This window comes from Calliphora vicina, chromosome 2 (genome assembly GCF_958450345.1).
Source record: "Calliphora vicina chromosome 2, idCalVici1.1, whole genome shotgun sequence".
Taxonomy (NCBI): domain Eukaryota; kingdom Metazoa; phylum Arthropoda; class Insecta; order Diptera; family Calliphoridae; genus Calliphora; species Calliphora vicina.
This window is the reverse complement of record NC_088781.1, coordinates 142,390,495-142,451,442: the sequence shown is the minus strand read 5'-3', so window position 1 is coordinate 142,451,442 and position 60,948 is coordinate 142,390,495. Positions and strand designations below refer to the sequence as shown.

The window sequence follows — 60,948 nt, the reverse complement described above, 5'->3', positions numbered from 1 at the left end:
GAGATACATTTATGACCGATAAAATCCAATTTCGGAAGGACATTTCAGTCAGTTTCAATAGGCTTGGTCCTTGAGCCGAAAAAATAATATGCACCAAATTTGATCGAAATATCTTCAAAATTGCGACCTGTACTCTTCGCACAAGGTTTACATGGATAGCCAGCCAGCCAACCAGACGGACGGACATCGTTTAATCGACTCAGATTCTAAGTCGATCGGTATACTTTAAGGTGGACGTTACAAACATCTGCACAAACGCATAATACCCTCCCCACTATGGTGGTGTAGGGTATAAAAATGTATTGATATTGTAAAAAAGTATCCCTTAAATAATTACACACATAAGATATCTAAAAGACAACACAAACATCATCACGACCACCATAATTATCGGTACTATTTTGGCATTATTTATACATTTCAAAATAAATCTAAATTTTAGATTCTAAAATAATTGTTTTGAGCATTATTTTCGGAAATGTTGTTAGTTATTGAGTAAAAAACAACCTGTTGATGTAAACAATAACAAATAACACGTGCTGGCAAGAACAAGGAAACCAAAATAAATGAAAACAAACCAAAAAGGAGATACACTCTCACAACTCTCCCACTCAGTACGAATAATCCTGTTATATTTACACTCAGAGAGTGAATTTTCCATTACTAATATGGTGAATTTTCTGCTAACATTATTTTACTCTCTTCATCTCCCATCAAAACTTCGTTAAATTGAGAGTGTCGTTTTCAAATTCACCACATTTTATTATTTGCGAATTTTTCTTTGACATTATTTTGCACACATCTTTTCCCATTGTTTGTGATTTACAAAATCAGTTCAATTTTTAAGTTTATTGGCAAAGGTTGTGCTTTTAACCACCAACAAAATTAGCCGGGTCTGAGTCGTACAATTGTGCATTTCGTCAACTGCATTTAAACGGTTAAAAAGTGTTTCCATATAACAAAAAAAAAAAAAAGTAAAGAAACTTAAAAAAATATACTACATTGTAAAGGTTCTTTTTATTCTTTTTCAAATGTTTGACCCAAATTGTTAAAATATTACAGTGTTTTTTCATGAGCAAAGTAAAATGTCTTGCATCTTTCTTATGGCTGTTTAAATGCTTAATAATGTGGTTACGTGCCGGTTACATTCCTCATCTAAGTTTACAAATGAAATTTAAAAAGTCCAGTATAAATGTCGTGTGTAAAGTGAAATAATTTAAATTGCTGGTTTATGTTTAAAATTTATGCGTTTTAAATGTGATATAAAAAAGATTAAAAGTAAAATAACATAATTTACAAAAGTGGAACTTAAAGGAACTGTTATTAACAAAAAATTTAATATTTATTAAAGGTAAGATTAATCACTGTAAAATTCCATGTTTTTATTTATTTTTTATGAATAAAATATTTTACTGCAAATTAGAACAAATGTTAGTTCGGATAATTGTGCTAACATGCAGTCACATTGAGATAATATCTAACGAAATATACATGTTTATGCATTTTGCAAATTCGTCACTTAATTTTACAATTCAAACCACAACTAATAAATGTTAACGAAATGTGATTCCATTATGGTTTATTAAAAGTTTAGTCTTATAAAGTATTTGCTTTAAAAGAAGTAATAAGTTTTTAGTGATCGAAATTATTTTCTTTGATATTTGTCTAATGCGATTAGCAAATTTTGTAAGATAAACAATGTATAAAACACATAATATCACAAAAAAAAAATAAAAGGTTTATAAAACAAAAATTTCATACAAGATCAGTTTGATATATTCGGCGGTACCGATTTCCATACTATTTGTATAAAAATATTTATTTTTCATCCGATTTTGCATGTTTCAAATAGCAAATATTGTATGGATACCAAATTATAACAAGAATAACGTGTGCATAATTTCAATGTACTAGTTTTATCTGCAAAATATTTAAAAAAAAAATTGAAAAATATCAAAATTTTTGAAGGTTGTCTCACATTTTGGAAAATAACTCTTATTCTGCTGGACAGCTTTTGCCCAATTTCAACACAACATATTTCGACTCAACGAAGAATATTTAAGGGAAATCTTATCCCACTAAGTATTTCGTTGTAGGCCCTAAAGTGCCTTCAGTAGAGAGACAAACGGATAGACATAGCTAAACTTGTATTTAAAATTGTACTAATAGTATCAATTACTTCTGCCCTATACCAGATGCCGATGAATTCCCTAACGACAAGTAATAATATTTTAATTCTCTACCGCAACAGCTTCTTCAATATGGAATTTTTTCCTAAAAACCCTTCAGTATATTTCTATATTTTTCATTAGCGACCCCACAAAGTATATATATTCTGGATCGTTATAGATAGCGGAGTCGATATGTCCACGTCCGTCTGTATGTTAAAATCAACATTACAAAGGCCTCAAATAACTAACATACATAATTCATACATCAATATATCAGTCATAGACCCGGTTCGGTTGCTATTTGAAATCGAGAAAATCGGAACAAAAATGGCTGAGATATAAAGAAAACACCAGCACAAACTAGATTTTTGACCTATTTTTATTACTAAGTCATTAATATAGACAATATGGATATCCAGTAATAGATACTTCAAGGACATTTGCAATGGCGTATATAAGGCCAAAGTTAGTCAGTCCTACAATTGGTCAAAATCGGGAAAAATATTTTTTGCCCCGAAATTTTTTGTCACCAACAAAAAATTTTTTATTATAAAATTTGTTCACTAATAAATTATTTTTTTTTTTTTAAAAAATTAAAATTTTTTTGCCATAAAATTTTTTAACCAATAAATTAAAAAAAAGTTTTTAAACTATTTTTTTTTTACCTAAAAATATTTAAAACTTTTATTTGTAAGTATAATTTGGTGAAGGGTATATAAGATTCGGCATAGCCGAATATACCACTCTTACTTGTTTTATATAAAACTATGAGACAAAAAAAACTAAAGTAGAAATACCTGGAAAGTAATACTATTTTTCTGATAGGCTTTATCGAGTACAATAAGAATATGTTTTTGAAATTTGAAAAACACCTCCAAAATCTTGAGTTACTGGTTTTCATACCTTTAAGCACTTATAAGCCATTAACTAAGTTGATTCTCAACCGATTTTAATTTTTAAAACGGATTTAAAAAGAAGAAACTGTGGCCTTTCCAATGGTATATATGTATATTATTTAAGTATTTTGACAAAATTTGTGTGCATTTAATGGTTGACATTATTTTTGATTTTGGGTCAACAAATGTTTTAAAAATATCTCCTATAAATTTGAAAAAAAAAATAAATGAAATGTAAACAAGTGCATACTGTTATCAGTTCTCTATAAAACACATTCAAAATTGAGTTTTTTAAATTGGTGAACTTAACTAGTTCGTTCTTGAACTATACAACACTACTACTACTTGTGATTCTCTATTACAAAGCTTGGTTCATGATAAAATTCGATTCGAAATTTTCAGGAGAAAAAGAAAAAAAATTCCAAAATTCCAGTTAAAATACGGAATTTTTTTTTTAGTCCAGTCGAATGTAATTAAAAAGCTCCCTAAAGTATGCAGTATAAATTTTGATATTTTAATTGCAAATAAAGAAGAACAGGCAGGTGTATGTGGGTTGGAGAAACTTGAAGAACTAACATTAGTAAATGCTACCGATCGAAGCCGGGCGGTCAACTAGTTTTTAATAATTTTCAGTGTAGAAAATTACGAACAAGTAATTTAGAAATCCAAAGAAACAATCTAAAATAGAATATTTGAAAAAAGAAATAAGTATAAGAAATTTGGGACCAAATTTCCTCGAAATCCGACTATTTCAAATCGGTAATTGCGCTATGCCACAATATTTACAACTGTGTTTTCAATCCTCATTTAGCATTTATTAGAAAGGAAAGCCACTTTTTAAAGTTTTTTAAATTTTGTTTAAACATTTTTGGAAAATTTTGAAATTTGAGCTATGCATTTGGACAGTCGAAATCGATAATGTGAAAAATAAGGGCAAATCTAATGAATATTTTTTCACGAACGATCTTCTTCAAAAAACACAAAAAAACCACTAAGGGTTTCCTTGGCTTAGTAACGTTTCAAATAAAGACTGATTATAAAATCAAAATAAAAAAAAACACTAAATGATACCCCCATAGTTAAGTATGTAAAAAAGAAAAAAACTTATTGCGTTTTTATAAAATTGTTGAATACTTTCATTTATATCATTGTTCTCTTTAAAATAGCATTTTTAGCAACCACAACACATACAAAAAGGAATTGTTAACAAAATTAAATAAAATGCCAGAACAAAAAAAAAACAGAATTACAGCATTGGCCAAACGAAGCTAAACAGCCAAAAAGAAATGAAGAAAAAGCTACTGAAACGTTGGTAAAATGAAGTGGAAATTGTTAAATTTTGTGGAAATTTTTTATGAAAATTTTACAATTCTTGAATTGCTTTATTTAAGCAAAAGAAAATATTATCACTTTGTCTTTGTTGTTGTTGTTGTACTTTTAAGCATGGAAATACTTTTTAGTTTGTTTTTTTTATTTTTATTTATTTTAGTTTTTATTTCCATTTGTTTTTTGTTGTAGAACTCGTACTATTGTGAATTTGTTTAACACTCGCAGTCATCGTATTTGTGAGTTTTCTTTTACGCGCTTTTTAAGTGGAATATTTTGTGGTTGTTGGGGTTTTTGTGTTCTTTTCTGGTCTAGATGCTGCTCAATGCTATTTTGTTGGTATTTTTGTATATTTTTTTTTTGTATTTGTGGGTAAAACTTTAGCTCGTTTTGTTTTTTATTTACAGCTTGGGGAGGTTATAAAAAATGTTATTTGTAGATGGTGGCAAACTGTGGAAACACTCCACCATGCAGCCAGTAGAGCTAATTCATAAAGTAACTTTTTTCACTCGCTGGTTTTCTTTATTTCTTTATTTATTTTTTTCTGTCATTCTTTGTTGTTTTTTTTTTCACAGCTTGTCAAATATTTTAACGCAGTTTAATGCTGTATTGGATTTTGACTTTATAGTCTAATAAGATTTTAAAAGCAAAGTTTAACAAGCAAAATTTTTTTGTCATTATTTAACATGGAAGTATGTATCTAGAAATGAAGATTAAATACATATCTTTGTTGTGAGTATTGTTAACAAGAAAAATTAAATTAAAATAGTATTGTTTAAGTTGTTTTTCTGTTGTAGTTTTTGACGTTTTGAATTCATGCTGCCATTATAAGTTCACCTTTATAGCTAAATAATTCTTTACAGCAAACTTAATTTTTTTTTATTCCCTTCTTCATTTTAGTACACATTCTGTGTAAAAAATATCCATTAACTTACCAGCATCACCTTTTTTGAATTTTCATTTCATTGTTGCAGCAAAATTCTATCAAGCTTTTCACCATAATCCGATTGTTTTAAAAAAAAAAAATACTGAATGATGTAAAGAATAAAAATGAAAACAAACACATTATATTAAATTTCTAAATGGTTTTCATTATAAAAAATTAAGCTTAAAAGCAAAACACATCTTCCGATTCCAGCATCCAGAAGTAAATATTTAATGTTAGCTCGAAATGTTAGGATTTTCTCTTAATATGCAGCATATTTAACAGGATTCTGCAAATTGCTAAAAAATGGAAAATAGTAAAACAAATGAAAAGAAACAACAACAACAAAATCCCTAAATGTTTATAGTTTGTATGGTTTTAAAACCTGAACATTTTCCATAGAAATAAAGAACATGGAGACACACATTTAAATACATGTGAATTGAAAAGAAAAATGTAAAATGCACTTGTAACATTTTCTACCATAATCACCATCAATACTCTACGTACACACACACAACTGCAAAGAATGTTGCACGAGTCCCAGTAGTTCTAGGATACTGTGCCGAACTAATGACAACTACTTACGTAACTAGCTACGTGACTAGTTAGTTTAACATCCATATCCTAAGCTGGGGTTCAAATGGTCCTTTTTGATTACAATGAGACAGTCTGACAGCTGATCCAAAGTAGTCAATGCATTGGATTCAAATACTAGTTACATAGAGTCAGTTACATTACTACATTACTTGTTATTTAAACATGTGTGAGTGCCTCAAATAGTCAGGTAAAAAGACATCTCATAGACAGTCCAACTCTCCCATAGATTACTTATGGTGAGCAAAATATCTACTTTCTAAAGTGCAGTACAAAATAAATATTTAAAGTGACTACACTTTAGGTTACTTAGAGACACTAATATGACAATTGGCTTCACGCTAGGTTACATGGAATGTCAGTATACTTAAGTAAAATTAAAATAAACTGTATGAGAATTAAATCAACAAAATTTGTATAAAACCAGTTTGTACGAAATATTCACAAAAAGTGCAATGCATAATAAAAGTTTAAAGAGATTACACTCTAGATTACTTAGAGACACATAAGTGATAATTGTCGTCACACTAGAATACCTGATATGTATAAAGTAAATAATTGACTTCTCTCTTCATAAAAAGAGCACATACCTGTCAAATGACTCAAAAAAATATATAAATTGGAGTCAGCCAAGGGATACATTGACTGCTAACTTAACTGCTGGGATGTATTATTTAACAGTGTCACAGGTGTGTTAGTCTAAAGAGAAATTGTTGCATCCATTATGCAAACTAGTACTTGGATACAATGGCAAATTTTATTGATATTTGTGTAATATGATTTTGCTAGGATGTCGTTTTTACATTTCTGTGGTCCTTGCGAATGTAATTACAATTGGGATTAAGAATTCAAAGATTATATTTATGATCCTTAAATGCAAGCGAAAAATCTTTTATTTAACATGCAACATATTTTCTAATATCTTTATGAACATTTTAACAATGTTTTGTCTGTGATTTGTAATTCTAGTTGGTTTTTGTTATTCGCATAAAGATTGATCAAAATAAATAATATTTATTTTGTATTTCTAGTTACCTTGTGTCTGCATATTATGCATATAAATAATAAATCCTTTTTCATTCTTTTTTTTTGGACATGCATACTGATTTATTGTTAAGAAGAATGGTAATCTACACTCGAGAAAAGTTATTTTCAAAACAATTCATATAACAAATACATTGAGTTTCAGGAAATTTGTCTATTTTTAAGCATAAATAAAATTCGACACAGTTTATTTTCTTAAGAAAAATTTTCTAAACAGTTTAAATCAAAAATATGCTAGGCAAGAAACTTCATTACAAGAAGAAAATCTCAATTGTTCGTGAGCCCGTGAACGATTAGAGATATCTTAATGAAATTTAACACAGTCAGTTGTGAGGGGATTCTGATTTGCATTTACATGGTTCTTAGTTGGATAGTTGCTCACATTGATCATACTGTTGGGTGTATAAGTTAAAAATGCGGGATTTTTTTTTAAATTTTTAATTATATTTTGAAACATTTGTATAATATAAATTTATTGGCCACTATTAGCTATGACCTTTTCCCATCTTTCTGGCAAAAAGAACTGCTCATCTTATGCGGCTAAGAACGAATCATGTCAATATCGGATACTCTGTTCCAAAGTGAATCATATCACAGAGAGAGCATTCTGAATAAAATAGTAGCCGGACGGTGCAAAATCTGAACTATTAAACTTTTAAGCAAAACTTCTCAACCTCATCATTCTACATAACAGGTATTACAACATGTGGCAGACCGGTTTCATGCCTGGCCGAATATTCTGGGCGTTTTTCAGGCAATACTCTTTTCAAAAAAATTAGTTGTATTCGGTCAGATGATGGTGATGGTTTAGTCAGATATCAGCAGCTCATAATAAGTAGAGCCCTTTTTGTCCCACCAAATACCGAGAATTACCTTAGCGCCATGGATATTTGGCTTTGGTGTCGATTCGGCTGGTTGGCCGGGCTTCACATATGAAATCTTACGCTTCGGGTTATCGTTATGGATTTTTCACTGCAAGTAATGATTCGGTGCAAAAAATATTTTCTGCGGGCAGATATTTACCAATTAATTATTTTAAAATAAAATTTTTGTTTTAATTTTTTTATTTTAATTTTTTAGTGAAAAAAATTGTATAGCAAAAAAATTGTTTGGTGAAAAAAAAAATTGGATTAAAAAATAATTTCCCGATTTGTAGGTCTTATATAAGTCGTTTAAATAGCCTTTGAAATATCTATCAATACATAACAATATTGCATATATTAATGACTTAGTAATCCAGGTTGTCCTTTTTTTATACCCTACACCACAATATTGGGGAGGGTATTATGCGTTTGTGCAGATGTTTGTAACGCCCAACTTAGAATCACTTTCTGAGTCGATTAAACGATGTCCGTCCGTCTGGTTGGCTGGCTGGCTATCCATGTAAACCTTGTGCGCAGAGTACTGGTCGCAATGTTGAAGATATTTCGATCAAATTTGGTACATATTATTTTCTCGGCCCAAGGACCAAGCCTATTGAAACTGGCTGAAATCGATCCATTATTTCACCTATCCCCCAAACAAATGTCCTTCCGAAATTGGACTTTATCGGTCATAAATGTTTAATTTATTAATGTTTCTCCACAAATTGCGCTCCAAATAAGTTTTATATATACAAAATTCATGTCACCAAATTTTGTTACGATCCATCCATAATTACTCATAGCTCCCATATAGACCCGCTTCCGAAAATCACTTTAACGGCCATACATCGCTTAAAAATATTGGTATACTCACAAAATTCAACATATCAAACTTTCATATAGACATAAATCACACGACCTAATTTCATGGTGATCGGTCCATAATTGGTCATAGCCCCCATATAACGCCCACTTCCGAAAATCACTCAAAAATATAAATTATTGAAATTTTAAAAGAAAAATGTTTTTGCTCTTTTACTTAGTGTAGGGTATTATATGGTCGGGCTTGACCGACCATACTTTCTTACCTGTTTATCTTATATCTCTGCAATCTTTGACCTGATTTTCTCGATTTAAAATAGCAACAGAACCGGGTCTATATCAACGGATATGTTGGTCTATGAAACATTAATCTACGGAAAGTTGATTTTAACATACAGACGGACATGGCTATATCGACTTCGCTATCTATAACGATCCAGGATATATATATGTATATACTCTATGGGGAGGCAAATGAAAAATGAAGAAATTACAAACAGAATGACAAACTTACATATACTCTTGCCACTCATGGTGAAGAGTATAATAATATTTTGGTATTTTTCTATATGTATTTATATTATGATATATTTGGGTTTTCCTAAGAATTTATATATTCTTTCCACTTCAACAAACTTATTTTAATGAGCGTAACTGCAAAAGATAAATGCAAAACTATAAAAAGATAAAATGGAAAATACATATAAAATTCTTGTTTTATCTCTATGCAAACCTAACTAAACCTTTAAAAGATCTAATATGCAACTAAAGTATTTATAAGATTTTGTTATTCAACAAAAAATATTATAGAACTTTTTTATGTTGGTATCTAACGTCTAACCTTAATGCAAACAATTTGATTTAGAAAGTAAATACATGTATTTATACATACAAACATACACTATACACATAAATACATATGTAAATGTAAATGTAAAAGTACTTTCACTGTTGTAAGTATATGTGTGTGTTTGGCAGTAAAAATCCCAGTGTACAACTACAGGCAGGAAAGCACACAGTAGCAGCCAACATTGATTTATTATTATGTATGATAATTTCATATTTTAACATTTTCTTTTTTTTCTCTTCTTCAACAAGGAAAAACTCTTACCATTATTTCAAAGGAAAGTAATAAAATGGAGACAAAAATGTATAATAAAAGAAGAAATAAAAAAACCAAATAGAGACTAAAAGTAAATTTGAATATCTGTTAGGAGTAGATATTTGCAGAATTTATTCTCTAAACATTATCACACTTGTGGGTGTTTCACATCATTACTATGTTTAAGATTTGGTTAAAAATTCCCCGCATATATATCTATATATAGTCTGTGATTTAAATAAACATTTATATTTGTTTTTGTCTCTAATATTCAAATGCTTTTAAATTGTTGTTTCTTTGCAGATAGTTTTTGAAATCCTAACAAAACAGGAAAGTGTGTCACATTTAGCAAACAAATCTACAAAATGCAAGCTGTATATAATACAACACAATTAATATGGATCATTCTGATGGCAATCTTTACAAAAGGTAAGTAGTTATCCTATATGTATAAATGTTTATTACTTGGTACTAAGAAGTTTTTAAAGAAAATACTTAAATGGTTGCAACGCCTGAAAATATGCTACAGAAATGTGTTAAATATACATTTAATGCATTCATCGCCAAACACGGCCCCGATCCCCGAAAAGCAATCGGCTTTTTATACAACACGAGCGTTAAAAATTCTCTCAGCAAAGATTTTGAAATAAAAACATTTCATTGCATTTTTAGTGTTGTTGATTTTTTAAAAATTCGTGCGAAAAAAACTAAATTTTTTAAAAAAAAAATTTACTTATTTATTTTTAGAAGTTTGAAAACTTTTAATATTTTCTTAATAACATTTACAATTGCTGATAACATTACACAAGAAAAAAATTTTTCAAATAAAAAACAAATAGCAAAATCAATAGCTTATCGGCTTACGACATGAACCACTGATGTGGTATTTTTTGTGATTTTTCTGATCCCAAAAAGCCTATTTTGAACAAGTTTTATTTGGTTTTCTAAAGCTTTACCAAAAATGCTTCTAAACTTCGATCAAATCGATCGTTTAATTGTTTCTTATATATATCTACCGTTTTAGTTTTATTCAATTCGTAATAGTCAATGTTGCATTTATGAGTTTACTTATTGGTTGGTTGTAAAAACTTTTTACATTTACGTGTTTATAGAACTTTCTACATATTCTCCCTAAATATATTCTATTAAATAGCAGCACTAAAATCCAAATGTAAACTATAAGACTTATAAGAAAATATCAATCGATTTCTTACTTACTCTAAAATCTCTTTAAGTTTTCACACATTTTGGGTTTTAGATTTCGATACGGAATAAATGGTTACATTCCCAAATCCTTTAATACTTCTGAAAGATTGTTTTTTTTTCAGTTCTCCATTGTCGCTTAACTTTTGTCATTGTTTTTCTTAAACATTTTCTTTGTTTGTTCTGGCGTAAGAAAGTTTTTATATTTCGTTCTACAATCTTTTAAAAATAACGTAGTGAAAATGATATTGTTTACTTGGTACGAAAATGTGAAAGTATTTTTCGTTTAAAGACACATAATAATGCAATCACGTCTTAAGTATGACTTCCGTTTTGCCATACTACAGCTTTTTACACACACACACACACACTCATATATATAAGTGTGTATTTGTGTAAGTGTTATTATATAAATGTTTATAGAAAAACTGTAAAAGAGATGTAAAAATAAACACATTAAAGTTACAAACAAAATAAAAAAAACAACAGAAAACGAAAACAAAATGCAAATAAAAAAAGTAAAACAACGGAGGAACGAAAATGAAAGGAAATTAAAACGTTTTTAAATACAAATACAAACACAAATGAACAATTCAGCGGACTCACTGACACACGGACAAACAACTTAACAAAAAGACAGCAATATATTTCGAAAATGAAGTTTTAAATTCGGTGTTACTTTTTGTTAAGAACAAGCCGAAGATGAAAAAAGTACATGAGAACAAATAGGCTTAATAAAAAGGAAACTTTACAGGAAACGACAAACAAAAAAAAATGAACAAAAACAAAGTGTTAAGGAAATGCGTGGAAATTAAACATAAAAGTTAAAATATGTAAGTAAACATTCAAATATAACAGTAGATACACAATATGAAAATAATAAATATAATACAGTTGAAACCATGAATCACAGGATGAAAAAATACTTGTTCTCAAATACAAATACGAATTAAATGTATAATATTTTAAAGGACACGTAAATTCCTCAAGTCAACAGCACTTTTCATTTTCAAACAATTACATTTAAGCCCACTGTGCTCATTTAAAAACAAACACATGTAAATTGTAATAAATTAACATAATTTATGACACCAGCAATAATAACAACACCAACAGTCACGAAATATTGTATTGTTACAATTTAAACATTAAAAACGTAAAATAAAACAATCCCATATTAAGTGCGATCCTTGAAACTCATACATATCTACATATAAATAAATATCACAGCAATTTATGAGCCAAAAAGGATTTCATAGTCAGAAAGACAGCGCCGGTATATAATAATAAAAAAAAATTAAAAGGGAAAATGAGAATGAACAAGATTTCCAAGGTAGTTTGAACTATATACATATATGTAATATACTTAAGTATGTATGTACAAAAATACATATTTACATATTTATATAAATACATATGTAGCATCAGGTGTGAACCCAAAGAATATGAATAAATGTATACACGTGTTTTAACATATTTACATTCACACTTGTATTTACATGCAAATCAAATTAAATTTTCAACACAACACACAGAAAATTTATTAAAATATACTTGTGCTCATGTATGCAGCCAGCAAAAAAATCAAATCAAATTTTATTTTATTTTCTAATTTAAGGAGTGAGATCGAAAAATTCTTAACATACATATATGTTTATAAAAAAGAAACCACTAAACTTACAGCTTTAATTTTTTTTTTATTTGATTGAAATTATTATTACAATTTACAAAAAAAATTATTTTTATAGTTTTAATCACTAGTGATGAAATTTTGAACCTTTTTCGGAAACCCTTCCATTAACGTTTTTATAGTGCTTTCTGTCACTTTGCTCGAACATGTAGTCCATCTCCGTTTAAAATCTACCACACTTTTGGACACCTTTTTTGTACTCTTCAATTCTCTTTTAACAAGAGCCCAATATCTCTCCACTGGCCTTAGCTCCGGGCAGTTTGGAGGATTTGCCTCTCTTGGTACAAATACCACATTATTGTTCTTGTACCACTCAAGGGCTTGTTTGCCATAGTGACAGGATGCCAAGTCAGGCCAAAAATAAGTGGACACATTATGAAGTCTTATGAATGGAAGCAGCCTTTTTTGTAAACATTCCTTGATGTAAATTTCGGTATTTATAGAGCCCGTTGTAACAAATGAGTGGCTTCTTTTGCCGCAACTGCATATTGCTTGCCATACCAAGAACTTTCTGGGAAATTTTGTCTGCTTTTGGGTCCTAAACTTTTCTTCAACATTCCCTCGAGCATCAGCAACATAAAATTTTTGACCTGGAAGTTGCGAAAAATCTGCCAGAACATACGTTTCGTCATCCATTATGCAGCAAGAATATTTTTTTATAAAACTTGACTTCAATTTCCGTGCTCTGTTTTTGGCCTCTAAATTTTTAGTAGCGTTCCTGTCAGGAACTTTTTGAGCCTTGTATGTTTTTAAACCTGCATTAGCTTTAACTTTTCGTACCAAATAGTCCGAGCACTGAGCTAACCGGGCTGCTTTCCTACCGGATGTGTTGGGAGCTCTTTTGAAAATGCGTTCTATTTTTTTGGCTTTAGAAACATCATGTGGACCATTCCTTCTACCTGAACCAGGTTTTCTATCAACTGACAAGTTCTCCCGGTACTGTTTAATAACATTGGAAACAGTTTGACGGCAGACCTTTGTATGCTTGGCCAACTTTTTGTAAGACCAAGTTGGGTTTTGTTGAAAATATTTAATAATTTCAGTACGCACTTTTTTCTGGTCACTCATTTTAATCAGATTAACAAAAAAATTAATATAATTGACATTACACATAATAACTGACATGTTTTTCAAAGGTAACTTGATCAAAAAAAAATTCAAATAATACTTGGGTTAAAAAATGTAATGAAAAACGTGTGTTAAGAATTTTTCGATCTCACTCCTTAAATTTATGATTTTATTTTATAGCCACCACAGGAAATAGTAGCAAAATTTATATATAATATAATACAATACATATATTTTATGTGTAGTTTTTTCCTTTATTATACATAGAGCAAGTTTACATAGACTATTGTTTTTGATACATTAGATTTATATCAAGTCACGTCTATTGGTTTAGTCTACTATTACCACAAAAACGTGTGCTAATGTGTTTTTAACACTATTTAAATAAAAGTAGGAGAACAAACTGAACAAAAATATAATAAAATGTTCACCTACTATGTATACATGCAGATATTTTATAAAAGGACAGTGGTTGAAATAGTTTTTCTGTTTTTATACAATTTAATAAGATATTAGGGAAACTAATAAATGATAACTGGGTTGCAACAAACTGTTTTAAATGAAATACAAAAATTATTTTTAGTTGGATTTTCAACATTTTTTTTTTTTACTATGATACGAAACTTAGCTTTTGTGAAAATCGAAAAAAAAAATTTCCATCCAAATGTTAATTTTTTCAGTAATTTTAAACCGAAATCCAAATTCTTAAAATTTTTTTGATAAAATGTTGCAGATACATGTGTCTAAAAAAATTTTGCACCAACATATTGCTAGAAATATTTTTACAGGAACATATTTCTAAGAAAATGTAGCAGAAACATGTTGCTAAGAAAATGTTGCAGCAACATGTTGCTAGAAATAACGTTGTAGCAACATGTTGCCAGAAATAACGTTGTAGCAACATGTTGCTAGAAATAACGTTGTAGCAACATGTTGCTGGAAATTACGTTGTAGCAACATGTTGCTGGAAATTACGTTGTAGCAACATGTTGCTGTAAATTACGTTGTAGCAACATGTTGCTGTAAATTACGTTGTAGCAACATGTTGCTGGAAATTACGTTGTAGCAACATGTTGATGGAAATTACGTTGTAGCAACATGTTGCTGGAAATTACGTTGTAGCAACATGTTGCTAAGAGAATATTTCAGCAACATGTTGATAAGAAAATATTTTAGCAACATGTTGATAAGAAAATATTTCAGCAACATGTTGATAATAAAATATTTCAGCAACATGTTGATAAGAAAATATTTCAGCAACATGTTGATAAGAAATAACGTTGTAGCAACATGTTGCTAGAAATTACGTTGTAGCAACATGTTGCTAGAAATTACGTTGTAGCAACATGTTGCTAGAAATTACGTTGTAGCAACATGTTCCTGGAAATTACGTTGTAGCAACATGTTGCTAAGAGAATATTTCAGCAACATGTTGATAAGAAAATATTTCAGCAACATGTTGATAAGAAAATATTTTAGCAACATGTTGATAAGAAAATATTTCAGCAACATGTTGATAAGAAAATATTTCAGCAACATGTTGATAAGAAAATATTTCAGCAACATGTTGATAAGAAAATATTTCAGCAACATGTTGCTAGAAATAACTTTTAGATGTTGATAAGAAAATGTTGATAAGAAAATATTTCAGCAACATGTTGCTAGAAATAACTTTTAGATGTTGATAAGAAAATGTTGCAGCAATATGTTGCTAGAAATATTGCTACATCAACATGTTGCTAGAAATATTGCTACATCAACATGTTGCTAGAAATAATACTACAGCAACATGTTGCTAGAAATACTGCTACAGCAACATGTTGCTAGAAATACTGCTTCAGCAACATATTGCATAGCATATGTTACTAAGAAAATGTTGCTAAGAAAAAATTGCACCAACATGTTGCTAAGAAAACTTTGCAGCAACATGTTGCGAGGATATTGGAAGCTAGAAATATTGCTGCAGCAACATGTTGCTAAGAAAATGTTGAAGCAACATGATGCCAGGAAAATGTAACGGCAATATGAGAAATTTTTCTGAAGCAGTAAAAACAAATTTAATCATTGCTGCTGCCTTTGATTTTTCTTCGAGATATCCCTCTCTAAAGTAATATTTTGCATACATATAATTCGTTTGTATCTATACAAATAATAGACAAAAATTGCATATGAATAAATGTTTACACAAACAAATGTTTCAATTAACTTAAACACCTCTTTTACTGTAATGTAATTCTGTAGTATTTCTTCTTACAAAAAAAGTTAACTAAAAACAATTCGTTTACCAAACCATTATATTGAACTCTAAAAATTACCCACCAACTTAAAAATAGAAAATAAATTTCATATGTTTAATTATATTTTACATAAATAATTGGGCATTATGAGTGGTCAAATATTTCATTTAAACTCCCATAATAACCACAGTGTAACGTGACACTCACATATATTGTCACCCCTATTAATACCTGTGTAAACCTTTAGCCCTTAAAGTTGAATCAATGAATGTATGAGGGAGAGAGTGTGTGTAAGTATCTGTACGTGTGTGTGTGTGTGTGAGTGTATAAATCAATGCCAGTGATAATAAAAAGCAGTTTGTTTGTATTTATATTTATTTTTGTTGCTTGTAGTCGTAGTTGTAGTTGTAGCATGTGTATATTTTATTTAATAATTTAATATTATTATAGTTTTGTCATGGTAGGTAATTGCTTTATTTGCCACGGTTTCCTGCTACATTTCCTTTATGTTTGTGCCATGGTAAATTTCATTTCATTTTGTATTGTATTGTTGTATATTGTTGCTGTTGTAATTATTTAACACCAAGTGTATGTGTGTGAGCTTTAGTTGAAACTTTTTTCTGTTTGTTTTTGTGTCCAATACCCGGTGTTAAACTGTTTTATTATTTGTTACAGTATTTTTGTATATCTGTAGGTATGTATGTGTTTTTTTTTTGTCTAGGTGGATTTATATATGTATATATTTATGTAGATGTGTATTGTTGTATTGAAGTGACTTTGATTGTGGAGGTTTGTTTGTTCGTTTATTTATAATTGTGTCTGAGTAGTATTTGATTTATATTTAATTGCTGGCATTTAGTTGTTTCATGTTTTTAACTTATTTATTTGAGCTGGTGCTTGTTTAGATTAAGGCAATTCTTTTGTTACGACTTTTTGTGTTCAAGTATTTTGTTAGCATTTAGCTGTTTATTAAATGTACGAAGTTTTGCTTGTAAATTCAGTTTATGGCTACTGAAGTTATGTTCTTAGGCACAGGCGGGATTAATAACAATTTTAATTACCTGACATGGTGTAATAAAAATGTTATTAAGATTTTTGTTAAAGTACTTGCCAGCATTTTGGAATGTTTTGAATTTTAATTTTTGTATCAAAATTTATATTTTGAATAAATTTAAAATTTAAAGTATGTATTTTATATGTTAGTTTTATATAGGTACATACATATGTACATATATTTGTTAAATAATATTTTTATTTAGTTATACTACAGTCTTTATTTTAAAAATTATATTTGTGATAGATTTTTGAAAGTCGTTCTGATTACAATAGTTATTTAAATTTGTGAAGGTTTAGTCCGTATCAGATTTTTTAAAAGTCTGCTTCTTTAGAAAAGTATTTTATCACAGAATACGAATGGGTTTTCTATTAACTTTTTACCTAGCAGAGTAAAGAAGAACGTTGAAGTAAATCTGGCCAGAGCGTCTGTCGGGACTTCAATAGACCTCCGCAGGATTGATAGACTAGCACACTACTAATTAGCTTTAGGTCACCCAAATATAGAAATAAAAAATTTAATGTTTCAACATATATTTTAACTTTGTTGCTAAATCCTAAAGAAACTTATATTGAAATTGTGATAAGACCAAAAATAAAGCATATGATGAGTAATAATTTTAATTAAAATGCGGGTTTTTTAAGAAACAGAAATAAATTCAATTAAGCAAAATATAAAAATAAACTGTCTTGTTCTTGATACAAAATGAAACCCACTCTTATAAATGTATGTATTAGGGTTTCCTGATTTAGAAATTTTTTCTAAAGTATAAGATTTTTCTACGTCATCTAAAAACCAAATGGGTTGCACATTTTCTTTCAAGTTTCGAGTTTTGTATTAAAGTAGCAATATTTAACAAAAAAAGTAGTTTATGAATTTCATTTACCCACACATGTTTAGATATATATGGAAATCAATAACCTATTATTATTTGATACAAAAAATCACAAATTTTACATTTTCAAACATTTTTTTAAACGAAATTGCAAAAAATTCAAATCGACAATACATGGGCACAATTCATTATATTTGTAATGCATTAAGCATTGCAGTATTCAGTAAATTTTTACTAGTAATGAAATTTAGATTGCGTTGCCAGTATAATTTTACTGATTACTAAAAAAAATCAGTATTCAGTAAATTTTTACTGAATTTTTTTACAATTTATTGATACTGAAATCAGTATCAATAAATTGAAGTCTATTATGCTTTACCGGTAAAATTTTATGAATCTGTCTTCTAGAACGATTTACAATTCCAGGGAATGAAATTAATCGCTCTACAGGGGCGGACGAGGGCAACGGGGTATTATATTTTAGAAACGCATTTTTAATTGTAGTGTGAGTTTTGAAACAGTTTGTAATCGTGCCTCGTTCGGCCAGGTATACAATTTTTTCATGTAGACGTGTTAATTATTTTTATATATATTTTATTTTTTTATTATTTTTAAAAAACTATTTCAAATTTAAAATATTTTATATTCTCAACAAAAACTTCACTTACTAACCTACAATCAGTCATGATAATTTAGCACTTTTTGTAGCAAAAGTAGTAATATGGGGATTTTCTTAAAGTTTCAACTTGAAAAAATAACAAGTTTCGTTTAAAACAATTTTCACATTTTCTTCTCTTTTTTAAAAATACAAACCACAAGTATACCTATTATTTTTTGTGTCAAAAGAAAATAAAAAAAAAAAACAAAACAAGGAGTGCGTTGTTTACATGCATACATTTTGAAACATTATCCGATTTTGCCCAAATGTTCAGTATTTTGTTTTTAGATGACGGAGAACAGTTTTGAATCAAAAAGTGCAAGCTAAGGGCCACCCTAGTTGGTGTCTATGTATGTCAACCTAAAATTTAAATATTTATTACATAAAAGTAACAACAACACAAAAAACTTATGCTTTTGAACCTTTTAAGTGAGATACAAATCATACCACAAAAAAGATTAAAAACTTACAGTTGTGTAGAGAAGTTTTTAATTTAATTTATTTACTTTTTAAAGGTATCCAGCAAAAATTTTGTGAATTACTGACGACTAGTTACCACATGCATTATTTTGTAATGAGTGGTGGTTATCCAGCACATTATTTTATTTAGCAAATAAATAATGTGTCGGTTGGATTCCCACACAAGGCAAATTTTGTTCTGTTTTTTTTTAGCTACATATTCTTGTTGTGAATGTAACTACTTATATCTGTGCAGAATATAAGTAAATTTGCAGGACCCATGCATTTTTTTAAAATCTCAAACAAAAATAACTAGTTTTTCAGTCAAATAGTATTTATCATGTTATTCCAACATTACGTGCTGGCTTACTAGGTAAGTACAGATTTTGCTGGGTAATCTTAGGGTTTGGAATAAAATGTACCACCATAAATAAATATTAATCTTAGAAAATACATCATCTTCTATACCATTACATTCATAAAACCTTTAAGTGTCCGTATATAATAGATGTCAAAAAGTACTTGAAATGTATCATCACAATGCAAAAGGGCCTAGCATCACTTTTTAAAATTTTACAGGAGACACAAAAAACATAATAAAATTAAATGTGTTGTGGTTACAGATATGATTTCCTTACTTTAAGAAAGTCGTTATTTTTAATTATAGAAAGCTAAAAAAAAATTTTAATTGACACGCTGTACAAATATCCATTAAAAACTCAATATTGAATTTTACGATATGTAGAATCAAACCCATGTTATGTTCATTTTTCAATCGGAAATAGATACCTAGAAACTATAGTCTATACTTGTCTATAAATTTGTTCAATACTGTATTTGTATATAAATATATTCTCAAACTTTCCAAATATAGTCAAACACTTTTAAAAATAGTTTGACACACAAATTAACCCACCCTGTCGAAAGAAATAAAGTTGAAACAACTCAGTAAACTAATTCGAACAAGAAGATAATCTTTTGCAACCTCCCCATAAAATCCAAAAAAAAAAGAAACATAATAAAAGATGACATACACAAACAGACAAAAATACACACATTATTATACGCACATACACACAGATATAAATTAACATAGAAAATATGAATGTGTAACATAAATACAAAAAAACACCCACATACATTTTAAGATATACATACATATGTATTTAAGCTTACAAATATGTGTATGTGTGTATATGAAAGTGTGTGTGTCTGATGTAAAAACAAACGATTCATTCATGTACAAATACACCCATGACAATATTAAGTATAAATAAAAGTTAGCAGTCAATATTTACGTATCAATTGATTTCTTTCTATACAATTTAATTTGAACAAAATTATAAATGACTCATACTCATACTTAAACAAACACATACTCCTCCATGAAACCAGATAGAAAAATGGTTTTGTACAAACTATTTATATCAAAGTTCACCCTTATAATTTCTACTTATGTATGTGCAAATACATCCATACATACATCTGTATGTATAGAGGGTGCATGTTTATGTAGTTGTGTGTACGGATGTTTATGTTTGATTACTCACCCCATCATCTGTGATTTCCTGTTTTAATAATTTACTTAAAGACAATTTCTCTTGTTTATAAGTCTCACTCATGTCGATGATGATGATGATGACGATGATGTCAAGTGTAAATTTTGGTTTTAATACAAAAAACTAAAGTCACATAAGAAGGGTGTTTTTTTTATTTTTTATTTCAATGCATTTATTCGTTTGTTGCTTTTAAACTTTAACTTTAAATGTAAATCTACTTTAATATGACCTCATTTATGACATTTTTTATATTCGTTTATTCATTTGACACACCAACCAACCCCTATGTATAATGTGAGTTTCGAATTTAATCATGAATGTGTATGATTGTAATGTATGTTTAATTTAGTGTAAATCCAAGAAATTTAAAACTTTATGTGGGTTTTAAAATAAAGCAAAAAAAAAAAAATAACAAGAAAATAATCAAACAAATACTAACACTTATACAAAGTTTATTTTTGCGAATAAGAAAAAAATAAGACTATTAAGCAGGAAATTATTTTAAAAGTACAGAAAAACAATTTATGCTTTAAAATAATGAAATTAGTACATCAGGAAATGTAATAAAGTATAAAAAGCGATAATATACATACTCCTACATGTTCATTCTTATTAAAGCAATAGGAGTTAGTTTGTAGTTTCGCTAGCCTCAAACTGAAATGCCTAAATATAAAATACAATTAAGAGGTTCAAATATAGAGCCCAAATATCAGGTTTCTGAATAAGTAGAAATATTTATAATTAAACAATATCAAGCAGAAATGCAAAGAGTTTATCAACAAACTAAAAATAGAATTTCGTTCATTATTAGAATACACTTTCAAAGATCTTTTAAGGCAAATTAGGTATGTATATAAGTAATTTTAAATATTTTGGACCTGTAATAACCACTTTCTATTTGAAGGGCCATTTGGAAAAAGCTATCTGGATTTTTCGACAGAATCAAAGCATATAGCTATATAAAACTCAGTAATGTTTTGGGGATATGTTTATTAAGGTGGACTTTATTTTTTTATTTTAGATTTTTCAAAAATTTTGAAAAAAGTTTGAGCTCGATCGGTTAAAAATTGATGTGCCGCACGAGGGTTAAAATTCGTGAGAACATTTACATGGGGAAAAATGCTATTTTTTCAGTTTTTGCAAAATCGTTGGCATTAAATAATTACGTAATTGTCGTTTTAATGAGATATAAAAATATAGGAAATGTAGGAACAAAATTAAAATTTTTTGAGAAATATTGAAATAAAAGCTAATTTTTAATTAAAATATATTCATAGTTACTGGTATATGAGTTTTTGCCTTCGTAGGATACCATTAAACTATTCGCAGGTATGATCAAAAAAATTTAATTTTTTTAACGGCATTTTCCATTTTAAAATTTTTAAAAATTTTGTTAAACAAATTTCTGAATTTTTTGATCATCACAAAGAAATTTATTGAGAATATAATAGGAAATAAAAATATGGAAAAATAACTCCTACAGTTTTTCCGTATCTGCGATTTAAATTTTGAGATTTTCGGGAAAACCTAATTTGTTGGTCATATTTTGACGAATGATACGAATTTCCATACTGTTATGAATTTTAAGTAAAAACTATACAGATTATTATAAACCAGATAATTATAAATACACTCTGAAAATTTCACTAAAAGCGGACAACCTTAACCCTTAAATCGTGAAGGTCAAAGGTAAGATTTTGCAATATTTGGAATTTCCAAATGAATGATATCAAAATATTATACATTTATGGACAGATTTTAATGAAAGTGGGGAAAAATGTACCTTAATGTCTTAAATTAACAACAACAGTGCAAAAATTTAAATCAACCCTTAAGAGTACTAGGGGTCAAAAGGGGTCATTTGGAAATTCCAAATATTGCAAAATTTTACCTTTGAAAAATTTTTTTTTATCGTAACCTGACACAAAACTGCACTTCGTTATTGAAACAGGTGAGTTTTTAATTTTGCCATACATTAAGGGTCCACCTTAATGTTTATTACAACAGATCAGGATACCTTGAAATTTGAAATGACTTGCTTTTGCTGGAAAATTTAATTTTACAGCATGATAATGCTCCATGCCACAAATCATCATGTTTATCAACATATAGAGCAGGGAATACTGTTTTCCATGGCCTCCCCAGAATCCCGATCTTAAAATAATAGAGAAAGTATCGGCATTCATAAAAATTCAGAATTTTACATAAAAAGACCAAAGACAAGAGAAAACAATGAAGAACTGGAAAGCTTTGGAAAACCCATAGATGAAACTGTGTTCATAAACAAGAGTAAATAATTGGCTCACAGGGATGAATATCTCTAGACTGTACAGTGGGAAGTGTCCCGATAAACTAAATGCCTCGAAAAGTATTTTCATATTAATTTCAAAGGCACGGAATATTATATGTTTCCTTTTCTCAATAATTTCTTATTATTTAAACAAGGAAGTAGTGCCGAATATTATTTATCCGTTTATTTATCCGAAAAAATTCCTTTCATTTATTATCCATTTCTCTATATTCTTAATGCAGATAAAGTCAAAAATAGGTAACATAAATCGATTTTACTCAACCATTTGCATATCGATTTACTTGGTTTTCAATAGCAACTAAACCAGTACAATATTGATATACTAATCATGTTTGTAATTTATTTGGGTGCTTCGGAAAGTTGATTTTAACAGACTGACGGATATCGCTACATCTTCTCCGCTATCAATAAAGATATGCTATTACAATCCCGAACCATAGATTTTACCCATCATTTATGGTCACCGAAAGCTACATAAATTGCTACGTGACTAGTTATTTCAACACGTGCGTGTCATAATCAGAAAGTAAATTGACCCTACATAGATCACAAAGATACTGTTTGATGACTGGTCCAAAGTAGTCAGCGCATGGTATTCATATAACGGATTTACATATTCTCAAATGAGAATGAATTATGTACACTCAGAAAAAAGAATTTTTGTTGTTAGTCAATTTTGAATTATCGCATATAATGTTGGCTAATTGGCATGTAATTATTTAAAATGACACTTTTATTTATTACTTTTTCTATTAAACATATTAAAACTATTTATGCTTACAACACCCTTAATCAATTTGTAAATTTCATCCATAAGTCATTTATAATGACATGTGTTTGTTATATTTATGTAAATGCATGTACACTAGGCCGACTAACACAAAAATTGTTTTACTTACTGAAAATTAAATATTGGTTTGTTTTTTGAAGGTTTCCAAAATATTTTGGGTCTAGTGATAGCTGTTGTTGAGGTGGATTATTTTTTTTTTAATTTTTGGGAAATATTTGTAATAAATAAATGGGATATCAAAACATTTATTTTTTGTGTCTTTTACCTTATAATTTGATATTCTCCTCAATTGTGCTTAAATATCAATTTGTTTAAATAAAACTTTTATAAACATTACTTTTCAATCTAATTTGTATCACTGTGGTGGGTGGGTTGTTGGTTAACCTTGTTGCTTCTTTTTCTTCCAAGATACAAACTTTGCTATGCTATTAAAGGAAAATTTGACTGTAAACTATATACATAAGCTATTTGCTATTTGCTGTACATATAAGTAATTAATCATTTTAACAAAGTTTTTTAGGTGACTGAAGGTATGACTGAGTGTGTGTGTTTTTGTAACTGAAGAAGCAACATGTGAAAATATTCTTACTGTCATATAAATGTCACTTTATTATACTGATACCAGTGTATGGTGGTGGTGCTTCTGCTGCTACAGTAACTAATGTTACACGCAAATAACACCAACAACAAATTACACAACAAAAACATACAAAATATTTGAGGAGAGAGAGAAAAAAAAACACACAAAACACACACTTACACGCATTTACCACTTCAAGGACTAAAACACAAAAATGTGTTTTATTAAAGCACAACAACAATAAACTAAGTAGACCCTTGAGTTTTTACCATTTAGTTGTTGTTTTGTAAGAATAAATACCAGTTAATATGAAATACTTGAAAGTTTTCTTATTTATTTTTTTCTATTTTTCTGAGTTTTGGAAAGATTTTTGTGAAACGAAGAAATTTAAGAGCAATAAAGGTGAAATTATGAATTTCTTAGTTGTTTTTTTTTTGTGTTGTAGAGGGAAAAGTATAATAAATCATATTTTTATTTTTATATTTCCTAATAGCCCAAAATAACTTTATTTTTAATGGACAATTTATTAAAAAAAATTCAAAAGTTTTTTTTTTTATTTTTTGGTAAGGTTTTTTATAATTTATATATATTTTTTTAAATATGTAAAATGTTTGCCTTATTTTGTTTTTATTGATGTGGTTTGTTTATCTTAAAACAGAATTATTCATGCCGAAAAGTTTAGTTCTGTATAAATATGTTATCAGAATCAATCATCAAAGATTAAATGATCACAGTAGACTACTTAACATTTAAACCATCATAATCTTAAGCATGTTTGTTTGTTTTTGTGTGGTAAAAAAAAAACACAAAAAGGCCCTAAAAGCAATAAAATTAAGAAATCACATACAGTGGTACTCACATTAATTTAATAAAAATTATATTTTAAAAGCTATTTCAAAGCATTAACAGTTACAAAAAATGTTTGATATTTTTAACTATTTTCGATTATTTTCTGTTATAATTAGTGAAACCGGAATCCTGCAAATGAATGTATTTTGGCATATTTTGCTCTTAAGAGTATATTTTTGCATATTTTAGTTAGACCAGCTCACTTAGATTCGTGAATTGGTCCCTTTGTAATACCCTAAGGGATCATATTCAGGTCCTTAGACTAGGCACTTTACATGTCGTAATGGGGTTCCCGCTAGACCATGCAGAAAACTAATACCCATTGTCGTAGTCCGAGTTCCCGATAAAACAGTGCATAAACAAAGAAGTTTATTCCTTATCTTCATCATGACAACTTCTACAGAAGTCGTTATAAGGAATGTTGAGTGGGTTTAAATGCTAAACTCTGGCACTGCACTACTTATAAATATGACATTACTTTAATATCACTAATTCTACTTGCAAGTAATAAATTAAATAGCACATTGATGGTTATATCACACCGAAATAGTTATTAGTAAATGATTACAAAATAAGCATTTATATAACAAATAATAAACAAGACATTATACGACTACTTCTAGGTAATGCAGACGGTATATAGTAGTCATTGTGAATTAGTTTATTGAGTAATTATCAAGTTTTAGCTGGGTTATTGCTACAATGTGTATGAACATCTTATGAAATGCCATTTTATAATAGTATATTTGTGAATTGTTCGTATTCTTACTTATTTGTTTGCCTTTAGCTATTGTCAGCTAACAATTGTAAGAATGCATGTTATTTTTAACTTCCTTGTTGATTTTATTATTACATGTACAAAAGCCTTGTAAACGTAATTATCTGTAAATATAATTTTGCATACTTAGAGAAAGATAAAACAAATTTTGTTCGTTTTAACACAATGATTTCCCACCGTACACCAATATACGTTTTCTGAATTAGGAACTACTTAGTTATTTGCAAAACCTTTACTCTCTAAAGACTTTCAAAGTACATACTTACATACATACATTTAGAAAGGTCTACAAAATAAATTTACTTATAAAATCTTAAAGAAAAACCATACAAATAAACCCAGACTAAATAAGCAAAAAAGGCCAACACTTTTGTTTTCAATACAGACATGCAGCAACATGCTTAAAAGGGACAATATAAATAACATTTGTTACTTAAAGGACTATATTTCTACGTTTGTTTGGAAAACCAATAGATTGTTGTTAAATACTTACTACAAAATATTTGGTTTGTTAAATATTAAACATCGATTTTCAGTAAATCTAAAACAAATCTGTTTCAGTAAGTTGACTTCTTTTTCCCTACTGCATCATTCGCAGACGCCAAACATTTAAACAATGAAACCTTTGACCATTTAATCCCCAGGAAAGGCGGTGTATGCTCAATAGTTACCCAAAGGATCGAACACGAATTTTTATTTGTATGCTTATTGAATTGGAAATTTGATATGGGTTTTTACATGTACAACAAAAAAAAAGCCAAAACGTATATAAACCCAAGTAAACATTGGAAATTTAAATGTTTTTTATGCTTAAAGAATTTATAAGTAGACGATAATCATTGAGACAATGAATGACCGAAACCCTAAATGGACTGACTGACTCTTCAATACAAATAAAAACATCAATAATTTTTTTTGGGGGGTTTAAAAACAAACAAACAAACAAAATTCATCTTAAATTATGCGGTTCAAATTAAACAGAAAGTTACAACATTAAAGCAAAAAGGTTAAACTATTTACTGCTTAACTTTATATAAATATAAAAGTATAATATTAAAGTATAACATACTTTATTTCTACTCACTTAATGCATATCTGCGTCTGGCAGAATTCTTTGAAAATATTTCATTATTTCTGTAGCGTTTAAATTACATTACTTGTATCAATTTTATCTGTGGCGTAAGATAAAACCCATTTCATTAGCTTATACATTTAATTTTGTTCTCTTTAGTATTTATCCTTGATTTTATTCCTTGTTTCTTTATGGTGTTGCTTTTGTTTTTCCTTGCAACAACCAACCAACAACCCCCTTTCCAGCATTTTACAATAATTTCAATTTATTTAAAATTTATTACATTTAACTCGTACATCTTTAAACATGTTGACTCATGTCACTATAAATGCAAACATTTTCAGTACTTTATTATATTTTCAGACAACAGCAAAAACAAACAAAAAACACCTTCACGTAAATGTTTTGAAAGAATGTATTCATTTTGGTTAGGAATTCAATTTTTATTTTTTAAAAGAAATTAAGAAATCAAGGTTACTGTAACCGAAATAAACGAAAATGCCATCCAATTAGTTTCATTAATATATAAACAAGTGAGAGTGTTGTATTCGGCAGTGCCGAATCGTGTATATCCACCAGCAATATGTGACAATAAAGTATTTTTTTGGATATATAGGTTATATGTCAATTATGGATCGATCCTCACTAAACTTGTTTATGTCCAAATTAATCACGATATTATGAATTATACTACAATTATGAATGTTCAAGACATTTTGTGAAGGGGACCTTGTGTGGGGACTAGAGAAAAATGTTGCCCGATTTTCAGTATATTTTCAGAGTACATAGAACTAATTTCTGAAAAATTTTATCAGGATTGCCGCATAATCAACATATTTATGACTGATCAAACAGTATTCCGGGGGACATTTGTGTGGGGGCTAGGAGAAATAATGGACCGATATTCTACATTTTCAATAGCAAACCAACCCTATCAGTCAGCTAGCTCCTTTTGTTTGTTCCCTATAGTGATTTCAACAGACGGACGTACAGACAGACCGACATAGCTAGATCATCTTAGAATTTCATAAGGACCCAGAATATATGTATATACCTTTGTGGCTCTGCGATGAATATCCCGATACATCCCGATCGGAAGACATCGATTTCAAAAGTTGGTTCACTTGACATGGAATCCCCCATCATTATGATTTTCGGAAGAGATTCGATATATATTCCGATGTTCAACAGGCCCACATTTTGTTGAATTGTCTTTAGAGTTACAACCTATACTTTGATCACAAGATTTATATGACAGCCAGCCAGCCAGTCAAACTGTTGGATCGAAAGACCTTAATGAATTGGTGAGTCGATATATATACACTAGAGTGTCCCTTAGAATTATTTTTTTTTTGAAATGTTGAAACGGTACCCGCTGAAAACTTTCGTAATGACCTAAACTAACGCAAAAAAAAATGTTAGCTTGTTCTATGAAGGGCAACCCATTGACTTCTCGACTTTCGATTTAGTTTTGAGATGCATTTTTTTTGAGTTTTTTAAAAATTTTGTGCAAAAATGGAAATTAACCCTTAATAGCACTTTGGTATCCAAATGACCCTGAAATTTTAAAATCACGAAAAACAGTAATTTTGACCCCAAGTGCTATTAAGTGTTAATTTCCATTTTTGTGCTGTTACTGTTAAAACTAGACTTAATTTTATATTTTTCTTAAGTTTCATCAAAATCGGCGCAAAAATATATAACATTTCGCTATCTTTCCTTTAGAAATTCCAAATATTGAAAAATTTGACTTTTGACCTTCACGATTTAATGGTTAACGTTTTCCGATTTTAGGAAAACTTTCAGACTATATTTAGAATTACCTGGACTATAATATTCTGAACAGATTTTACTTAAAATTAACAACACTAAGGAAATTGAGCTCATTCTCCAAAATATTGCCAAAAAATTAGTTTTTCTCGAAAACCGCAAAATTTATATCGCAGGTACCGAAAAACTATAGGAGGTATACATACCTTTTTCACATTTTTATTCCCTATTATGTTGTCAATAAATCCCCATGTGATGATCAAAAAATTCTGAAATTTGTTTAACAAAATTTTTAAAAATTTGAAATTGGAGTTTTGAAACTGCAGTTAAAAAATATTTTTTTTAGTTATACCTGCGAACAGGTCAACTGTATTCTATGAAGATAAAAACTCATATAAAAGTAAATATGGATATATTTTAAGTAAAACTGAGCTTTTATTTTAATATTTATCAAAATATGTTAATTTTGTTCCTACATTTCTTGTTCTAGTTGCCTGAGACACGTTAATGGCCTGGCGATTTTTTAATAAATTTAACATTTTTTAACAAAATTTTGTCATTTATATCTCATTACAATGATAATTACGGACACATTTCGATTCTTTTATATTAAAGTAATTATTTAATGGCAAAAATTAAAAAAAAAAACTGAAAAAAATTAATTTTTCCCCTTGTAAAACTATATTGAAAGTCGGCACGGGTTGCCCTACTTAGAACAAGATAAAATTTTTTTTAGTGGTATTTTAGGTCAGTGCGAAAGTTTTCAGTGGGTAGCGTTTCAACATTTAAAAAAATTTAATTCTAAGGGACACTCTAGTAGATATATATACACTTTAATATGGATATAAATAAACTCAACTTTTTGGTGATATCCCAATCACTAAATATGTTCCCTTTGTTAATTTAGTTTGCATCAAGTAAGTTTTAATGCATTTACATCTCTTGTTCACATGTGTAACGCCAAGAGAAAGTTAATGCACTTGACGATAACACACAGGACACAGTAGAATAAAAAAGTGAACAACAATATGAAATGAAATATAAAAAAAAAGAAATAAAACCTGAATACAAATTTATATAAAAATGTACAAAAGGCAACAAAAACGAACGAAAAAAAAAAACTTTAACAAAACCTGACAGTAAGAAGGCGCAACATGAAATCGCATTTTATTGCCACAAAATGAAATGCAACTGAATTATCAAAACCAACAAGGAATACTCACAGTCTCATATCAACTTGACTGTTAAGGATGTATGGAAAATAGTAGTTATTGTAGTTGTACTCGTACTCGTATGAATTCAATGAATGCATGATAAATATTAAAAAAGGGGTAAATATTCTGAGCTGGCAAAAACCGTATGAATGAATGAATAAATGAACGACTGACTGACTGAATGACTGACAAGGAGAAGATAGACGGTTAGATAGACAGTAAGACAGACAAATAATTTTTTGTGACAAAAATATGTCAACACCAAAAAGAAAAAAAAATGAACGAAAAAAAAAGAATGAGTCGCACAATGGGTTGTTGAGGGCATGTATAATGAAGGGCAGCAAATAAAGACGAATAATAAAGGGAGGCGTGGGTAAAATCAAGAAACATTATAAATGTTACCAAATACGAGTGTGTGAATGTGTTTGTTTGAGTTGAGTTGAGTGTAAGTTGAGTTTCAGCAAAAGGATTAAAGGAACAAAAAACAAAACCCAAAGAAAGAAATAACAACATTAAATGAAATGAACGAATGAGCTCACACTCCTACGAGTGCATGTTGGTGGTTATTCAAGGAGAAAAAACGACAGTATGAAATCGTTTGACATTTTGATTGATTTAAAAATGATAAACTCAGTCAAGGCATTTCTGAAGGATTCAATTTTCATAACAAGGTTTTTGTTATTTGAGGGAAGTAATGTAAAGTTCTTTTTTTATTTTTTTTTTTAATTATTTTTATTTGTTGACTTGTTTTCTTTGGCCATCGTATAATTTGTAGTATTTTATGTAATTATATTTGCAATTATAATTGCAATGAATATACATATGTTTACATTAACTTAAATATTGCTGAAATTAACCCTCCGTAACTCGCAACTGATCTGGTTGATACAGGCAATCATTTTTTTATTGTAAACTTTTTAATCGCCCTAAATTTTAAGCTATTTTAAAATAACATTTTGACTGCAATTTTTTTGTATTACTCTTTTAAATATATTGCATTTAATATTGTTTTTATGTTTTCGAAATAAAAAGTGAAGAGATTATTTTCAAACGCGCCTTTTTTTGTTGATATCAATTTGATACTTCGCGACTAGTCTCGATTTAAAATGATTGCGACTAACGGAGGGTTAAATTAAAATAACAATCATTTGTGTACGACAACAATATATTGTTACATAGAACACAGTATAGGTGTAGTAACCATGTTTTTTCTCTTCGTGTATACTTGTAATAATAATATGATAAATCTGGGGAAAGTTAAATTTTGAAATATATTTAGACTATATTGATATATTCATTATTTCAATATTGGGGATTTTTTTCAAATCCATGTCACTATAATATGTGTTAGTAAGAAGTAAAACCGTCATATAAAAATACTGAATATAAATACTGTGTGTGCTCATTATGGTGGTACATATTTTTCTTTCTTTGGAATTTCTTGTGCCGAATTTCTTAGATTGTTCTCAGTCATCTGAAAACCAAATACTGAACGTTTGAGGAAAAGCGCATAACATTTAGATGCTGCACATTTTATTTTAAATTTTGTTCCAATTCAAAATAATTTTTACTCACTAACAAACTTTAATAGGGAATGTTTGAAAGGAGAAAACCACAGTTTATTGTTAGTGTTTTGTCTAAGTTTTGATATTTTTACAAATAAGATGTGAGGTGAATGTCTATGATTCTCATTTGCTCTATAGTTTTATTTCCATATTATCTTTAGATTACTTAAAGCCTTTTGGGAAGAGCTTTCTTGATTCAATTTAGATCCGAAAATAATTGAAAATCCAAAAAGTGCAAAATAATGGCCATCCTAATGAATATTGTATAAATAACAAACTAAATGACAAATGTCCAACCACGTTGAAGGAGATCTCTACTAATATATAATTCCAAAATGAAATCTCATCCCTTAAATCACATGTAAATTTCATTTTAAAAACATAATTTGTCTACCTTTTCTCTAGAAAAGAGAAATAAAAGAACATGACACCTAATTAAAATTTCCCATTGAAAATGAAGAGTTTCATTAACACTTTCGTTTTGTTTGTCTATTGTGTACTTAGAATCATTAGCATTGCGTGATGTTCGGGTTAAAGTGCCGCATGCAGTGCGACGTGGACAGAAAATCACATTAAAATGTCACTATGACATTGAAGATGACACACTCTATTCGGTGAAATGGTACAAAGGACGAAGAGAATTCTACAGTTATACGCCCAATGAGAAGCCGGCCATAAAAGTGTTTCAAATACCAGGTGTTCGAGTGGATGTAAGTAAACAATTTTGTTTACAATTTTTGTAAACAAACAATATTAAAAATGGCTTAAATGTTATTATCGTTACTTTGTATTTGTTTGTGTGTCTTGCGTAGCGGTTTTCCTCCAATGAAACACAATTGGTGTTGGAATCAGCATCTATGGCCACTGCGGGTAAATATTCCTGTGAGGTATCAGCTGATGCCCCCTCTTTTCATACCTTAATTGCTGCAGCCGAATTAGAAGTTGTAGGTGAGTGTGAAAACAAAAACAGTTGTGTTAATTTCCCAGAATTTATGCTTATAATCTTTGTGTGCTTTTTCACTTTACTGCCACTATTCTCTCTTTTTTGTTTTTTTTTCCTTTCCTGTTAATTAATGTATGTTTACGTGTGTATGTTTTTTATGTTCATTTCAGAACTGCCACACAATCCACCACTTATCATTGGCATACGACCACGTTACCACATTGGTGATATATTACGCGGCAATTGTACATCGCGACACTCAAAACCAGCAGCAAATCTCACATGGACAGTGAATAATGAAGAGGTAAGTATTCACTATTTGTTGGATTGTTTGTTTCCATGGTGTGATCTTGTTTTGGGCACTGCTCAAATGTACGATTATGTAGGAGGAAAAATGCGCTGTCCTCTATACTTATCTGTGTACAAGCAAACGAAGTATCGTTAGTAAAATTTCCTATACAAGTTTGTATAGATTTTTATGCAAGCACTGCAGGAAGTGAGTGTGTAAGTTTGGGTATATAAACAAAATTGATGTGACATATTTTAGCTTGTCACTGCACTCTTTATGTTTGTGTACACTTCAGTACAGACGTATGGATATATGAGTACGAGTGTTGATGTGTGTTGGCTGGCAAACAAGCGCAACGTTGCATGTTACAACAAATGTTTGTGTAGTTGCAACTTGAGTATATATTTGTTATTGTTAGCAATCGTGAGACGAGACTAAGTTGAAAGTAATCTATGCAACATGTTGAGAGTGTTGATATTTTATGTTTGCATTTAATTTTTTTTTCTGCCCGAAACCCTCTAGAACCCCGCAGTCTATTTGCTAATAAAGTTTTGTGTAGTTTATGCACGCAATATTCGCACTGAAACAGTCAGACATACGGGTGTACATATATATTTAAACATAAATAGTCGCACTCTAACACAAACACGTGAATATTAGGGTATCACTAATAGTAAAGCAAGTTCACTACATTTTCAGGTATATTTACACAGAAAACACTCAAATTGTTTACCTTCGGTCTTCCACGCTTGACCATATTTTTACCATTTGTACAATTCCATTTTTATTCATGAAAGTTTCGAAAAAGTAGCGATTTAATTTTTTTAAAAAATCAAGAAAATTTACTTGAAACTGTAGTTGGGTTTTACTGATTCATTTGTTTGTCCTCTAATTAGTTTAAAAAAAACGCCTTTAAAGAAAATAAAAATACATAGACCCAAATGAATCTAAGGACTATGTGTTTACCTTATATAATCAAAGTCGGAACACCCATGGTTAATTTGTTTGTTATTGTTTCTGAAATTGTTTGAAATTGTTTACTATTTTCAAAATTTACAAAGTAAAAAGTTTTAGTTAGATATACCGACACTTTTTTATGCTTTCAAACGGTGCAACCTTAATGGATATATTAGTATTTTGATTTGGGATTATCACAAGGATACAGTATTGTTAGAATTGCATTTTTCTGGTACAATTTGACCGTAAAAAGTACCATATATCTGTCTGTATTGGATTTTATACTGAAGCATTTAACTAATGTTATGAACTGCTTTTTGCTTATCTACACAAAAAAAACAAATAGTAAAAAACTGAACAAACGTTTAGTTTTTCTGAATATTTCTTAGGTATTTTTCACCCATTATGACTGTAGTGGAAAACCGAATAAAACGTTCAGCTTTACGTTTTCAGCTTTTTACTATATAGAGTTCAGCTAGTGCAAAAGTAAACGGGCGTTCAGGTTTTAACTATATTCGTTTAATTTTCGCAATACTGAACGAGAGTTTAGTTTTATATCAGATGCGTTCAATGTCTTCATTACTGAACGTAAACTTATTATTTTACCAGCTGCGTTCAGAGAATTAAATAAAAGATTTTTTAAAATTAACAAAATTTATTCAATATATTTTACAAGCATTATTCATACATAAATGTTTACATAAACAACTGTTTCCATTAACTCACAGAAACCTGCTCTTCTTGAGGAAATTCCTGCATATGTCTGTCATCGACAATTACCTTAAAATTAGATGGTGTTTGTAGAAGGCGTTTTCCAGGATTATATTTGTACGAAATTCAAAAACATAAACTTAAAAATAAATAATGAACAAACTTAATTACCATAAAATCACCTTTTTAAAATACACACTGTCTTTTTACACTTCTTAAAAGGCTTCTCACGAATATCTGATCGGGGTACAATTAGTTTAATAGCTGCCTATACTCGATTCCCGCTTCTATAATAGACAATTATATTAGTTAAATAATATGTCCAATAATTACTAAATATTTACATAAATACATATACAACTTACCTTGTAACTCCGGCAATAGAAATTGAGTTGCTCTGACAAAGCTTAATGTTAATGTATGGATGTCAGTATATAAAAAATGAACCACTCACTTCAAAAATCAACACACAAATGAGATTTGGTCAAAGTTAATATTTGTTGTTTTTCTATTAGAATCCCGTTATTTCTGTAGCCGTTTTAAAAAAAAATTTGCCAAAAATATTTTTAACACGTCCCGTTCAGATTTATTTTACGGTTTCTATGAAGAACTTTACTGAATTTTGCATTCAGTTATGCTAAATGAGTGTTCAGCGAAGAATTATTTAATTGATTTTAAAAATCTGAACAAAACGTTCCGGTGGCTAGTAGTAAAGTTTGGTTTTTAATATGCTGCGATCAGAAAAACGTTTGCTTGGTCTATTACGAGCTGAACGACGCGTAGTAAACGCCAAATAAGTGTCCAGATCTTGCGACTTTAAAGGGGCGTAGTAAATGCGCATAGTAGCATTCAGTTTGGCTATTTCTAAACGATGCGTTCAGATAATTTAGTTTTTTGTGTGTACAGATACACCTAGATTCTCTGAAGGGAATCGAACGCGCAAACCTCAGATTGACAGCACTCACGTAGTCGAAATGCAACACAGGTATATCGTTTTGAAATATTTTTTTCCTTTTGGTTTTATTTTCTCGTGTTATGGTTGTCCATTTTCTGACATTCATCCAAACATTATTTCACACAATGGAGTAACTTCAAAATTGTTTTTGTTTTCTGCAATACAACTAAGAAATCTTATTCAGAATAATTAAGCTAGTAGTCTGAGTTGACATATGGTCAGCAAAATTTGTCGCCGACGCAATTTTTTCGTCTCCATCCAATTAAGTTTCAATTCAGGACATTATTAGCCTTCTTATGGCAGAGATTCGATTGCTGAGATTATTATCAGGTTTGTCAAATCCCCAAATATTCATACATGATTTTATCGGCAATATGTATCATAGAGAATAGACATAGAGCGGAAACTCTCCTGTCAAAGACCTAACTCAGTTGTCAGAAACCTAAGTGGTGAGAATGTATTAGTAGAAAAAACTATGTGAAAACAAAAACAACACTCGTATGTGTGATTAATTTGAGTAAGTTTTTTGTTTGAGTAGTTTTCTATGATATATACTTTCCGGAACGCTGTGGACAGATACCAAAAATTATTTTGAAAATACTTTGTATAAGTTTTAAATGAAAAAAATCCTTATAAAATCGTTTTTCATATAATTTGTAACAGATTTCAAATGACAAAATGTACACAGTTTGAAAGGAAAGCTTGGACGAACTAGATATATTTTCTTTTCTGAATAGTTTGTGTTGCACCTTAGAACCGTACAAAGGTTCTATTTCACTTTTAAATCAAGCCTATTTCTGTATTGTCAAAACTGGCTAGTGTCAAAAAGTACCAACTATTTGATATTTTTTGGTACCAAATTTAATTTTTGTTTTGCATTCCTACTAAAATGTGTGTTTAACTTGTTTTATGCACTTTTAAACATACCAGAGTGCAAGTACATGTGCGTATATTAAAAATACGCATTAAATTCAGCATTCGGTTTGCGTTCCGTAATAAATTCACAGTCATTCAGACGCTCGTACTCCAGCATCAATTAAGGGGTTTTTGGTGTTTTATAGGGAATCACAAAATCTATGTTGAGGGCAATAAAGTCTATAATTTGGCTCTTATTAAAGGGGGGAGGTTTTGTTAATTTAAATGACAAAATAAGTTGTAGTCTGCATATTAGGTATTTTTAGTTACAAATAAGTCGTGTTTTTTCATTTAATAGTAAACTCTTCTACATTATTTTATTTTCTCAGATACAATCATCTCATGTACGTCATTATAAAAACCACAAAGATACTCGCAATGAAATGCAAACTTCAACAATAGGCCTGCATTTTGTCATCAACGACTATCATTTTGAAGAAGGAAAATTAAAGGTAAGCATTAATAAAAAATTCGTAAAGTCTTAGAATGTGACTTAAGGCAACTGCAACTTGTTTTACAGATACGTTGCACAGCGCAAATTGGTGATATTTACTACAAGTCATCGGAGAAAACCATACTTGATATTGAATACCATCATAAATATCTGAGTACAAATACAGTCAATATGATACCCACAGATCGGGATTATGATCAATATGCCTTGCAGGACAGCGAAATGTTAAGGAAGAAAAATAATTATTTAACACAAATACAAGGTAAAATTGAATTCTTCAAAATATTTATATTAGAAAATAGCAATTGTAGTTATTTAAAACATTTATTTAATATAATTTTTTGTTTTTAATTTTTGTTTTTTTTCCTAGATTTCTTTTACAATTTTATACCCTCAAATGATGCTGAAATTTCCGCCTGGGCTTCGGCTGCCAACTCTACGTCATCGCTTAAATTGATTAGCTGTTCCATGAATTTGTTAATAACATCCCTCTTCTATTTGTGCTGGCATTTAAAAAATTGTTTTCTTAACTTATCATGAAAATCTCATTGATTTCAAATCAATACATGTTTGTTAAAAATTTAATTTTTCAAAAGAAACCTCACAGTGATGTCTTGCATACTAAATTTAACCAGAAAGAAAAATAAAATAAATTAAATGTGAAAAATAAACATCTACAGCCATTACACAAGAAACCAAAAAAAAAATATAAACCTGATTTATTTATAAGATTTTCAGTTAAACATATAGTGCCACTTTCCAAAAAAAAAAAAAAAGTATATTTTTTTGTAATATTATTTAAGATGAAGAACTCCTATTGTATAATAAAAAATATAAATTAACGTGTTAAAATGTATAGAGGGTTTACCAAAGATATAAAATATAAAAAGAAATGAGTGTAGGGTAATTGATGGTTTACTATATACTAGATTTATAAAATTATAATTTAATAAAAAGAACGCTCAAATTAATGAAAAATTTAATAGCATAATTAATGCATTTATGTATACATACATACATATATTCTTAAATAATATTAATTTAATTTAAATATTGTATTAAACTATATTTTATAAGCAACTCAATTATAAATAAATAAAATGCAAAACTATACATAACGATATACATTTTTTAAATAAACTAACATAACTAATATTTTTATTAAACACTATTGAGGATTTTAAGGTAAGTTATTTTATATGAAATATTTAATTTATTATAAATTCAGTAAATCATATTAAATTATTCCGTGTTATTAGTTAAATCAGGTAAAGAGAAAAAAATTTATTTTTTTTATAAAAACTACATTGGTAAAATATATAGTAATAATTATGTCTAACTTTTATAATATTGTTCAGATTTCTTTGAAACTATGTTTGTCCATAGACTGAGTGTTGGACTTTCACAATTTGGGCTTTACAGATATTAGCTTTAATTACAGATGGCGCAAGAGTGGGCCAAATTAGGACATCTCGAATGTGAAAAACAATTTTGTCTTGCAACCTTAGCAAATATTAAGATCAATCCGAATTAACAACTTTTTTAGACTTAAAAAATATTTGTAAAATATTTTTCAACAACTTATGTGGGTTTCATAAAACATATTTTAAAATGGAGGTTGTTGTATTGATCTTGATGTTTTTTTTTGTAAAAACTTTTAGTGTTGCAATGGTGTCGGCAAATCACATTTCAATGAAAACGAGAACAAAAGGATATCATTTAACAAAAATATCCACATGAACATTTCGAATATTACAAACGGAACGACAAATTCATGTTTCTTTGGAGTGAGTAAAACTAGCAACGTTTTCAAAGTTTACAAATATGCAGTACCGAGCATAAAAAATGCAACCCTATGTTATGTGATCTTCACCTGGTATGATTTCTTTCTCCGCATATGGAGTTATAGTATGACATTTTGCCCAATATTTTTGTACGTAAGAATAATTATAAAATTTTTAGTAAAATCAGTGCTTAATTTATGCGAGCAACAAAAATCAACTCTAAGAAAATTTACTAGATTTGTAAATTTTTTAAAAAATAATCGGACATACCCACAGTGTCATAATCTGGGGATCTCTGGTCGTGCCCCTGGTGGGCCCATGAGGTACAAATTCAAAACTTAAACTCGACAACACCTTCTCTTTGCAGATGTCAAATTTAATTGAAATCGAAGTATCTGTTTAGAAGTTACAGATTTATTTCCCTTTTTTTATACTACTGTACGCTCTATTTTAACATTTTAGCATTTTAACATTTTAACATTTTAACATTTTAACATTTTAACATTTTAACATTTTAACATTTTAACATTTTAACATTTTAACATTTTAACATTTTAACATTTTAACATTTTAACATTTTAACATTTTAACATTTTAACATTTTAACATTTTAACATTTTAACATTTTAACATTTTAACATTTTAACATTTTAACATTTTAACATTTTAACATTTTAACATTTTAACATTTTAACATTTTAACATTTTAACATTTTAACATTTTAACATTTTAACATTTTAACATTTTAACATTTTAACATTTTAACATTTTAACATTTTAACATTTTAACATTTTAACATTTTAACATTTTAACATTTTAACATTTTAACATTTTAACATTTTAACATTTTAACATTTTAACATTTTAACATTTTAACATTTTAACATTTTAACATTTTAACATTTTAACATTTTAACATTTTAACATTTTAACATTTTAACATTTTAACATTTTAACATTTTAACATTTTAACATTTTAACATTTTAACATTTTAACATTTTAACATTTTAACATTTTAACATTTTAACATTTTAACATTTTAACATTTTAACATTTTAACATTTTAACATTTTAACATTTTAACATTTTAACATTTTAACATTTTAACATTTTAACATTTTAACATTTTAACATTTTAACATTTTAACATTTTAACATTTTAACATTTTAACATTTTAACATTTTAACATTTTAACATTTTAACATTTTAACATTTTAACATTTTAACATTTTAACATTTTAACATTTTAACATTTTAACATTTTAACATTTTAACATTTTAACATTTTAACATTTTAACATTTTAACATTTTAACATTTTAACATTTTAACATTTTAACATTTTAACATTTTAACATTTTAACATTTTAACATTTTAACATTTTAACATTTTAACATTTTAACATTTTAACATTTTAACATTTTAACATTTTAACATTTTAACATTTTAACATTTTAACATTTTAACATTTTAACATTTTAACATTTTAACATTTTAACATTTTAACATTTTAACATTTTAACATTTTAACATTTTAACATTTTAACATTTTAACATTTTAACATTTTAACATTTTAACATTTTAACATTTTAACATTTTAACATTTTAACATTTTAACATTTTAACATTTTAACATTTTAACATTTTAACATTTTAACATTTTAACATTTTAACATTTTAACATTTTAACATTTTAACATTTTAACATTTTAACATTTTAACATTTTAACATTTTAACATTTTAACATTTTAACATTTTAACATTTTAAAATGACTCAGTTCATATTTGAAATCGGACCATAAATCGCTGAGACAAAAAAAAAACGACTAGCTCCATTTATTGACCTACTTTTGACCTGTGTATATCTCGATTACTAAGTCATGTATATAGACAATATGGATATCAAATGAAAGGCATTTTAAAGGTCTTTTCTAAGACGAATATAACGGAAAATAACAAATTTCACCAAACATTTTTTTCCGGAACTTACTGAATTACTTCAGGGTAAATAAGTTTGAATTTGCAAACTTAAAATGTTATGAAAAAGGTCGAATAAATTGGGCTGAAAAATTATTTAATTTTGTTAATTCTAAACGGAAATTCGCATTTTCATTTTCTAAAATTCAATTTTAAAATCTCTTCTTTTCTTCTTTTATGAATTTTAAATATAAAGCTCATTTCAAATTGTTGGTTTTTTAAATTTAACTGAATGTGAATTAGAAAATTCACACTATAAATGGAAAAAGGTGTAGATTGTGGGCATATAAGAATCTGAAGAGCAAAATCTTGAACTGTCTTTTACTTTTCGATATTTTAAAGCTACTCCTTAATCATTATGCTTAAATTTAAAAAAAATGTTCTTATTATTAAATATAAGGGTTTCCCCATTCCATTTTTGTTTATAAAAATACCACATTTTTAACCAGAATCCATTCTATACTGATTTATTCAGAAATTTTATTAAGTGCCGCAAATGTATGTCTCTCGCCTGTCAACTGTGTTCGATTTTTGGTTGAAAATTAAAATAAAAATACACAAATACAATAGAACACGGCTATAATGAACTTTAAAATAGTTGTGATTGCTACTTTTTTTAAATGGAAGTTTCTATTAATATTTCCATTGAAATAGAAAATAGTGCTTTTACCAAGACAGAGTTGTTTCTATATTATTTTCTTTTATGAATAATATGAGTACGCTAATGTCAAAAATAGTCTAGGATTGACAAATGTTGTAGTAGTGTTGTTAATATTTCATGCTACACAACGACGCGCCATTCATTATAAATGTGTGCGGCTGTACATGCATTACAATCTTTTCTTACGTTATTGTAAATGATTTTTTCTTTATTTGTTGTTAAAAAAATGTTTATACTTGTACCTTTTTATCGTTAGCTGTCAATAAACGTGTAAATATTTTTTCATTCATTTCTTCTTCATACTTCAGAATATAAAATATTTACATACATCAACCTGCATGGAATTATGTATTGTATTGTATGTGAAATATAGTTGGTAGATTTATTTTGAAACGCATATTAAATAATATGAACGAGGTGTATTTGTTGGTTGTAAATATAAATGTATGAAAATGTCAAAGGCACTTTGTATATTGTTGTAAATATTTCAGATGAATGTCGGTAACAACACAAAGGTTTAAGGTGTTTACAATCTGCAAATAATAAAACTAGAGAGCGAGAGTGAAGAAAAATTCGCTGAATTAAAAAAAAAAAAATGTCTTAAAGTGAAAATAAGAAGAGAATCTAATGTTACGTCATATATTTAAGTGACTTACAATAACATCAATTGTAAGATGAAGAAGGCGTATATAAGAGTGAATATAAAGATGAGTATTGCAGAATACTCATGTATGAACATATATGTATCTGTATTACGTGAACGTTATACAACATTATTGTCACTGATGATGATCTATGGTTGTTATTGGAGAGTGAGTAAGTGTCAGTGTATTTTGGTATAGAAAATATGTCATTAATATTTTAGGTCTTACAAATAAATCCTTTTCTTGTTGTATTTTTTTTTTCGTTTGGTTCTTTTTTATTGTTCGCTACATGTTTTGCATAAAACAGGATATTTGTATAGAATGTTTTCACTTTTTTCGCGTAAGTTTAGTGTGTTTTCCTCTTCTTTTTTTATTCTTGTATTATTAACATGTCAGTCACAAATGATGTGTTTTTTTCGCATGTTTTCAATATTGCAAAACAAATTTGGTTTAATGTAAATTTTTTATAAAGATTTTTGCAACAAAAGAATGATGATGAAAATCCAATGTCATGTATTTAGAGGAAAATTATCTGCTGAATATTTAATATATTGAACGATACAATATTTATTGGTTTTTTTCATTATGAAAAATGTTCAATGATTTTTTAAAGTTTTTTTTTTTCAATTTTATAACCAGTACTTTGTTACATACATTTTTCTATATTAAATTAACTTTAACTCTTTAGTAATATTCTTTAATGTGGGAACGGTTCATATTGTTGAAAGGGTGTCCAGAGATTATGATTTATATTTGGTTAAAGCAAATAATTCGTTTGGTATGACTTTTATTAGTTTGGTGAGAGTCAACCAATTTAAATTTTGAAATCTGTGACTTTATGAATGAAACTCAGGTTTTTCGAAAAAAAAATTTTATTTTTCACCATTGGGCTCTTCCAACGTTTCTCTAATTTGTAGATACCTATCAAAAAATAAGATTTATAAATATAATCAAAACAGCTATATTTTGTGAGATGATTTCATTGTTGTAGTCAAATCTTTTTCCGCCGAGACATTTCTTCAGGGTTGAAAACAAACAATATTCACTGGGGGATAAATACGGAGAATAGGGCAGAAGAGGAAACAATTCGTAGCCTAATTCATGGGTACTACACAGAGAAAACAGATTCGTAATAGCAACCGAGTTTGTTGCCAATTGAATGATTCTACCTTAGTGACCGAATTTTACAGTTGTGGCTATAAAATTTTGGAAGGGGTAAATAAAGGTTAACTGCTTCAACCGAAATTATTCTTTATCAACTGACTTTCTGTTGATAGAACCGAAAAATTCTATATGTGCAACCAAATCATTCGATTGACAACAAATTCGGTTGCTATCACGAATCTGTTTTCTCTGTTTACATATGTGTGCACCATTTTTATGAACTTGATTCTGAATAAACGCGGTAGCCTTCTTGTAGCAAGATTTCTAATACTTAAAATTTAAACCACTGAGCCGTGTGAGCTGCATATGACTTCTCTCGCATTTTCAATATCCGATTAGCCAACACTATATTGTGTATTTTTTAAATGTTTCAGGTGTAGAGACCTCAACTGGAACGTTCGGTATCTTCAGTAAATCACTTTTTTACCATTAAAATTTATGGAATTTATCGAAAAATTCCAATAGTATTTATCGGGCTTAGCACAAAATAATGACTAATAAACACACGAAATTAAAATTTTTCTACAAATTCCCATTTTATTTTGGCACTAAGACGTATGATTAATATGAGTTTTCAAAGTCTAGCAAATATTCATCATACGCACAGAGGTACAAAACCATTTATTTCCCCACAACAATCTATTAGATATTTTAATTAATTTGAAAATTTTCAAAAGAAATTACAAATTTAAATAACTAATTTAAGGCCAGTAGTTATTGTTTTATCGCTTTTGGCAAAGATTTCACAGTGTTGTTTTTTTATTTCCAAAATTTTATGAATTTCATTGCAAAAATATAAAACTCTTCATTAATTTTTATTACACTACAAAAGTCTTTTAGCAGTTGAAATGTAAATTTTTGAAAAATTAATTACCAGTCCACAGAGAAGACACTTTATGCTTATTTACATTGAGAGTAAGTAACATTTATAAAAGAAGAAATAGCAGTAGAAAACATTGACATTTTCCAAAAAGTTATTAAATTCAATTGAAAGTCTTTTTGGTAAATTATTTTCTAAAACAATACTCTTAAGAACTATTTGAGGCAGAAACAAGCATACAAATGTAGAGAAACAACAAAATCCAATGGAAATTTACAGCAGCAACTACAACAAGTGTTTCTTGAGAATGGTTTTTGACATATTTTAATTGCTAACATTAGCAATATTTGCTGCCAACTTTATTCATTACTTTATGTAGAATATGAACTTTTTCATGTTTGTAACACAACTAGTACGGTGTGCATGTGTAAGTACTAGTATTTGTACCAAAAGTACTTGTAGTATTTAGTGGAGAAGGAGTGAGTGAGCGGTTAGGGAGCTATATAATATAATAAAATGAAATAGAAATTTGAATTTGAATTCTCAACAGGCTGTCATTTCCGCTTTTGTTGTTTTAGAATTTCTTTTTTTATTATTTTTTTTTTGTAGAATTTCCATGAATGTTTTCTGAATGTTAATGTAATGTGTGTGGGTGGGTGTATGCGTGCATGTTTGAATTTGTATTGCAAAACAAACTATTAGTACTAAAAACAAAATACACAAAACTAAGTAAACTAAACTTTTAGATGCTAACAATTAAAAAACAATCACTTGAGTTGATTTTGAGTAAAAACAAAAATAATATATACATACCATGGAAAGAAACATAGAAAGTTGGCAGTTTTGTATTTATTTTTTTTTGTAGATGTATGTTGAAGCTATAAAGCTTGCTTATTTAATGATCTCTTTTAGGATTAACAAATTCTAACACACTTTGCAGCAATTAAAACAATGAATTGCAATGTTCAGCATATAATTTGTAAGAATCTTAGTTGATCTTACATTTGCTTTTTTATAATATTATCCGACTAAGCTTCTTTAGAACCCAACCTAAATCTCTTACATCTAAAACTATAATTACTAAATTCCCTCAACGGAACTCTTGGTAATGCTTCTATTAGAAATCAACACAGTTGCTTTTCTGTTTACAATCAATATAATTTTCTAGCCCAAATCCACAATACATCATTACCTTAAATAATGACACACCATGCCTTTAATTAACATTCATTAAACACTTAGCACAAATATCTTTTATATTGCTGTAAATTGTATTTTAAATAAAACGAAAATTTTCTAAATATTTTACAACTTTCTTACACCAGGGATTGTCATGACAAACTACAGCTACCGATTTCCGTTGTAAATTCCAACGCAACGCAATGTCTTTCTTGGCTTCTTGTCTTGGATGCTGCAACATGTTGACACAATTATAAAACAACAAACAAATTTACAAAACACAGGATACAATGTTGTTCTTAGAGCTGTTGTCGTTCTATACACACACATACTTACACATATACTTAAATACAAATACAAATATGTACGAGTATTTATACAATGTAACACTTTGTTGTTTTTGCTGTCTATGTATGTATGTTGCTCCAACAGCTTAAGATAAGAATACAAAAGTTTTAAAGACTGAAACTTAAGAAAATGTTCTGAAGGAAAATACACTATGAGCAGAGATGTAAAAGGAAAAACACAAGCCAGTGAGTTGCAGTTGTTGTAGCAATAGCAACAGCAACAATTTGCCAAACAATATTGACTTGAAATTGTTGGGGAATTAAAAAACAGACAACCAGGCAGCCAAGGCCTGTGGAAAAAATCTGAAAAGGCAACAGACGAATTGCAGTAAAGTACATCGAGCAGCAGGAGTCCTATAGAGTTGTTAGAAAAAAAAAATATACACAATATATTCATTTGCCAACTGAGAAAAAAGAATAAATACTCTGTCAAACTTTACACTTAACGCCAATGAGGAATAGTTATACTCTACAGCAAGAATTTATTTTCATTTTCTTTTTTCTCTCTGCTATTCTATGTGAGTGAGTTAGTGTAATGTATGTGTTGGTTTTAAAATGTGTTAGTCAAACGTTTGTTTAGTATGCTGTAAACCTACTAATTTATATTCAAATTTGTGTAGTCGTGCTTACATAGACTTTGTCAAAGTAAAAATAACAAAAAAAAATATGTATAGAAACCAAGTGAGAGCAAAAAACAAAAAAAAAATCAAAAATATTTGTTGTTTGCTTTGCTTTAGATTTTTTCTAACTTGTCTTTTAGAATTGAGACATCATGTTTGCTTTAAATGACATGTCTAACAAAAAAAAACAGAAATATTTTTGGAATTTTTTTTTCCAAAAAATAAAATCTGTAGCAAAGACTCAATTATGGTGAAATAAAAATTAAAATTAAGTCATTAAAGCTTGACAAGTATTATAAGAAATAAATATCATAATAATCGTAACATAACTTATGATTGATATTTATTTCATATGACCAATTAATATCAATCATACGCATTATAGGTTTTCTTGAATTAATTGAAATTTAAGTAAGATTCCTATAAATTGTTAAAAAAATAATACAAAACAAAACTTTAACTTTCCCAAAAAATTGTTTGTAAACTAAATTAATTCCATAATCTATTTAATGTTAGCATTTAATTAGTTTTTCTATTATACCTAAAAAATAAAACAATAAGAACGTGTCTAAATGTTAAACAAACTTTCACTTTAGTTAAAGTTTTTCCCAGCTCCTGTTTAATTTTGGTCTTTGGCATGAAGTAACAACTGCAGAACAGAAATTATAACATAATTATACCTTTGCATAGAAAGCAGTCAAAGTGTAAATTTCCCATGATATGCTCACATAATTAACCTTTTTCTTGATTTTATTATTAGTTTTTTTGCTATTTAGTAGTGACTCCTCACTGTGGCATAAAAACCAGTAAAATAAAAAGAAAATTCTATATAAACTATAAAATACTAAAAATACAGGTCTCTACTTCAGCTACTTTCGCTAAACTAAACTCTACCCTGACATTAAGTGTTACACAACTATTTGGTAGAGTGATTGTTTTGTTGTTGCTTTTTATTTTCTATTATAGAAACAGAAAACAAAAACCATGTCAGTAGTTTGTTGTATTATTAGCCATTAAAACTCTATGACTCAATTATATTAAAGGTAGAAAATTCAGTTTATATATTTAGTTTTGTTTTTTCATTATTTTTTGCTCCTTTTGCACATTTTAGTTTCAATGATGTTTCTCTTAGTTTTGTTGCTGTTTTTACGTTAATGCGGATTTTTCTTTTGTTTTGCTAAACAGGGAAGGAAATACTTTTTTTTGTTTTTTAAATGTTAAATATCATGTTTAGTATTGTACTATTCTACACATTATTCTTAGGTTTCTTCCTAAAGAAAGATGTAAAATTTACCCCCCTCCACCCCTGGCAAAAATAGTAAAGAAAAACTTTTTATGCTGTTTTGAAAAGGAGGAGTAGTCAACATAACTCTATTGTCTTAATTACTTACGTTAGAAGTTAATTTGTGTACGTTTGTTTAAAGGCTGGCAACTAAATGTAGGGGAAATGCTTTAAGATTACTTCAAGATTAAAGTTGAACTAAATTCATGAAATTTAAAATGTATGTATGTTAAATAAAATATTAAGTAAATGTAAGTATATACTTAGCAAGTATTTAGCTGTTTTAATATAAGTATCACCATTATTCGACTTAGTGTACTTGTAGTTATAGCAGAGTTAATAATTTCATTTTGCGCTAGTTCAAAATTTTTAACTTTATGCGTTTTGATACTTAGTTGTGCACTTGTATAGCCTCATTTCAAGTACATTTCAAGCATTGCTCCAACAGAGTCAGCAATAAACAAATTGGTTGGAAATTTTCGTCAACATAAGACCGTGCCTGCTCAAAATATTGAAAGTCTACGGGAGCTCATAGTCCCACAACATCAACAAGGAGATGGTCAACACAAATTTTGAGTACATTGTTCTTATATAAAGTTCAAATTGTGCAAAAATTTTAGTCCATAGCCTACCAACAATGGCTTGACTAAGATATTCATTGCCGTGAAAAAGCAGAGCAAAATTTCCTATTAAATGGCTATGCCAACAAGCAAAATTGCAGAATTTGAGCTCTGAATAATCCATTGAACTACTGCTCATCAGTGACAACTACACCCACTGAAGTGCACTGTTTGGTGAGGTGTATCGTCCGAAATGGCATTGGTGTTTCAATCTCGGTCAACGGTGCACAGTGAGGCAGAATCAAAATTTTATGGAAATAAATCTGCTATTTCTAATCGGCTGCTCCGATCAGGATAAAATTTGACGTGGGCGTAGCCAAGAAAAATTCCAGTTTAAGGTATTAAAATGTGCCATATAAATGATCTAGGGGCGGCGCTATGGGGGCTCAAAATAGGGTACCATCGACATGTAAAATTTTTAAACACGTGCAATTTTTTTGTTTCCTATTCGATTTCAAAGATTTTTATATTTTTGGAAAGCGCTCGGCTCGGTCTTGAATATGCTTGCGTGTGCTATTTATCTCTTCTAATTTCCGAGTTATAGGAATTTCAAAATTGAAATTTTAAAATTTTTCCATACCTTGGACCGCTTTTTTAAAAATACGGGTCGTACTTTTGGACCGAATATTTAGTTAGACAACTAAATTACGAATAACATACAAAAGATTTCAGAGCAATATCAATTATGAATCCAAAAATAAACGATTTTCAGTTTAAATATTCAAAAAATAATTAATTTTTGCTGTTTTTTGGGCGAAAAGGTGACTTAACTCTTTTTTAATAAAAAAAAAATTCTTTTTTAAGAACAATTTTATGTTTATTTGAAATATATCTTTACGAAGAACACATTCTTCGAATGTGTCGCCCCTACGCAATTTGACCTATTTTTTTATCAAAAATTCAATTTTGGGCCACATGTTCTAAAATCCCAAAGCTGGGAACAGAAAACAAAATGCCGCCTTGGAAACACTGATGTGTTCCCTATCTATCACCAAAGTATTTTCCCAGCTCCGAAGGAAAGCCCGACCATATAATACCCTACACTAAGTAAAAGAGCAAAAATATTTTTCTTTTAAAATTTCAATAATTTATATTTTTGAGTGATTTTCGGAAGTGGGCCTTATATGGGGGCTTTATTTATGCACGTTAAAGTGATTTTCGGAAGCGGGTCTATATGGGAGCTATGACTAATTATGGACCGATCGTAACAAAATTTGGTGACATGAATTTTGTGTATATAAAACTTATTTGGAGCGGAATTTGTGGAGATACATATATAAATTAAACATTTATGACCGATAAAGTCCAATTTCGGGAGGACATTTGTATGGGGGCTAGGTGAAATAATAGACCGCTTTCAGCCAGTTTCAATAGGCTTTGTCCTTGAGCCGTAAAAATAATATGTACCAAATTTCATCGAAATATCTTCAAATCTGCGCACAAGGTTTACATGGACAGCCAGCCAGCCGACCAGACGGACGGACGGACATCGTTTAATCGACTCATAAAGTGATTCTAAGTCGATCAGTATACTTTAAGGTGGGTGTTAGACTAATATTTTTGGGCGTTACAAACATCTGCACAAACGCATTATACCCTCCCCACTATGGTGGTGTAGGGTATACAAATTTTTTATAAATTGTATAAATGTGGATTCAATAAGCATGTGGTTTCACCAAGCACATTCTGCAGGTAACTCAATGATTTTCACGCACAAGCGATCTTAACTGTCCTCCACGTTCACCGACTTTAACTGCTCCTGATAGTCTAAAAACCAACATTCTGGCCACCATACCAGAAATTTTGCAAAAACTTTTGGAAAATATTGTTACATGTTTACCTTTAAAAAAAGGTGGTTCATTTCCTTTAAATAAACCGAATACTTTTGATTGCAAATAAAAGTAGTTTTGTAGTTTACAATTTGTAACAACTCCTTATTTATTGAAACAGTTTAAATACTCACTACGTGTTTTTAATACACAAATACGTACACACACTCAATGCAAAATTACATTTGTAATGTACAAAATAGTTGATGTTAACTCTAACACAGCCTATGATAAACTGACTAACTATGTAACCGCAGTCACTATTTATACACAGTCTTCATCAATCTTCATTGTTCTTAACGGACAAAACTAGAATATTCGAATTCTAGAGCTATCAATGTTAATGTTAGCAGCTTAAACAATTAGTGTTGCCATACTTACAAACAATGCTAATAACTGTATTCTATCAACATTGTTGATAGGTAAAACCTTCTACTGATGTAAACATGATGAATATTGCAGGTAGTCGATACGGGCTGTTAAATTCAAATCGATAATGCAAATATTTATGTAATCTTAAGATATATTTAATAAATATCTTTATCCAATATTTCGCTACTTCGTTATGTAGCATCTTCAGGAAAACATTTTTTCCCGAGCTATGACTTACTTGGATAAAAAATGGTGGCACGATTTGCGTCCATTTGTTTATGTGGACAATATATATTTCAGAGATTTATGCTAATTGACCCTTTCGCGATTTTGTTGCCTGTGGTGTTTTTCTGAATTGATTAATCCATATTTTTTTAATTATTTGTAATTTGTAATGTAGGTACTAAAATCAAATAAAAAAATATTTATTTTGGGCAAAATAAGTAGGTAATAATGGACTTTGAAATTTTACAATAAAATTAATTTTAGCAATAAAATTATTTTTTTTTTCATGATATACATAAAAAACATATTATTTTATAGAAAAAAAACATAAAACAATATTTTTAAAACCGCATTATTATGTAATGTTGCCATATGGCAACAAATCATCGTTGCGTATATTCAGTAACAAACGTTACTTTATTTTTTGTATGAAATTCATTTGGCCATCATGAAATTGAAAGTGAAATTGAAAAAATTCTAGTAAATTTTGAAATCTCTGATTTTTTAAATATAGAAGAACTGGAAAAATAGATATTTTACTAGATTTAATAGAAACCTTTGACCAAAATGATTATTTTGTCAGGCAAGAAATTTTGAGGGAGGATAGCAATGAAGTTAATATTAAATATGAAGAAATAGAAGTTGTTGAAGTTCTATCTTCGGAATATGTTGTCAAAAAATTGGATGACTTTAGATTAAAAAAATGTCCCTGGACTACACCACAAGTATGGCTGAGCTGCAAGCATCCAATCTTTTATGAAAAACTGTAGGTAAAATATTTCTGTACTATTTAAATTTAATTTATTTTAAGATTACTTGCAAAAAACCTTTAAAAATTTAAACTTGTAAAAAAAAAAATTTTAAAATTAATACGAAAACCCAAAATTTTTTTTATATTGAAGAAAATCACATTTCAAAAAAAAAATTGTTATAAATTTGTGTTTCTTTGTTCAAAACTATGTCATTATTATTAAAATTATATTTTTAAAACACTCCCAGAAAAATATGAAGCGAAAGGGTTAATGAAATTTTCTAGAGTTGTCCTTATATGAGAGCTGTGATAAATTATGGACCGATCAGTACTAATATTGATAGTGCAAGTTTAACTTATATTATAACTTATTTGTGCATAATTTTGTTTGGATATCTATATAATTAAGATATTTACGAGAGCTTAACCCAGATAGCGCCGGATTTTTTTTTTTTTGGAAAAATTAAATTTTTATTTCGAAACGTAAATCCATAATATACAATTAAAACACGAGAAACTTCTTTTATCAGCTGAAGCTTCATAACATGTAATAAACAATGAAAATTTTAAAAAAATGTGCACTTAAATGCACTATTATCATATAGAGCATTGGGATGGGGCTGGTAGAAAAAATGTACCGATTCTAACAAAGTTCAATAGGCCTTGAGGCCTAATTGTCGAATTATCTTTGACATTTCGACCTGTAGTTTGTGCACAAGGTTTACATGGATGGACGGACGAACGGTTCATAGACCCAGAAAGTAATTCTGAGCAGATGAGTACTTTTAACAGCTATTAAGAAATGACAGCTTTATTTCCAACATACAAAAGATTTCAATAAAACTGATAACTTTGATGTCAAAGCTTTAAAATGTGGGTGTCACTCACACTCGACGCAAAGTAATAATTCTTAATTAAGATAACTTCGAAATAAAGTATTTCTGAGGTAAATGGTTTTACTTATTATTTAGAAAAATATCTTACCTATAAACTTAAAAACCTGTGATAGTTCCTTAAAATCAAACAGCAATAATAAAACATTCCCATAAGCATATTTATTACACCTAGTTAATAGTTCTTTGTTGCAGCTTTAAAATGTGTTAAATTATTAAATACTACTTAAATTTAAATGATCTTTATAGTAGCAAAATCAATAACACATTTCGAAATTCATCTCATCACTACATTGTTGTAAATTAGCATCACTTTTCTAACATCTGCTTAGCAATTTTGATTTCTCAACACATCGATGCGATTTCGTATATTTTTTTCTCTCTATTTTATGCATTTCAGTTTCTTTTTTCAAATGGTTTTCTGCATATAATATTCACACATCTACTGGGAAGTAAGTTGCATTTTCTTTTTTACATACTGACAAGTATTATACACAACCGTACACAGTTTATGCATCATAGTTAAAATACATTTGATGTATGTATGTTCTGGTATATGGAGTTTGTGTAAGTGTGTTTTCTACAGTTAGTATTGTTGATGTAGTTTTACTTAAGCCATGATTTTTATACTTTCTATGTGCTGCTTGCCTCTAAAGTCAGCATTTATGAGTCCAAAATTATTTTTCAACTTTTTACTATATTTTGTGTAAATAATTTTCTTTAAATTCATTGTAAGATTTATTGTGAATCTAAGAAGGCTACAATTAAATTTTAAAATATTCTATTTTATTGTTATGACTTTAGTTTAGGGAATTTTATAAATCATTATTGCTTATCTTTAAATTTCAATATCATTTTTTTTTGCATCTATTGTGAATTCTAATGCAGATTGCATGGCAAAGTTGATATTCATGATTGTTTGCTTTTCAAATGCATGTTGTACGTGAGTAAAATAAATGATAAGTAGGTGTTGTTGCTATTGCTTTTAATCTCGTACTACAACTTAAAGTAGTTGGCCTTAGTATACAAAAACTAAATGCAACAAACTAAAAAAAAGGTGTAAAATAATGGCAAGAAAGGATTTTATTAAAACCCAGATACAGGCAGGTAAAATAGAATTTTAAATTTTTTTACTATTAAACTCTATCGCTCTTATACATACATATACCCACAATATAAAATAGTAATTTGCAATATTCCTAACACATATTGAAATTGTTTTTGTTTTAACCTAGAATTAAATCCTCACATTTACTCTGTTGTCTAGATTCAACAGTTTTCTTTCTTTATGTTCTTTATTTAATGCCTTTAAATGTCTGTCTAATCATACGCCAACTACTAAAACTTATAAACACGTATAGCTCGTTCATGGTTTTAGCTAACATTTAAAATCATAACCACCATATGAAAAGTGTTGGCCAAAATTGTGACTTTTAAACTTTTTTAACATGAACGTTTGACTAGCATAAACCAAAGTGTTAAGAGCGGTCAACTTTTGTTTGTTTGTTTGATTTTTTTTTTGGTTGTCTCTATACTTAAACTTTTATGTGCGGAAATCAGAAACGTGTTTGAGAAAAGTTTTTCAAAACGCAAAAAGTGATTTGGGAGTTGAATTGAAAAGCAGTAAAGGTAATAAATTCGACTTTGTCGAATATTTTGCATCATGTGTATATTTGAATATTATTACGGTGACATCGACATTTGGAGGAACTACTAATTTTAATTTTTTTAAAGCATTTGTTTAAAATGTTATTTTATTAAAAAACTTTTTCAAGATTAAACTATGTTAGGTTGTAAGGATAACACTGGTTTCAATCAGATTCAACGTTCATGTTGACATCAGAGAAGAGTTCTAGGACCAATCCTGTACTTTTAAACACCCTTGAAGATGGCACTACCATTCTCAGTACCCATGTGGACTCTTAGGAGAGGAAGTTGTCCACCAGTGACACTAAGCGGTGTGAACATCACACAGTCTGACCACGTTACATACCTTGGTATTCACTTAGATAGATTCCTTAATTGGCATCGGCACATAGAAGCCAAGCGGCACCACATGAAACTAAAAGCTTCTAATTTACACTTGCTAATCCACCATCAATCGAAACTAAGCCTTAACTGCAAAGTCATCCTGTATAAGACAGTTTTAAAACTAATTTGGACATACGGAATCCAATTAGGAGAAACAGCAAGCAATACCAGTAGAGATCTTATACAGAGAGCACAACCCAAAATTCTTAGAACTATCACGGGAGCTCCATGGTACATAAAATATATAAATATCCACAGATTCTTAGATGTGTCGTTGGTCATCAAAACTACATCACTACTTGCAGTAACTACTCATCTAATTTGAGAATAATTTAACAAATATGAATCTCCGCTGATAGAACAATAAATGTTTTAGTTACAAGAATCAATTACTAATTGTAAGGTCTAGACTATAGAATAAAATATACATAGACGCGTAACTGTTAGACAAAAAACCTAAAATTATCAATTTGAATTTAATGGTAAAGACTGCATACAACATTCATCGTGTTTATAAACATTTCTATCAGTAGAAACTTCAACTTATTAGCAATGTTGATAGCACCCTGTTATTAACATTGTTTATAATTATGTCGACATTAACTGCTAAAGCTGTTAACATAAACATTAAATCTGCTAAAATCTCTAGGTAATCATTGTGAAAATTGATCATCATAGTTCTGTCCGTTGAATAATTCATGAAACTACTAGAATATGGTACTGTGCAAAAGTAACAGTGAATTGCATAGCAGTCAGTATTACCAGTGTATTCTTGTAAATATTTAAATTGTTGTGTAAATTTAAATAAAATTAAATTTAAATAAATAAAAGAATCCGATTATTTAAAGGAAATAAACCACCGTTTTTAAAAGGTAAAATCGTAGAATGTATGTATGTACCACTAAAATTGCAGTTAAAGTAATTGTTTTACTGATGTTACAATTAATATTAATTTCCAGTAAATTTTCACTGATTACTGCAAAAAAATTGCTGTAAACAATTTAAAAATTTCAGTAATCAAATTTCAAAATATTTCTAGATGGTTTTCATTAGCTGGGATTTTGAATCGTTCAAAAAGGCAAAAACTCAGCTGTGTAAATTATGAAATGCTTGTGTTAGGAAAATCTAACAGTGTATATTATTATATAACTTTACTATGCAGGCCACTAATTAAAAAAATTGCAGTAATCTAAAATTTTTTACTGGTAATGCAAATTAAATGTATATGTATATGTATATGTATATTTATTTTTATTTTTTACCTATTAGTATTCGTAACTATTCTAGAATATTTTTATTTCCGTTTAGTATTTTGATTCGATTATTATTTTAAAGTTCACAGCATGACTTTTCGTCAATCGATTCCTGCATCAGACAGATATATTTTGGCGTTAACATTGAAAAATATACTTAATTACAACAACGTATGTCCATCGATATTATTTGTATGTACATATGCTTATTATTAGTTACTAACGATTTAAAGAAAAAAATTGTGAAAAGTAACAAACACAATCTCATCAACGTAATCAAATTTTCAATTTCTTTGTCAACACTTTCCAATTGTATCATGTGTGTTTTCATAAAATTGTAGAAAAGTAGAATTGAATAACAAAAAAACCGCAAATAAAAAACAATCAAACAAACCTTAATTTCAATCATTTGATGGAAGAAAAGGAGAGAAATTCATATGACAGTTTCCAACATATTGTTAAATATCTAATACATACATCTGTTCCAGAGACTGTCTTAGAGGTAGAAATGTCTATATTTCTTTTATGGCAAAATTAAAAGAGATGTTGCAAAAAAAAGTACGTATTTTAGTGGCAGTTAAACTTGGAAATGCAAAAAAAAAAAGAAATGAAAATCAAATCCTGATTGATTTGTGGCTTAGAAAACAAACAAACCAGTAAAAAAAGAAAATACCAAAAATAACGAAAGATAAATGGTTAACATTTTTGCAAAAATTCTTATAGAGAAACATTTCAAATGAAGCTATAATTGTCTTGATAAATGTCTTTATTTGGAAGTGAGTTTTTTTCTTTCGTTTTCGTTAGTTTAACTTAAAAACTTAAACTTTTCAAATGAGTTACGATGTATTTCTTTTTCAATGAAATATAGTTTTGTATGCAAACAAAAGACAACAGTTGTTTTAAAATATAAAGACAAAAGATATGCACATGCATGTACATATGTATATACACTCGTAAAGAAGAAAAAAAAGTTTTTTTGATTCATATTTCATAGTTAAATGAAAAACTAAATTTCTTTGTAATTTGATGTTACTCTTTTTGTTGGTTCACATAAAAGGATGCATAGTTCTGAGCTCATTTGAAAATTGTGACAAAACAGCAGGTGTCTACCTAGAGAACATTCAATTTCAAGCACACATACACACATGTTTTTATGTTAGTTATTATGATTATATACTATACATAGATACTCTTACATATGTATGTACATTTTTAGCATCACTCCGCTCCTGTGTTCATAGTTTAACTTTAATGTTGGCAAAAGTAATGTACTCATAGATGAAAATGTGAAAACAAAACATGAATATGAATATGAACAGCTCTCTACACAATATGTTTTACAAAAAAACTTTTTGTCATTTATGAACTATACTCGTATTTGTTCATACAGTAAATTTATAAAGTTCCATATAAAAATATTGTTCATTAAGATAAAAGGAAATAATGACAAAGTTGACGAAAAAATAAATGGAACACAATTTTTTTGTTTCATACATAATTATTTGCACTGAATTTTGTTGAAGAATGTTCTTTATGGATTTTTATGTTTTTCAGGTTCGGTGTTAATTTATATAGTATGGTACATTAACATTGCTCATGTCCTTAGTATTTGTATTACAGAAAATTAACTTTATCTGATATAAACGAAAATATTGTACTACATAGGCCAATATATAAATGAAACGGCTTGATGGTGGAAAAGCAAAGGCCTTCATTACTTACAAAAGTATAAAAAATACACTATCATGACACTTATGACAAGAACTTTTATTTTATTGAAAATTCCAAATACTGTAAATCTGGAAAACATGTCAAAACGATATTAGAATTTCCCTTAGAATTAAATTTTTTGAAATGTTGAAAAGGTACCCGCTAAAAACTTTCGTAATAAAACTGTCGCTCTAATAAGATATAAAAGACCAAAATTGGTTTAAAAATTTTAAAGTTATTAAAAAATCGAAAGGCCATTAATGTGTCTCACGCCACTAGAACAAGAAATGTAGGAACAATATTAACATTTTTTGAGAAATATTAAAGCAAAAGTTTATTCTTACTTAAAATATGTCCATATTTACTTGTATATGAGTTTTTATCTTCATAGGATACAGTTAACCTATTCGCAGGTATAACCAAATATTTATACCCTACACCACCATAGTGGGGAGGGTATTATGCGTTTTTGCAGATATTTGTAACGCCCAAAAATATTAGTCTAACACCCACCTTAAAGTATAGCGATCGACTAAGAATCACTTTCTGAGTCGATTAAACGATGTCCGTCCGTCCGTCTGGTTGGCTGGCTGGCTGTCCATGTAAACCTTGTGCGCATGTAAGCCTTGGTCGCAATTTTGAAGATATTTCGATCAAATTTGGTACATATTACTTTTTCGGCCCAAGGAGCAAGCCTATTGAAACTGGCTGAAATCGATCTATTATTTCACCTAGCCCCCATACAAAGTCCCATCGAAATTGGACTTTATCGGTCATAAGTGTTTAATTTATCTATGTATCTACACAAATTTCGCTCCAAATAAGTTTTATATATACAAAATTCATGTCACCAAATTTTGTTACGATCGGTCCATAATTAGTCATAGCTCCCATATAGACCCGCTTCCGAAAATCACTTTAACGTGCATAAATCGCTTAAAAATGTTGGTATACACACAAAATTCAACATAGTTAAATTTAATATAGACATAAATCACACGACCTAATTTCAAGGTGATCATTGATATTTTAAAAGAAAAATATTTTTACTCATTTACTTGGTGTAGGGTATTATTCTTACTTGTTTTTGGTTATACCTGCGGCAGCTTCCAAACTCCAATTTTTAAAAATTTTGTTAAACAAATTTTAGAATTTTTTGGTCATCACATGGGGATTTATTTACAACATAATAGGCAATTAAAATGTGGGAAAAGTATGTCAATACCTCCTATAGTTTTTCGGTACCTACGATATAAATTTTGCGATTTTCGAAAAACAAATATTTTGGCCATGTTTTGGCGAATGAGCCCAATTTCCTTACTGTTATTAATTTTAAGTAAAATCTGTTCTGAATATTATAGTGCAGGTAAATTTAAATATAATCAGAAAGTTTTCTAAAATCAGAAAACGTTAACCCTTAAATCGTGAAGGTCAAATGTAAAATTTTTCAATATTTGGAATTTCTAATGGAAAGCGTTCACACGTTCCCGTACTAAACACATTTAAATCTCAATAGAAACTAAACTATTGGTCGGATCGCTTCGATTTTTTTTAAACGATTCTAAATAAATTTTCCTTTGAATACATGTGGGGGGCGGGTATACTTCCCATGGACAATCAAGGAGTAATTTCAGTTTGAAAATGAAAAAGGTCCCCAGGGACCTTCTCACCCGCCGGAGGGTTAAGCACGCAGAGAAAAAAATATAGTTGTGCATGTTTACTGTAACCATTTCAACAAGTTTTTTAACAATATTATAGTCGCAGTAATTATTTACATGATTTTGGTAACCATAATATGGTGTTTGTGACAACCATTTTTATGATGAATCCTTATATCATAATATGTTGTTCTCAGATTATGATATCCATAAGCCGAGAGCAACATAATATGGTAAGTACTTTATCATGAAAATAGTTGTCACAAATTTATACTTGTTTACTGTAACCATATATATGGTTGATACAATGATGTGAATCGTAAATTAACCATATTATGGTTACCACAATCATAAAGCGGTAAAAAAATATGTATAAATGTTTGCCTAAAATAAACCAAAACTTAATTCTAACTTTTGCCATAAATACACTATTTTAAAAGCATTAAATTTAATAACTTACATTATCTTCTTAAGTTCTCCATTATTTTATTCTTCTTAACACAATGAAGTTGAGTTAATGTTTGCAACTTCTTTCTGATATCATAAAATTTTCTTCTATTATCTGTATGGTTTTTTTACGATTTTCTTTATGTCTAAAATTAATTAAATATTTTGAAAATTGTATTAAAACAATGACAACTAATGACCTGCTAGTTGTGTGTCTCACATATTAATAAGAGACTCGTACAATAATAATGTTAATAATAATGCGACTAATGATATAAAACTATTTGTATGTAGTTTGTTATACGAGTACAACAAATAAGCTAACATCTCTATATGCATGTGTGTTAGAGAGAAATAGACAGAATTTATTTTTATCTTACCATAAGTTGCCCGTAAAAATGATAAGGTTATTAGGTTTATTTTCCGGTCATTCAAAAATACAAAATGTGTTGATTAGTATCTTTGGTTAATATTTGTATTACTCTAACTTTGTTCAGATGAGAATCATTTAGAACGAAATATATGTGACCTTATGATGTTTACGGGCACCTTATATGAATTTGTATTCATGTATGTAAGTATGTGAGCGTAGATGGGTAAATGTGTGTAAGTATTAAATTTATGGTTGATATGATTAAAAGGATAATGAGACATACATACCAACAATAATGTTATTTTTTTATACAATTATGTCTTTATGATTTCATTTCATTTCATGAGCATAAACATGTTTATGATTTCTTATTTGATTAGTTTGAAAGTCATTTATATGATTAAAATTAATTAATATTACAGTTTTGCGGTTTTGTAAAAAGCCAAGAGAAAAACGAAACGAAAGTATCAATTCCAAATAATAGAAAGACTTTGGAATATAAATCTTAATGCTAATTAAATATTTTGTTAAATTTTAATTACAAAAACTTAATTCATATGCTATTAATTTTGTTGCCTAAATAACGCTTTGTGAGTACCTACTAATAAATAATAATTTATTTGTACAAAATATTTTCCAGCATTTTCCTACTCATAACAATTAATTTTTTAAGCCATCCGTTGTGCTTAAAATTTGCTCCAGTTTCTTTGACGTATTACAAATAACTTGACATTAATTAAAAACTTAAAATTAAATGTATCCTTAGTTATGTTTAAAATATTTAAACTTTACCAGAACAAAAATTAGTTGCTATGCTTAATTTGAAAAGTAGTTTTGACATTTAAAGAATTAAACATGAATATAACAAACCAATTAATCACAATATGAACTTTTAATAATTAAAATAACAAACGAATTTATGTTTATATAACTTTTAATTGAAATTATACTCAAAATAATAACTAATTTCATTTAGTTATTTATTTATTTTTATTAAATTTATAAGAAAACTAAATTAATTTCATCATTTCCAACCTTTTGACTAAAATACTTGTACAAGTTGATAAAAATGTTCCAAAAAAAAATAAGAAGATCTAAAAACAATTAAAAAACTTTTGTCATATTACTTTCATCCAACTTATTTTCTATGAAATAATTGCAAAATAACAAAATATCTCTAAGCAAGAAACTAAAAAAAAAAAATAATAAAATAACAACAAATTGCAATACATATTAAGAAAAACTCTTCAAAGTACAGAGTTGAGTTTCTTTTTCAACAAGATACAATAACTACCAGTACTTTAGCAATAAAATGATAGTGGTGATGTTACCTAACCTCAGTTAAACTTAGCTCAAACATTACTACAATACTTACACTTACACCATGTACTTACAAACATACAGTTAAAATCACTTTTATACTAACAACTTTATATCTCCGGTATTTTAACTACAATATATACATACGTATCATTAGGGTGATTCGTATTTTGCACTTTTTCAAGGTCTAAAATTATTACCTGTCATCTAGAAACCAAATTCGAAAAATATGAGCAAAATCAGAGAACGTTTAGAGGTTGCGCATCTCGAACGCGACATTCACCTTTGAAGTGAAAAAAATAAAGAGATCTGAACATATT

At 28.5% G+C, this 60,948-nt stretch overlaps 1 protein-coding gene across 1 annotated transcript; it reads left to right on the top strand.

Moving 5' to 3' along the window:
- Positions 1-10,082: 10,082 nt before the first annotated feature.
- On the top strand, positions 10,083-37,367 carry beat-Ia (beaten path Ia). The gene is made up of 7 exons (XM_065501301.1): positions 10,083-10,175; positions 31,943-32,148; positions 32,251-32,386; positions 32,552-32,685; positions 36,538-36,660; positions 36,729-36,924; positions 37,033-37,367. The coding sequence occupies exons 1-7, from the start codon at positions 10,112-10,114 to the stop codon at positions 37,200-37,202; spliced, it is 1,029 nt and encodes a 342-aa protein (XP_065357373.1). The 5' UTR covers positions 10,083-10,111; the 3' UTR covers positions 37,203-37,367.
- Positions 37,368-60,948: the final 23,581 nt, after the last annotated feature.

What these genes read in the sequence shown, in the direction of transcription:
- beat-Ia (XM_065501301.1), top strand. Translation starts at nt 10,112, where the DNA reads ATGCAAGCTGTATATAATACAACACAATTAATATGGATCATTCTGATG. An exon ending in GATGGCAATCTTTACAAAAG is followed by an intron (nt 10,176 to 31,942) that starts GTAAGTAGTTAT and finishes TTGTGTACTTAG; the next exon opens with AATCATTAGCATTGCGTGAT. An exon ending in AGCCGAATTAGAAGTTGTAG is followed by an intron (nt 32,387 to 32,551) that starts GTGAGTGTGAAA and finishes TGTTCATTTCAG; the next exon opens with AACTGCCACACAATCCACCA.